General features: G+C 38.5%; 1 protein-coding gene across 1 annotated transcript; it reads right to left on the bottom strand.

Moving 5' to 3' along the window:
- Positions 1 to 51,752: 51,752 nt before the first annotated feature.
- On the bottom strand, positions 51,753 to 68,352 carry LNP1 (leukemia NUP98 fusion partner 1; the record flags this gene model as incomplete). The annotated part of the gene is given in 4 exon segments (XM_080696501.1): positions 51,753 to 51,873; positions 51,875 to 51,897; positions 54,656 to 54,883; positions 68,197 to 68,352. Coding segments are annotated over 4 exon segments (528 nt in total).
- Between the last annotated feature and the right edge of the window lie 3,737 nt (positions 68,353 to 72,089).

The following is a 72,089-nucleotide window of genomic DNA, read 5'->3' as shown; positions in this document are numbered from 1 at the left end:
AATATGTAAAATATTAACTTACATATTAATATTTCTTCTTTTTTTGTGGTACTGATGATGAAACTCAAGGGCTTTCTACCTCCGGGCTACACTCCCAGACCTATTTTATATTTTATTTGGAAACAAGATCTCACTAAGTAGCTGAGGCTGGTTTTGAACCTGTGCAATCTTCCTGTTTCAGCCTCCCAAGTACTGGGATTACAAGCGTGCGCCACCACGTCCGCCTCTACATATTAATATTTCTTAAATGCCACGGAAAGAAAATGATGCTTTAAAAAAGAATATATATTCTTTTTTATATATTAAGAACCAATGATCTTTTTCCTTGGAAATGCAAAAAGTAGAAATTCTGATAATTTTATATGAAAAAATTCAGTACTTTGGACAAAATTAGAAAAATTTTCCAGTCATGGTAGCAGATACCTATAATCCCAGCAACGAAGGCAGAAGGATCACAAGTTTAAGGCCAGCCTGGACAATTTGGTGAGACCCTGTCTTAAAATAAAAATAAAAAGATTGAGTATGTAACTCAGTGCTAGACTCTTCCTGGATTCAATTACCAATGCTACAAAAAGAGAAGGAGAGGAGAGGAGAGGAGAGGAGAGGAGAGGAGAGGAGAGGAGAGGAGAGGAGAGGAGAGGAGAGGAGAAAGGGGAAGGGATGGGAGGGGAGAAGAGAAAGGAAAAGAGTCAAAAATAAATTAATCTTTTTATATTATGGCTATACCTATGTTAATTCTGTGCAGAGATTAACATTCTAAGAGTTGATAAAAATTATTAATGAATTGCTGAAAAAATGCAAAAAAGTCAAGTTGGATTTTGACATTGCACCATTTAGAAAAAAATAACTCAAAATGTATCAAAGACATAAATCTATGAGCTAAAACTATAAAAATCCTTAAAAGCAAAACCCATGAAAAGCTTCATAACCTTGGATTAGCAATTATATGTTGGACATGGCACTGAAAACATAGACAATAAAATAAATTAAACTACATCAAAATTTAAAACTATTATGCATCCAAATATACTACTAACAGAAGGAAAGATAATCCAAAAGACAAAAAAAAATTCAATTATATGTAAGGAGTAAATATCCAGAGTATATTAAGAACTCCTTCAATATAACAACAACAACAATTCTGATGTCATAATGGTGAAAGATTTGAACACATAGGCATTTCTTCAAAGAACATATACTAACTGCCAATATGCACATGGAAAGATAATAAGCATAACTTATCATCAGGGAAATGCAAATCAAAACAAGAGACCACTTTATCTTCATTAAGATGGCTATGACTAAAAAAAAAATAACCATTAACAACAACAACAAAGGCAAAACACCTAGAAAATAAAAAGTGTTGGTAAGGATGTGGAGAAATTGGGTCCCTGTACACTGATGGTGTAATGTAAAATAAAATGGCGCAGCCATGGTAGAAAACAGCAGGAAAGTTCCTCAAAAAAAGTGAAAATAGAATTTGCATATAATCTACCAATTTCACTCTGAGCATATACCCAAAATAATTGAAAACCAGGACTTCAATAGATATTTGTACACCAATGTTCCTAGCAGCATTATTCATAACAACTAAAACTTGGTGCATTCATTAAGCCTCAGGGTTCTTCAGAGAAACAGTATCTATATATATATATATATATATATATATATATATATATATATACATATATATGTATATAAAACATATTTATAATATATAAGAAATATATATTAAAATATAAATATTGAAAGAGTGAAATTTTAGGAATTGTCTTGTGGAATTATGGAGGCTGGCAAATCTACTGTCTGCAGGGTTAGGTCAGCAGGCCTGGAAGCCCAAAGAAGAGTTGCTGTTGCAGTCTCAAGTTCAAAGGCAGTCTGGAAGCAGTTATCTCTTCTTCAATAGAGTCAGTCTTTCTCTATTGAAATCTTCAGCTGATTGGATGAGACTCATCTACATTATGAAAAACATGTTCAGTTGATGATTTAAATGTTAATGTTCTCAAAGCTGGGCATGGTGTCACATGCTTGTAATCCCAGTACATGCAAGGCTGAGACAGAAGGATCACAGGCTCACAGCCAGCCTCAGCTACTTAGTGAGGCCCTCTACAACTCAGTAAGACCGTCTCTCAAAATAAAGAATACGAAATATGACTGGGGGTGTAGCTCGGAGGTAGAATGCCTCTGGTTCTGTCCCTGGTACCAAAAAAAAAAAAAAAATAGGGCTGGGGTGTAGCTCAGAGGTAGCGCCGCTGGGTTGCATTCCCCTAGTACCACAAAGAAAAAATGCTAATGTTCTCATCTTTAAAAAAAATCTTCACATAGCTATATAGATTAATATTTTGGCTAAATGTATGGGTACTGTGTCCTACTCGAGATAATATACAAAATTAATCCTCACAGGTGGAAACAACCCAAATCCATTTACCAATTGATAAACAGAAAAAGGTAGAATATATACGGGATGGGATATTATTCACTCCAAAAAAAGGAAAAGAATTCTGACACATGCTACAAAATGGATAAATCTTGAAGATATGCTAAAGGAAGTTAGACACAAAAGGACAAATACATTGTATGACTTCACAAATATGAGTTACCTAGAGTAGCCAAATTCATAGAGATGAAAAGTAGAAGAATGGGTGCCAAGAGTTGAGAGGGTAGAGGTATAGAGAATTGTTCAATAGATGTGGTGTTTTCAATTCAATAAGAAAAAATTTCAGGAGATGGACAGTGGTGACAGTTGCACATCAATGTGAATGTAATTAATGTCATTAACTTGTCCTCTTAAACATGAATCAAAGCCAGGCATGGTGGCTCACGCTTGTAATCCCAGCATTTGAGAGGCTAAGACTGGAGGATTGCGGTTTGCGGAGAGCCTCAGCTACTTAGTGAGGCCCGGTTTCAAAATAAAGAATAAAACATAGGACAGAGGGTGTAGATTAGAAGTCAAATGCCCCTGGGTTCCATCCTCAGACCCTCAAAAAAAGAATCAAATATTGTAAATTTTATGTTATATATGTATATCTTTATCATTGCTCAAGGTCATACTAGTAAGAGTCAGATCTGGAATCAAAACCCTCAGTTTGACTCCAAATTCTGCGCGTTTGCTTAGTCCCTGGGCTATGGTGAAAAGAATCACTACATTAAAGTAATAAGATAAAGAGCAAGTAAGATCCCTTCCATATAATATAGTAAAGCTTGCCAATCCATAATTTAAGGAATTAATTCCCAGAAAGATATCAGATCAAGATTTGTGTGAATATTAATTAGTTACCTTAAACAGGCTGACATCGAATTTCATCATAAGAAATTCTTATGCTCAAACCACAGCATCTACCAGGCATGGTGGTGCAGGCCTATAATCCCACTACTTGGGAGGCTGAGATAGGCGCATCACAGGTTTGCCGCCAGCCTCAGCAACTTGTGAGACCCTTCACAACCTAGTGAGATCCTGCTTCAAAATAAAAAATAAAAAGGGCTAGGAGTGCAGACTGGAGGTAGAATGCCCCTGGGTTCAATTCTCAGTAACACACGTACACCGTGCATGCGCGCGCGCACACACACACACACACACACACACACCAGCATCTCCAAAAATAAGATGAGGAGAAAACTGGATGCCTAAGAAGTAGGAGTACAATGTTTATCTAGCATCTGCCACATTTTTGTACAAGTCTTGGAACACCTCATGGAGTCTTCATATTTTTAAAAATAAAATACCGTGGTAACAATTTCCTTTTTCAAATAATGATGATCATTGAACTGACATTTATTGTTTACCATAAGTGCAGGTACTGTGGTGGGTTCTGTTTAAACAAGATGAAAAGACAGAGCGTTTGCCTGCAGCGACATCCATCTAATAAACAAATGAAGTAGCTCTTGTAGCTCTTGTTTTGGTGTGGAACAGATCTCATGAACAAGATTCCTGCTGAGATTCTGGCTCCCCCAACAAATGTTAGCCAGTCAGTCCCTTCAAATGTGCCAGGCCTCCAGTGATCCTCCTCCCATAGACTTCTTGACAAACACCTCCACCAACACGAAGAGCAGTCCCAGCTCCTCAAACGACCAAGGCAGTGTAGCCTCATGCCTAAGGCTTGGGCTCTGGCCTTAGATTGAGGCTGCACCTGCCATCGTTCACTGCATAATCTTGGGCAAGTATCTTAACCTGCCTGTGTCTCCATGTCCTCAACTCTGAAAGTAGGACACAAGAGGGTACCAATCCCCACAGCGCTGCTGTGACAGTGCCACGTAAAGCACTCGGAACATCTGCCATGTATTAAGGAGTCAGAAATATTAGCCAAAGTGCCTCAAGCTGCCATCTGTGAGCAGTGGACTGTGCTAGGGTTGGGGAAAGAAGAACAAGTGATCATCCAAGGAAAAGGGGACCACAAAGACCATTTCATGGATGATGACACAGAGGGCCATAATGGCTCACTGTCTTGCCTGAGGCCAGGCAGGTGGTCAGCAGCAGCACCAGGGCACATCTCCCTGTCACCAACCTGACCATGTAGGCACATTAACAGGTCTTATCTACTTCAGTAACATACATTATAAATTTATAAGTATCATCATGTGAATCCTTGTGATGATCCCATCAGCAGGAAGAGTAAGAGCTATGCTACACACACTGTACGTATATAGGAACAGAGGAAGATTGTAAGAATCGCATTCATGTCAGACTTTAAAGGGGATGGCCTATTAATGAAAAGTAGCCTGGGTAATTCCCAGGATGTCAGACCACTCAAGTGGGGCTCCAAAACAGCCACCGTGGAATAAGTCCAAAGTGTGGGACCCAGATTTACTATCTAGCCCTGATGCCCAAACTGCAGACCCTGAATGGAGCTCACAGAAGCAATGGAGACTGGACTCCAGAGACGGGTCATTCCAGAAATATCTCCACAGTGTAACTGATGCCAGTTCAGCTCACCACCCCCATATACCTCTAAAACTTCCCCTTCCCTGTCTAGCTCTTCATGCCATCCTGCCCACCTCTCCCATTCCCAACCTTTCCTCCCACTAGCCTTTCACACATTACTCCAAGGTCACCAGAATAGCTCCACACTTTCCAGCAGACCTTTGCCTCTGCTTCCTTCCCTGCTAGAATGCTGCTGCTCTGTGATCCTTTTCTACCCACCCAGCCCCAGTCAAAACTATTCCACATAATCCCTTTCCAGACATGCCATCCCTCTCCTGAAGCCAGACTTCAATAGGATGGCTCTCTTCGATCCCCTGCACCCTAGAAAATTTTAGACCAAGGCCCTTGATCAATTTTAGTCCACTCCCCATTCAAGACTTTCTGCTCTTCACAACCTCACACAGTGCTTAACCAGCAAGTGGCCAGCACTAGGTAAATAATACCTTCTAGAACAGTAGTCAGAAAAAGGGCTGAAGAGACCTTGAAAAATACCAAGTGTGAGAAGCTAGCCATAAAAAAGCCACACCTGTATGATTCCATTTATTTAAAATAGGCAAATCCACAGAGAAAGCTAAAGCCAATTTACAGTTACTAGGGACTAAGGAAAGAAGAATAAGGAGTGACTGCTCAACAGGTACAGGTTTTCATTTGGGATGATGAAAATATCGCAGAACCAGTGATGGGTGCATGATGTAAACGTACTGCCCTTGAACTGTACATTTTTTTTTGGGGGGGGGGGGTGTCTGGGGATGAAACCCAAGGGCATTGGAGGATTCAAGGCCAGACTGAGCAATTTCTCAAGCCCCTCAGCACTTTAGTGAGACCATGTTTTAAAATATATAAAGGGCAGGTGTATTCATTTGAGTCACACCTCCATGCCAGTCTGGTATGGAGCTGTATTTCTAATTTCTGTATTTCTATCTTTCTAGTAAACTTCTTTAAATCTTCAAAAAAAAATAAAATAAAACATATAAAGGGATGGGGTGTAGCTCAGAGATAGAATGCTCCTAGGTCCAATCCCCAGAGAAAAAGAAGAAAGAGATACTGGGAAAAAGGAGGAGGAGGAGGAGGAGGAGGAGGAGGAGGAGGAGGAGGAGGAGGAGGAGGAGTAAAGGCAGGGAAGGACTACAACATATAATGTTTGCGCCACATTCCCACCTACTGATTTCTGAGCCAAAAAGTAAAGATCACTTCTGGCCAGAATTCCCATGACAAGTAAATAATATTTGACAAAAGTCTCAAATCAAAGCAACCCCTCAAGAAGAAGGAATTAAAGAGGCTTCAGATGGAATGGGCCTTGGGCCACTCACTTAGCTCAACATTTTACATCATTTCTAAATCTTGATACATAAACCAGAAAAAATCTGTAACCATTCACATACAACAATTGCTCAGAATACTATTTAGATAGAATTACAAGGTTGAAAGTATAATTGTAAGGTTATGGATATACAAGGTAGTCTGTCACATGTTTAGTTTTTTGGGTTTTTTTTAAACAATCATAAAGGAATTTGAGTCTCCCATTCTGGATAGGAGAATATAGGAAAGACACATATTTGGATTACAACAAAAAAACAAATTTAAATAAAAAGTCTGGGAGTGTAGCTCAGAGGTAGAATGAAGAAAGAAGGAAGGAAGGAGGAGAAAGGAAGGAAAGAAAGAAAGAAGAAAGAAAATTACATATCCTATTAACAGAAGCTAAAGTTATATTAGTTCTAAATAAGCCAGATAATTTTCTTAACTTTTAGCCAAAACAAAGAGTCGAGGATGGCTAAAGATTTCCGTCTCTGCAAATGGATACAGCGTTCTCACAGAAAGAAAATAGGAAAGTTAGTATGTGAGTATATTCAACTTTGGAGTTAGGAGCGGCTTACAACTAAACACCAATCACATTTTTGTTCTCGGAAAATTTTACAATAGCATACCCCAAAATATTTCAAGTAGGCAACCAACAAATTAAAATGTTTTCAAACGAGACAAGAAGCAAGCGGAATGTCTGTGCCGTTTGTGCCAGCGAGAGATCTTTCCCTCCCCTTCGTGGGGAGAAGCGTAGCAAGAGCAGCAGCCCGGCAGGATGGAGAGCACAGCAGGAGGAGAAGAAATGACATCCAGCGCGAATTCAAAACTTACCCGGCTTGATCTGTTTACTCAACACTTTAATTCCCCCCACTTTGCCAATGTGAAATCAGACAGCGGCTGGGCTTTTGATGTTGCTCTTTCTGTTCTTTTGATCCCAGAGCCCCATGAAAGTTAAACTGTTTGGGTTGGGATCTGGCTGTGCCGCGCATTAGGGGGAGGGGGAGAGAAACTTTTCCGCTTGGGTCCTTGGTAGCTTGTTGGGGAAAATGAGTAAGTAAAAAGCGGCTGGCAGGAGAGGACGTGGGGGACGTGCCTCGCTGTCGTCTGGCCCGCCAAGGGGCCTTACAGTCTCTCCGCACAGCTGTCCAGATGTGCTTCATCTGCCTCCCCGACGGGCACCAGCCTGGACTGCCCCCGCTGGAGGAAAGTCTCCGCTCATTGGTGGCCGCGGCTCCTCGCTTGCCGCCGATTGGCCGAGCGGCCCGTCACTCCCGCGGCCTGGGGCCGCCCCGCCCGCCGCCCAGCTTGCTGCAGCCTCCCGGGGAACCTGGAAGCGCCTTGGTCGCTGATGTGGCACTAGGCGGCGGGCGGGAGGGCCCGGAGGGTCGCTAGACACCCAGAGCTTGCCCCGCCCTGACCTCGTTAATACCCATCCTTTTAAGCAGATTGGTTTGTTTAAACTGGGTGCTTTCTCCCGGTTTGGGGGATGGAAAGGGCCCGCCGGGCGATGGCTAAGCCCCTGCCTCCCTTTCCAAGAGGAAGAGTCTGGGGTTCAGGACTACCCTGGACTGTGCGGGACGATCAGGCCACAGCTTGGGGCCTCGCTCTCCCCACTTTCTCCAAAGAGCGAATAACAAGAGTTAGGTGTCTATTCGGTGGGGACCGATTCTTTTGTATGAGGATTAATGAGCTCTTCATCAAAATGCTTATTAAAAATAAATTTGGGGGTTCCTGAATAGAAACGCCGAGGGGGGTACAGGAATGACCTGACAGGCTCGATTGACTAGGTTCTTTTGATTGAGTGGGGTAGTTCTGTTGCAAAGACTGAAATCTTTATCTATCCTCCGCTCAAGGAAGAAAGGTTCCTTCATCTTGTCTCTCACAACTGAGAAAGAACTGCACCAAGTGGTGCTTTGATCCTGGGAAAATGTTTGGACGATTACTGGGGAAAGGGAGAGATAAGAGGTCTGAAAATCCGTTGCCATTATAGTTTTTCGATGTTCAGAAAGGTAGCCTCTTTGAAATATTAAGGCAAGAGCCACACCCGCTGGGCTGCACACCAGAGAAGGGTGCACTAAAGAGCTTTTACCTGCGTTGTCATATTTAACTTTTATACATACCTTAATGGGGGGAAGTAATGGGGATTAACCCAGGGGCATTGTATCTCTGAACTACACCCCCGCCCCCAGGCCTTTTTTAAATTTCTTATTTGGAAATAGAGTTTCACTAAATTGCCTCAAACCTGCAATCCTTCTGTCTTAGTCTCCCAAATATTGGGATTACAGGCATGTGCCAACATGCCTGATTTTATATCTATATTACCATCTCCATTTTCAGATGAGGATACCAAGACCCAGCACCTATCCCAGCAGGTACAGATGTCTCCAAACATATGTTTGCATTACTTTTTTTTTTTTTCCTGGTCTGGGGATGGAACCCAGGGGCATTTGACCTCTGAGCTACAGCCCTTGCCCTATTTTTCTATTCTTTATTTTGAAACCGGGTCTCACTGAGTAGCAGAGGGCCTCACTAAGTAGCTGAGGCTGTCCGTGAACTGCAATCCTCCAGTCTCAGCCTCCCAAATGCTGGGATTATAAGCGTGCGCCACCACCCGGCTGTTTGCATTACTTAAGGGGATACACACTTGTCACCAGTGTGGGGGTCAAAATTATTGAGAATGCCTCCTCCTCCTCCTCCTCCTCCTCCTCCTCCTCCTCCTCCTCCGCCTCCTCCTCTTCCTCCTCCTTCTTCTTTGCATTACTGAAGATGGAAGCCAGGGACATTTTACTTCCCAGCTACACCTCCAGCCCTATTTTTTATTCTTTATTTTGAAGCAGGGTCTCACTGAGATCCTCCTGTCTCACCTTCCTGAATGCTGGGATTACATGTGTGTGCCACCACACCCAGCCTTTACTTTCTTTTCTTTTTTTTTTTTTTTTTTTTTTTTTTGGTGGTACTGGAGTTCCTGGAAGCCCTTCTACCTCCGGGCTACACACCCAGACCTATTTTTACATTTTTATTTGGAAACAGGGTCTCCTAAGCCAGTGCGCACGGCTGGATTCGAACCTGCGCGATCCTCCTGTTTCTGCCTCCCAAGCACAGGGATTACAAGCGTGCGCCACCACGCCCGGCGCCTTTACCTTCTGATGTCCGAAGATTTCACTACAAAATCTGTTGGTTGGTATATTCTTTATCTATTGCTATATAACAAATTACTACAAACCTAGTGCTTGAAACACACACACACACACACACACACACACACATATTATTACATAGTTTCTGAAGGTCAGAGTCCAGTCAGAACTCATTTTGTTCAGCTATTACCCGGAATCTCTCTGGACATCAATAAGAGACTGCCCTTAGCTCCCAGAGTTAGCTTTCAGACAGCTCTCCAGGAGGTTCACATGGGCCAGTTTAGAGTCTGTCCGTCATAGTCTGGTAGTCAGATGCCTTGGTGTCTATAAAACTGACAGCAGTTTATCATAAATCTGCAATCCTCCCAAACTCAAGAACCTGCTCATCAAGTAAAATGTGAGCATATTTCCATCACTTAATCCCTCTGACAGTCCAAAAAAACCTGCAAATGAGCCACTTTTAAGAGAGGCCTTTCAAAGTTACTTGAGCAGCTTTCTGAATCAGTTGTATTTTAACAATAATGTACCTATTATCATAGAAACTACACAACAGTGGGATGATAGTTCAGGTACTGATAAACCTTCCACATTCATTACCATCAACAGGCATCTGATATTCTACTGGAACAGCCTCCTCAAAAATCTAGTAAAAAAAAAAAAAAGATTCATCCTACTTGCAGGAAGATGGAGTAGAGATAATTTTCCTATTTCTCCATTTCTCCTGTTATGCGCAACTGAAAAACCTGGACTCAGAAAAACTCACATAAGAAGACTCTTAAAGGCTGTGAGAAGAAGGTGGACCAGCCAGAAATGTCAGAACCCAAGGGAAAACATGATGGTGAGTTCCTGAGTTCTATTTCTACTTCGTTAACCTAAAATTGAAGCTGAAGATACCAGTGCTGTAGTTTGAAATAGTAAGGTCCCTCAAAACCAAGGCTTAGACCAAAGCCCATGGCACTATTGAGAGCTGGTGGAAATTTAAGAGATGGGACCTATGGAAAGGAAGTTAGATCACTGGGGGAAGTGGGCTTGAAAGAAATATTGGGATCCCTGACATTCCTGTCTCTCTCTCTCTTTGCTTTGCAGCAGTCATGAGTGGAACAAGCTTCCTGTGCTGTGCATTTTTGCAATGATGTAGCTAACCCCTTGCCCCAAAAGAAACACAGCCAACTGCCCATGGACTGAAATTCCTGAAATGGTGAGCCAAAATACACCTTTCCTCCAGATGGGTTGCTTACCTCAGGTATTATATCACAGTAATGAAAAGCTGACTACCACAGTAACTCAAAAATACCACACATACACACACATACACACACACACACACACACACACACACACACACACGGCCCCAACAAAGCCCACTCCTTCTATAACAGAAGACCAGAAAAAGGGAAGCCCAGAAGGACAAAAACAAGCAAACAAACCCCTCTACAATAACCACTTCACTAGTAAAAACTGTGGCCCCACTCATACCCACACACATAAATACAAGTGGGAATCTAATCTTTCATCTTTATCAAAATATAACATGGTGAAGATGCAAGAGTTCTTTTCAAAACATTACCAGATAGAATTCATCAATATATAAAAATAATTCTACACAATGACCAAGTGTGTTTTTTTCAAGATACAAGACTTGTTCAATATAAAAATCAATGCAATCCATAATATTAACAGCCTAAAGAAGAGAAAATTAATATGAATGTATAAACCAATACAGAAAAAGCAATTGAATAAACTTAGCATGATAAAAATGCTTAGAAAAAATCTAAATAAGGGAGAGAGTCCACATTTTTATAAAGAGCACCCATATGAAAAACCCCTGCAGATAGCATTTTACTTAATGTTAAAAACTGTGTGCTTCCTATATATACTTTGTGATCCTATTTATGTAACATTCCAAAATAAATGGAGAACAGACAAGTGGTTACCAGGGTTTAAGGAGAGATGGGATAGGAAGGAACTGAGTATGGCTATTAAAGGACAACATGAGAAATTTTTGTGTTGATGAAAATGTTCTTTACCCTGATTCTATCTGTAGGATGTAGTTGGGTGGCTGTACTATAATTCTGCAACATGTTAATGCTGGGGGAAGGTATGTAATGAAAACATGAGATTTTCTTGTATTTCTACAAGCTACATGTACCTCTACAATTACTTAAAAATAAAAAGTTTAACTTAAAAATATTTTTACCCTTTCTTGCCACCCCCTACTCCACACAACTTAGTAAAGCAGTTCTGTTACTGAAGGTGGCTTTCCCCAGAAGGAGGGCATGTCTCAGCTGCTTACTGAGTAATGTTCTAGATAGAAGAGGTGGAAGATTACCCAGAAGTATTTTCAAATCTGGGGTGGATTCTACCTGGAGCATTCTTCAGCATAAGTTTTTAGTTTTTCCTTGGTGTCAACATTGGGCCAGCTGGGCAGGTACACCTCGAGATGGCCACGTGACCTGTTAGACTGACATGATCCTAGATCACAAGGATAATTAAGCACTTGGTTGAGAACACTACTTCCCAAGTCCTCCCACTGTAGCCTGTGTGGGCTCAACTGGGGGACAGAGAGGATCTATGAAGGCTTTACTAAAATGTGCTTGTCTCTCCTCTACTTGACTCTCTGGGCAAAAGGGATTAGTGTGAAGAGAGGATAACTAGAAAAGAGGTGAGATTATGGGCTATGGGCTTGGTAGTTTGGTAGAGGTGAAAGGACAGCAGCAACTCTGGCACCCAAGAAGGGTGCACCTTATACCTGGAAATGTACAGAGGAGGGAGGGGCAGGACTTTGTTTCTCAGAATCACACCTGGAGCCTTCCTCTTCAAGGAAAATGTCTTGATGCCACTCTCCCAGATTGTTTCAAGTATCTTAACTTGAACTATAATTCTGCCATCCCCCCATCAGACAGCTCTAATCACAATTTCATAGCCATCCTTCTAAGCCCAAGTTTGTTGGAAACATCAAGAGATGGTTCCTGTTTCCTATACTTCTCACAAAAAGCACCTGTTGTCTCCTCAAGATGTCTTCTTCACTCCTTTCTCAGCTACTCTTTGGGGTAAACAAATGCTACTCAGCTAGTGGCATGACAAAGAGAACAGGTTGGACCAAATACCCCATAGGCAGTCTTTGCAAAAACAAAAACCAGCCTTAATTATCCTAACTTAACTGGGAGCCCTAAGGCTTACCAACTTGCTAGCCAGAAGGTCACAATGCAGGTACTGTTGTTTGTGCCTGCCTCCCGCAACCTGCTGATGTAGGTTTCCCTGAGAGCCCCAACAACTGTTTACAACATTGGTCTTTCTAGACATAGTCTATGCATCACCAAATCTGAACTTCTTGAACAAAAGGTAGGCATTAACTCTGTTCCCTCCCTAAAACACAGAGAGTTGCATCCTAGCAGTGGTCACAGGACACCCACAAGTGTTTAAACAAACAATCAGTTTGTTTTATCCTATTTTTCTCGCCATCCCCTAGTTTACAACTTAGTAAGCAGTTCTGTCACTGAAGGTGGCTTTCCCCAGAAGGAGGGCATCTCCCAGCTGCTTCCTGGGTGCTCTCAGACTTCCAAGGAGATCTTTTTTAAGAGGACACTACCTAGGTCACTTGGAGAAGCTTCCCAGAGCCATAAGTGACTCATTAGTCGTACATTTCCTGTTGTTAGTTTTACTGACAATGGGAGTCACTCAACTAAAAAGGAAGGTGCAATATTTACCCCTAACTTAAATGAAGTCTGTAATGACACCAGGGTGGTCCTCAAAGGCATTCCAGTCAGTTTCAAATCACTGGCCAGATGGAGTAGGTCTTTCCCCTTACAGACCAAAGCAGATCTGTACAGTCACTAATACATTCTGCTCAATCTAGACTAATGTCATGCACCAAGTAGAAAGGTAAACATAGAAACCCAAAAAGAAAGCCACTTAGTGTTAAAAGGTAAACTTTGGTGGTTGACAGCATTTGTGCAGCTGGTTCAATCCTTCAACATGGAGAAGGAGGGAGATGGCATTAGTTCAATACTATAGGGTTCCTGCTGTTTTAAGTCCTATTGATGATTGCTTTTATTAATTGCTATATGAGACAAATTAGACAGATTAGGTCCCAGTTTCGGTTGATGTGATTAATCAAAATGGCCTATGGAGTAGCATACTTACAGGAATTTTTTCCTCAAGTAGCAAGGAATGGATGTGATTAGGAAACAATTCACAGATGTCCCAGTTTCTGCATGTATTGTGAGCAGAGACACTGACCGCCTTCATTCCAGACTATCTTCTTAAAACTGTACAGAAAACAACCTTGGAAAACAAAGATAATTTCTCCTTCCAGAGGAAAGGGCCTTTTGTTTCATAACAAATATGAAACCTGATTTTAGGGAAAGGTTGAAAGATTTTCTTATAAAACACTTGGGCTTTTGGAGTGTAGGAGTTCCACTACATGTGCCAGCATCATTCTGTCACCAGCCTCAGCTTCTTTAATGTCACATTGTAGGATCAGGGTCCTGGAACCAGTGCAAATGCTGATGCTTTGGCTACAGCTATTTCTGTAAATAATAAACAGTCTTTTGTCACTGAGTCATTAATTCATTAGATTACACATAGGATAGAGCTGAGTGTGGTGGTTCACGCAGTACTTGGGAGGCTAAGACAGGAGGATCATAGGTTTGCAGCCAGCCTCAGCTACTTAGGCCCTCCACAACTTTGTGAGGCCCTGTTTCAAAATAAAGAATAAAAAATACCCCTAGGTTCAATCCACAATACTATAAAAATAAAAATTACATGTAAAGTAAAGTTCAGGACTTTCACCCTGGTCTATTAGCCATCGCTACAGGACTCTGCCACTCAGGGTACTGGTAGTGATTAACACAATGAAATCCTTAACACACACACACACACACACACACACACACACACACACACACTCTTACTCACTCACTTCTAGACACAAACCAGCTATAACTGGCCTAATGCTTAACCTTGAAGAAGAAAGAAAAAAGGAAAAAGAAGAAAGGGAAGAGAGAGGATAAAGAAGAAGAGAGAAGAAATAAAGTTTACCGTGTTTCTAACTACTGCCTTCCTCTTCCCATGATCTGGATATTTATTAAGTATCTAGGCCACTACTTTGTACATTATCTCTCAGTTGAAGTTTGCCTGGTGTTTCCTCATGTTTTATGCATTTTTTGTGGCAATGTCAAAACAAGTGATGGTTTTCTCAGTGAATCTTGTCAAAAGGCACACACACTGATTTGTCTTATTACTGGTAATATTAACTTTTATCCCTCAGTAAGATGATGTCTTTCCGATTCTCTGTGTTGGAGTAAATAATATATATTTGTATAAGTATACATACCAATTATATATCAGTTACCGTCCTGTGATGCACCTGAGTGGAAAAGAATGATGCCGACACAGAGCAGATTGAGGGGGCAGGACAGGGGACCTCTTAGGCGAAGGACCCGCTGGACACTGGTCCACAGCTTTTATTCTAAAGTGGGGAGATGGAGGTATGGATGCTACTGCATACATGTATAGTCTGAGAGATAAAAGTTTAGCTAGTTACTGTGTAGTGAGAGAGAAGTAAGAGTTAAAGTCCAACTAGGCTGGCTGCAGAACAATTGTAGAGAGTCTTTGAGATAGTGGTTAGCAATAAAACTGCTGAGGATATGCAGATCTTTGGGACAGTGTTTGACAAGCGGGATATTTGGGAAATGGTGCCAGCAAGAGACACAGGAACGGGAACGTTTACCTTGGGGGAACAGGCTGCTTTCAGGAGGTCCATCAGTCTAGTCATGGCTCCATGACCCTAGAACTTTCCAAGGCAAACGTTAACCTGTCTCTGGCAGTCACATGCTCCACATTTCTCCTTGCTTTCTCTTTAAGAAGTTATTCTACCAGCCATACCTTATGCAGATGTTGCTGCAGGTTTAAGGTTTGGCAAAAGCATCTTCTGACTGCACAAAGCAAACATAAAACAATTATTAATAATACAGAGATGGCAACTAAAGTCCCCCCAGAAGGATAAAGCAAAATTTTAGAGTAAACTTTTTGATAAATGTGCAAACCTGTCAGTGTCCTTATGCTGCTGGATTGCTGATATTGTTTCTAAAATTTGGCTACGAAGATGGACTATGTCCAAGGTAATAGTGTCATGATTAGCCACTAATAATTTTCTTATGTTTTCCCAAGAGTGCTATGTATTGTTTCATGGATGAAGAGTCCCACGAATGTATATAAACCTCTAACCATAGATAAGAGCCTGTCTTATATTTGTAGCTTTAACCTGGTCACCTAACCAAGTAGTGTCCATTTACAGAAATTATAATCTAGAGTATAGTTTTAATCAATAATATGCTAAATATTAAGTACCATAGTAACATTTTTTACAGCATTATTTGCATAGGTTTCAGTTTGAGTGGGCTGAACAATATAGCTGCTGTGGTGGCAGCTACTATTGTTAGGGAGTGTAAATTCATATAAAATGAGTTAGATTTGGGCCATGAAAATTGTAATTTAGTTGTACTGAAAGAATGTTGAATGCTGGCGATCCAAATTTTCAAATTATGCCAGGCAAAGCCAAGTCTCCAAGTAGTGGATTACTCTGGCCCTTTTTCTAGTTGAAGCTGGGGTGGGGACAGACCTCCATCACCCCAGATAATTAAATTATTACTATACAGACTTAGATCTGAAGAATAACTAGAACAAATTTCCAGTATATCATTATGCTCTCCATAGATCCAGGAGTAAGGCCCCAGTCCATAATAGTAAAATTTTGAATGTGACTTACTTTTCCTAGTGATCCTCTACAACTTCCCCAATTCACTTCTGCAATTTCAGGGTGTACTGCACACAGAGGCATGTGTGGTCTAGACAATTTGTACTTTGGTTATCATGTAAGTAACTGCCCATTGAAAGAAAGGGTTTTTTTTTATTAGTATTAAGATGTAGCCACACCTAATTTTTAGGTTGTAAACAGCTATGGCCCATACACAGTTGAAGTGCAGTAGCCCAAAAAGACAAATTTTAGGATAGATATTAGTCATCAGTTGAAATTTCCTCTGGCATCTTTAACCCTACAGTCCAAGTGGTTTTATTGTTAAATATGGAGTATGGGGGGTCCATGCCATGTAATAGGTCCCCATAATGCATAATGGGTGCTTTATTACAAATGTCAGTGCATCTCAGCATTTACCCCAGAGCTTACCCAGCAGACAATACCTGACAGCACTGTTGAGACTGTCTCAGGACTGCAAGCTTGGTCAGCTAGAGCCATCACCATCCCCAGGTGACATCTAAAACTCTCTGTGTTCCAGGCAGCTCTGGCTGCAGAGCTGGTCTTGGGGGTATCACTGCTCTCAGGAGTGTAAATATAGGGGCTCCTGGTGGCTGGGGTCCTTCAGTTCCCTTTGTTGCATTCTGGGAACCAGGTCCTCAGCCATGGTAGGGTATAATGCACCATACTAGCAACCAATGAGGTTCTTCCTGTAACAAAACATATCTGTAACCCTGTCTCCAAGCTTGGGGATACAGTGTAAAACAATCCTTGAGACCTATGACAATAAGAGATCAGTGTTTAGAAATCGTAGTTGGGGCAGGAGGCCTGCCTAAAGGCACCCAATAGGCTCTCACACTACATTAATAGCTATAAGATCATGAAGCAATCTCCATTTTCCTGATTTTTTAGGTATAACAAAAATAGGAGAATTCCAAGGTCTCACTGAGACTTCAGTGTGACCAGCTTGTAATTGCTAGTGAATAAGCAAATGGGCTTGTGATTTGTCTCCTTTTTTAGAGGCCACTACCCTACCCATACGGGGTGTCACTTTTCCAATTTAAGGGTAGCAGGGAAATAGCAAAGGCCTCTAGAAAAAAAATGTATTGTAAGAGATACTTTTATTGAGACAGTAGATCTCTTCCCCACAAATTGATGCTTATAGGTGGCACACAGGGCTATAAGGGAGCTGTCTGGGATTCAGGTCCTTGAACAACAAGTATATTAGTATTTTGCTATAGCTGATTATATTCTCCAACACTTTATAATCAAGATGATGACATCTGTAAAAGCCAGGTGTGGGGCCATTGGTATTTACTTATTATAGTAACATCAGATCCTGTGTTCACTAAGCCCCCAAAGAGGTTTTTATTTATAAAAATTTTTCATGTAGGGACATCTTGTGCTATCTTTTGTGTAATACAAAGTTTTGACCGGGATAGAATTTTATGCGAATTATTGTAAAAGTTGAGCATTTTTGTGCAAAAGAAAAAATTTTAAGCCTCACCTTTGTTCATAATTTGAAATAGATTAAAAAAATTAATCCAAAATTAATCATAAACTTACTTATAAAAGCTAAAATTATAAAAGTATTAGAATATAAGTAGAAAATCTTTTGTGGCCTTGAATAATGGAAAGGTTTATTAAATACACCAAAAGTATGTCCACAAAATAACCATAATAAAAATAAAAATAATCCATATTTGTAGCTGATAGATTTTTTAAGGAAAGTGTGGTCTTTTGAAAGCCAAGTAATAAATTTATTTTTTATGTGTGTGTGTGTGTGTGTGTGTGTGTGTTGGGGACATTGAACCTAGGGGTCATTCTTTCTCTGAGCTACACTCCCAGCCCTTTAGTTTATTTGGAAACAGGGTCTCACTAAATTGCTGAGACTGGCTTTGAACCTGTCATCCTCCTATGTCAGCCTCCCAAGTACTGGGATTACAGGTGTGTACTACCACACCTGGCTTAATAGACTCTTTTGTAAAAAAAAAAAATTAAAACTATCAATTTGGACATTTTAAATATGTGCTATTTATGCTGGGCGTGGTGGCGCACGCTTGTAATCCCCGCGCTTGGGAGGCAGAGACAGGAGGATCGCGCAGGTTCGAAGCCAGCCGTGCTGGCGTAAGAGACCCTGTTTTCAAAAATATAAAATAGGTCTGGGAGTGTAGCCCGGAGGAAGAAGGGCTTCCAGGAACCCCAGTACCACCAATAAATAAATAAATAAATAAATAAATAAATAAATAAATAAATATGTGCTATTTACTGTATACCATTTATACCTTAGTAAACTATTTTAAACAATCTTTAAATAAAATAATGCAGTAAAACATTGTTTTACATAACATATTTGAGCTAATACATCTTAGGGATAGATTCCTAAAAGGAAATTTACTGGGTCAAATAGTAATATTTTGAATGCTCTTGAAACGCAAATTTCTTTTAAGAAGTGGCACTGGAGATGTGCAGGGGCGGAACCGTACACGATGGCTTAAGGCAGTGCATGATGACATAAGGCCATGCACAATGACAGAAGACCATGAGCAATGACATAAGAACGTGCATGAGGACATATGGACATGCGCGGTGATGGCGCGTCTCTGTTAGAGCAGCCAGGACTAAGCAGGGTGAGGTCTTGGCGACCAAGAGGTTTGTGTTGGTACCTTTTCTCAGTGCCATCATTTAGAGGAAAAAGAAAGAAGTACAAAATTAAAGAAATTGAAGTAACAGAAAACCTATGTGATGGTGCTGCTGCCAGTGACAATGATGAGGATAGATTAATTAAAAAACAAAGGAATGAAAAAGCTGATTAGCAATTTTCTCTTAAGGTGAGTGAAGACCATGATGGGTCTACAACATCTGATGAAAAGAACAAGGTCAAAAAAACAAGTGCTATGGATGACCTTGATGCTTTAATTCAGCCATCTGAAATAGTCTCAGAGGATTATGAATTGCCTAATTACAAGGATATTTTCCTGCTAACTGAACAACTTAGAATAGAAAATACAGATTCTGATAGATTATTGAAAATCCAAAATGCAGTTCATTCATATGAAAGAATTCAGATGAAAGAATAATAAGGTTTTCTTTTTAAAATATCACTGTGAACTACTTACAGAAAAACTTGCTAAGAACTAAACATGATATTTGTTTAATACAAACAGATATCAGAAACAAAAAACAATAATAAATCAATGTTATAGCATGAAAATGTAGAATGGAAACAAGAACTCAGCAACCTGAACTGTGCCTTAAAATGAGAAAAGAAAAGCTTATCTATTCCCTGGTAAACTGAAAGCATATATAAGAGAAAGAGAAGAGAAATATGATAAAGAAGTTGAAATGAGAAAACAACACACATCCTGAAAAGAAAAATAGTTGCCTAGAAAATGAGCTCCATCATACAAGGGATGCTCTCAGAGAAAAGACTTTGTTTTTAAAACAGATGCAAAGAGACCTGGGCCAAACACAGAGACAAATGAAGGGAATTGTCCACCTGTGTAAAAATGAACACAGTGAATAGATATATTGGAAAGCAAGAATACTGAGGAGAGACTATCTTGGCTAAAAACTGAAAATACATTGCTTCAACAGCAATTGGATAATTTTCACAATAAAGTTGACAAAGAGAACATAGTAATATTCAAATCGAACTTCAAAACAGTCTAAAAAGACTTCAGGGTGAGAATCAAAAGCAAAGTCTCACAGTGAAAGGAATAAGGAGTTAATCAATAAATGTAATCATTTTTAAAATTTTTATTGGTGCTTTGTAGTCATACATCTTAATGGAATACTAGATGGTGGAGGTACACATGCACACATCACCCAATTAGCACTTACTCAATTCCTACCCTATTCCCTCTCCCTCCCTTCTGCTCATGTTTGGCTTAGTGAATGACATTGGTATGTTTATTAATGTACATCATGTGCATTAGAGAATTCCCCTCTTCCCCCTCCCATACCCTCAGTTAGGTCACCTTATTTGCTCATTTATAATATCTTCTTTTTCATCTAGAGTTTCTCCTATGACCCATTTTTCTCCCAGCTTCTGCATATTAGAGAGAGCATTCGATTTCTTATTTTTTTGTGACTGACTAATCTCAGTATAATGTCCTCCAGTTCCATCCATTTCCCTGTAAATTGATGTACTTGTGATTTTCTTTATGACTGGGTAAAATTCCATTGTGTACATTTCCCATAATTTTGTAATCCATTCATCTGTTGATGGACATGTTGGCTGTTTCCATAGTTTGGCAATTGTGAATTGTGCAGCTATGAACATAAATATGCATGCATTAGTTGGGTAATTTGGTTCCCATTCTTTGGGGTAAATACCCAGAAGTGATATTGTTGGGTTATATGGTAAGTTTGTTCCCATCCTTCTGAGGATCCTCCATACTGTTTTCTATAGTGATTGCACTAATTTGCAATCACATCAGCAATGTATTAGAGTTCCCACTTCTCCACATCCTTGCCAGCATTTGTTGTTGTTTGTGTTTTGAATGATTGCCATACTAGTTGGAGTTAGGTAAGTAGTTTTGATTGTTAATGATGTTGAGCATTTTATCATGCATTTATTGGCCATTTGAATTTCTTCTTTCATGAAGTTTCTATTTAGTTCACTTGCCCATTTTTTATTGGGTTATTTATTTATTAGTGCAAGTTTCTTAAATTCTCAGTATATTCTAGACATTAGACCTCTATTGGAGGAGTAGGTGGCAAAAATCTTCTCCCATTCTGTTGGCTCTTGGTTGAGATTCTTTTTTTTTTAATTTATTTTTTATTGGTGCAATGTATTCATACATCATAGTGGTATAAAGAAAATACTTTTGTAGACATACATGCACATCTCGCCCAGTTAGCCCCTACCACAATCCCCACCCCATTCCCTCCCCATCCCTCCTTCCCACGCTTGGCTTACTGGTTGACATCTAGTATTATAGCAATTTGAGATTCTTGATAGTTTCCTTTGCTGCACAGAACCTCTTCACTTTAATGCAGTCCTATGTATTGATTTGCCTTTTAGATTTTTGTGCCTTTGAGGTCTTGTTAGAAAGTTTTAAACTGTGCTTTTGTATTGCAGTGTTGGGCCTATGACCTCTTCAAGGAGCCTCAAGGTCTCTGGTCTAATTTCCAAGTCTTTGATTCATCTTAAATTGACTCTTGTGCAGGGCGAGAAAGTAGGATTCATTTCCATTTTTCTACATATGGTTAACCAGTTTTGCCAACACCATTTGTTGAACAGGCTTTTATCTGCAGTATGTTTTTGGCCCCTTTGTCAAAAATCAATTGGCTGTAAGTGTGCAGATTTGTTTCTGAGTCTTCTATTCTGCTCCATTGGTCTATGGATCTGTTTTTGTGCCAGGTTCATGCTGTTTTTATTACTATGACTTTATGATATAGTTTGAAGTCAAGTATTGTGATTCCTCCTGCATGGTTTTTGTGACTGAGAACTACATTGGCTATTCTGGGGTTTTTGTTGTTCCAAATGAATTTAAGGATTGATTTTTCTATGTCTATGAAGAATGACCTTGGTAATTTAATGGGCATTGTGTTGAATCTGTAGATCACTTTTGGAAGAATGGCCATTTTTATTATATTTATTCTGCCTATCCATGAACAAGTAAGATCTTTTCAACTTCTAAGGTTTTCTTCAATTTCTTTTTTCATATATATATATATATATATATATATATATATATATATATATATATATATATGTGTGTGTGTGTGTGTGTGTGTGTGTGTGTGTGTGTGTGTGTATTCTTTGTAAAGGTCTTTTACCTCTTTGGTTAAGGTTATTCCTAATTATATTATTTTTTGTGAGATATCATGATTGGAAGTATTTTCTGGGTTTTTTTCTCAATGGATTTATGGTTTGCATACAGAAAAGCTTCTGATTTTTTAAGATTGATTTTGTATCCAGACACTTTGCTGAATTTGTTGATTAGTTCTATAAGCCTTTTCATTGAGTTCCTTGGGTCATCTAAGTATAATATCATGTCATCTACAAACAAGGATAGTTTTAGTTCTTTTTTTCCTATTTGTACTTCTTTGATTTTCCTTTTCTTGCCTTATTGCTCTGACTAGACTCTCAAGTACTATATTTAAAAGAAGTAGTGATGATGGACATCCTTGTCTAGTTCCTGTTTTTAGAAATTCTCACAGTTTTTCTCATTTAATATGATGGCTGTGGACCTATTGTATATTGCCTTTATGATGCTCAGGTATGTTCCTTCTATTCTGATTCTGTGCAGTGCTTTTAGCATAAATGGAGTCTATTGAAATGATCATATGATTTTTGTCTTTGATTCTCTTTATGTGATGAATTACATGGATTGATTTTTGTATGTTGAACCAGTCTTCCATCCCTCAGATGAACCCTATTTGGTCATGGCGTATGATTTTCTTGATGTGGTTTTGAATGCATATTGTTAGTATTTTGTTTAGCAGTTTTGCATCAAGTTCATCAGAGACTTAGGGCTGTAGTTTTCCTTCCTTGAGCTGTCTTTATTTGGTTTTAGTATTAATCTTTTGGTTTTCATGACTTGGTTTGGGAAGTCTGGAGTGATTCTAATTGGTTTGCCTCTGAATGTCACTTGGTCTTTTGTTCTTGTTGCCTTTAAGATTCTTTCCTTGGCTTCTATGTTGGTGAGTTTGACTATTATGTGGCATGGTGAACTTTCTCTCTGATCTTGTCTCAAGGGGGTTCTATAAGTTTCTTATATCTGTATATCAATCTCTTTTTTATGTTTAGAATTTTTTGTTTGAAATTTTTCTGATATTACTTCTTTTAAAATATTGTTGATCCCTTTGGTTTCACCTTCTGTTCTATTCCCTCTTCTATACCAATTATTCTTAGGTTAGCTCATTCAGAGTGGATTCATATTTCTTCAATATCCAATTCATGATGTTGAATTGTTTTTCTAAGTTATATACTATGCATTTGTTTTTGGAGTGATCATCTTTTAGGAGCGAGATTCTATTCTCCATGCGCTTTAATTGATTGTTTATACTTTGAATTGATGACTTCAATTATTGCATCTTTTATTTCTTTTAGGCTCTTTCTAAATTCTTTCAGGAGTCCTGAATTATTTCTACAGTTACATTCCTAATTTGACCTTCTGGAGATCTCTGCAATTCTGTGTTGTCAGATTCTGTTATTGTGGTGTTATGGGAGCTCATTGCTTCCTTGTTATTCCTCCTCCTCATGATTTCAGAAGTATGTATCTGTTGCTTTTGATAGATTTCTCTCAATTTCTAGATGTCATCTGGCATATACAAGGGCAAGATTTGTTATATTCAACAGTGAAGCCGGGCGTGGTGGTGCATGCTTGTAATTCCTGTGCTTGGGAGGCAGAGACAGGAGGATTGTGCAGATTCAAAGTCAGCCTCACTGGCTTAAGAGATCCTGTTTCTAAATAATAAAAAAAAAAAATATATATATATATATATATATATATATATATATATATATATATATATTTCTTGGAGTGTAGCCCAGAGGTAGAAGGGTTTCCAGGAACCCCAGTACCACACACACACACACACACAAAAAAAAAAAAAAAAAAAAATACAGTGAAGGTTGAGTGAGGAGGGAAGTGAAGGTGTAAATGCAAGAATAGGGTAAATCACAAATAGGACTGAATAGAATGAGAGTATGAGTTTGGTAAGGTAGTATATAGTAAAGATTAGAGATAGTGAACATGTATTCTAGTAACCAATGTAGAGTATTTAGTACGGTGATATGAAGGGTTAAATAAATATGTACTTTTGGCCACAGAGGAGATACACCGGCCTCACGCCCAAGGATGTGGCAGCAGCGCCTTACTGCCGGCGGCAGCGGCGAGTTCACGAGACGGCTACGGCTACAGACCAACGCAATCAACAGCCCACCAGACTCCAGAGAGAAGCGGTGGACAGCGAGCTGAGGGACTCAGAGAGGAGCTCAAAACCAGAGAAGAAATATGCTAGCCTCTCAGCCGAGGGCATGGCAGCAGCGCCATATTGCTACCGGCGGCAGCAGCAACGAATTCACTGAGTCCACTACAGCTCCATCTGTGTACTCAACAACAGTTGAGTCAAACTGTGGGCCCCAGAGGAGAAATCCCAGTACTGCACTCCCAGGGACTTGACCCAGTGGGAGAGTGATGGTGGCAGAGATATCACACCATAGGAGAATGCCCAACCTGGCACCCCCCATAGTCTAAAGCAGCCTCTATTGACTCCCTGGGTCTGAGACTCTTCTAGCTTTGTTCTTTTTCGAGATCGTTTTGGGTATCTAGAGTCCATATTCCATATTAGGATAGATTTTTTTCTGAAAAATAAATATATAAATGTATGATAGATTCACCTAAAAAAAAAGAAAAAAATATTCTCTGGTAAGAAAAAAAGCAAAAAGAAATATTGAAATGTTATCTTTAAGTTATCAAAAGCTTGGTATCAGACAAATGAAACTGTTATGTGAGGTTATCATTTTTAATTTTGGATAAATTGCTATAATACTAGATGTCAACCACTAAGCCAAGCATGGAAAGGAGGGATAGAGAGGGAATGGGGTGGGGATCGGGTGGGGGCTGACTGGGTGATGTGTGCATGTATGTCTACAAAAGTTTTTTTTGTATCCCACTATGATGTATGAATACAGTGCACCAATAAAAAATTTTAAAAAATAAAAATAAATAAATAAATAAATAAATAAATATGTACTTTTAATATCTCACACCTCAGCCTCCTTAGTTCTGAGAATTAATTTTTAAAAACAGTTGCCAATTTAATTATTTAAAATGGCATCTGTGCTGGCCATGGTGGTATTTGGCTATAATCCCAGCATTTAGTAGGCTGAGACAGAAGGATCACAAGTCTGAGGATAGCCTCACCAATTTAGTGAGACTTTCAGCAACCTAGTGAGAACCTACTTCAAAACAAAAACTAAAAAAAGGATACAGGTATAGCTTGGAGGTAGGTTCAATCCCTAGTAACACAAAACAAAACAAAATGGCCTCTTGCTTCATTTGCATTTTAATTACAATGGAAGCTGAATTTTTAAAGTGAGCTTCAAAGGAATGTAGGGCATTGTTGCTTGTAGGGCAATGTGGCTGTGAAACTTGGGTTTTGTGAGGAATGGTGGATGGTACTGTGACATTAACCTGAGGAGACTTGTGAGACCAGTGGAACAGGGAAAGGTTGAGCAATCTTCCCCAGAGTGACATCATTCAGGAGAGGAATTAGACTTTGGCTTTATGGCTTGTCAGGGAAAGAAAATGAGTGCTTGTAAGTCTTCCAATGGGCAAATTTCAAAATTTCAACTCAGGATGAAAAAGAATACTGCATGGTGGTGGTGATGAGTGGTGTGTTGCTAGAGGGGATATGCAGGGTAGCAACAAAGTCAACTACTAGAATTTTAACACAAATAACCAAGAGAAAGCTAGAATACACCTGACTGAAACATTGCAAAGCAAGTTTCTGCCTCAAGCCTCCTTGAGTTCCCCCCTGCCCCACCTGTGGTTCCCAAGGGATGGAACCCAGGGGAATTCTTTCACTGAGCTACACCTTTATCCCTATTTTATTTTTAATTTGGAAACATGGTCTCACCAAGTTGCAGAGGGCCCTGCTACATTGCTGAGACTGGCCTTGAACCTGTGTTCCTCCTGTCTCAGCCTCCCACAAACTAGGATTACAAGCATGCATCACCTCGCCTGCTGGACTAGATAGTCTTGAATCAAATGATCTTTAAAAGCTCTCTGATTTTGTCTCATGTCCCTTTCTTCATATTGTTTATTATCTTTGTTCTATTTGCTCCTGTTCTTTGCTGGGAATAGTGTCTTATTTTATTATGTCTAATCAAGGGATGAGAAGAAAAACCACTTGTTTGTAAGAACATAATGAATGGTAAGGACATATTAACTAACCTAGGTGACAGAAGTATTTCAGAGATGGCAAGAGAGATTCCTGAACCAGAACTTGGTTGGCTCCTTCATTGTGTAAAAAGGACTCATGACCAGCACAGCATTATTATTACACCTTTAATGAATAGTCATCCAGTGTCCATCCCATCTCTAGAGCCTAAACAAATAGGCACAATAGTCATTTTGAGATTTTATTTGTTTCCACTTAAGCCTCCTCCAAAACACTTGAAGACATTTTCCACAATACCAATGAGAACATGCTATGAAGGAAGAGTGAGACGGGAGAAGAGTGAAAGGAAAAGGTGTCTGAAACAATGTCTCCTCAAGTAAGCCCTGGAAACCAGCAAGATGGGTGTTCTGTGCTATGATGAAAGGTGCTTATTTAACTAGTAAGGGGCCAGACAAGGTCCTCATGGTTAAGAGGGACACAATCTCTTTGGTGGTTTTTGTGATGAGTTATCACAAGATGTGATGTATAGAGTAAAATAGAGTTTTAAATAAGGAAAGAAAATTAATGATGAGAAGAGGAACTAAGAAGCTATTGAAATCATGTGATAGCTAATCATAGTAACTCATGCACATGGCACAGGCACAAGCCTGCAATCCTAGTGACATGAGAGGCTGAAGCAAGAGGATTGCTAGTTCAAAGCCAGCCTGAGGAATTTAGCAAGGCCCTGTCTCAAAGTAAAACATTAAAAGGGCTGGGGATGAGCCCAGCAGTATAGTGTCCCTAGATTTGTGTCCCTGGGTTTAATGTTTCTTTTTTTTTTTTTACCAGAACACACACACACACACACACACACACACACACACACATACACAAACACACACTCACACACTCACACTCACACTCTCACACACACACACACACACACACTGGAATAGTATTTGTTTGCCAGAACATTATTTATGTGTATATATACATACATACAATGAAATAGTATTCTACTACAATAAAGAAAGAAGTCTGGAGCCAGATATGGTGGAACATATGTAAGCTCAGTACCTAGGAGGCTGAGATAGAAGGATCACAGGTTTATGGCCAGACTCAGCAACCTAGTGAGGTACTCAGCAATTTAGTGAGACCCTGTTTCAAAATTTTAAAAAAATTAAAAAATAGGGCTACAGGTGTAGCTCAGAGGTAGAATGCCCCTGGGTTCAATTCTTAGCAATAAAAAATGAAATAAATAAGTGGAACTGGAGTTTATTATGTTAAGTGAAATAAGCCAGATAAAGGAAAAACAAGATCTTGCTTATATGAGGAATCTATAAAAGAAGTTGAATCATGGAAGTTAAGTGTAGAATGTTGGTTTCCAGGGACTAAAAGTGGAATGAAAAGATGGTGATCAAAGAACACAGCATTTCAGCTAGATTTGAGAAATAAGCATAAGAGACCCAGTCTATAGTAACTATAGTTAATAGCAACATACTATATTCTTGAAATTGCAAAGAGTAGATTTTAAGTGTCTGCACCACAAAAGAAAACATATGTGAGATAATATATATGCTAATTAGCTCAATTTAGCCATTCCACAATGGATACATAATTCAAAACATCATGTTATAGGTGATTAATAAAAACAATTTTATTTTTCAATTGTTTAAACAATTAAAAATATGAAGTTCCTGTTAACATTGATCATACCTTACACCTATTCATTTCAATGTCTTATTTTGCTGAGCACCGAATGAATGAAGTGAACAATGATAAGATTATAAATGATTTTAAGAACACAGAAAATAGAGGTAGGTAGGTTGCTCTCCAGACAATCACCTTAATAAAGGGAGGGACATGGGAGTGAAGTGGGAACCCAGTAACCTAGATGGGAAAAAGGACATGGGAGAAGAGGCATGTCAAATGACATTTTTTAGAAATGTAATTTACTTAAAGAGATGTGATCTAAACTCTATTTTGTCTTCTCCAAAAATTCTTGAATAAAAATACATTGTGTTCTAGTGCTTTGATGCACAATGAAATAGAAGAGATGTTGAATTCTACCATTGGGTGGTAATATCTGCTCTTGAGGTTTTATGTCTTTAATAACACTAGTGACCTGCATCTTTTATTTGGCACTTACATATGACTGTTGTACTAGACCATTTTTATAACTGTAATGAAATACCTAATGCAGTCTACTTTGTAAAGCAAAGGGTTTATTTAGCTCACAGTTTTGGAGGCTGAAGGTCCTTCCAGAAGACATTGAATCTGACAAGGGCTCCATGACAAATGGCAGGAGCACCCATGGTAGAGGTAGATCACATTGCCAAATAGGAATCCAGAGAACAATTCAGGGACTGGGCTCACTTATAATTACTAGCTCTCAGGAGAGGTCAGGGGTCACTTGAAAACTACCTCAATCCCTTCTGAGGGCCACTTTCCCAGTGACCTGAAGAGCTGCATTATGACCCACCTCTTAAAGGTCTCACCACCTTCCGCATCACCACACTTCCAACACATGAACCTTTGGGGAACACACTTGTACCATATCCAAGCTATAGTGACCACAGAGTAGTTCATCTAGAAGAATTATTCCCCTCCATGGTTACCTTTACTATCAGTTTAACTTAATGTCATTTGTCAAAATTCTCATCTTTTAAAAAAATCTTAGTTTTGCTTTTTAATGAAAATAATAAAAATATTTTATCAAATTTTTCTTTCTCTAAGTTTTCTTCATAGATGATAGAAAACTGTCATCCTGTCTTCCATATGAAGACCCCTACTTTCTTAAAATATATGTTTTATGTATAGTTAAGATATATGGAATGATAGTATAGGAAACATATACACAGCAAACTGTTGACTACAGTGAAGTAAATTAACATATACATTATCTCCAAGTTACTCCTTTTTTTTGTAACAAAAGCAGCTGAGAGCTACTCATTTAGCAGGGATTTTAAGCACAGTACAATTTTATTACCTGTAGTCCTCAGGTTGTAAAGTACCACTCTAAACTTAATTTGTCCTGAAAATTGGCTTTGTGTTCTCTGATCTAACTCTATTTACTCCACCACTCCCAATACCTGGCAACAACTCTATTATTCACTATATATGTTAAATCTTAAATGCCCTACAAAGGCCCTGGATTGAAGGCTTGGTCATCAGCTCATGGTGCCATTGAGAGGTGATGGAAAGTTTTGGAGGGGGCATAGTAGGAGGAAGTGAGGTCACTGGGGCCCGGACTTGAAGGGGATTTGAGGGCCCCAACCTCATCTTCTCTTTCCTTGCTTCCCAGCCAGTATGAGGTGGACAGCTCTGCTCCACAATGGTGCTCCAAGTACTGGAATTAAAGGTGTGCAGCACTGCACCCAACTATCCTTGGCCCATTTTAACTGTATTAACTGTCTTTCTGTTATTTTGTTATATATTTTAAAAATATTGCCAGAGCTAAGGCCTTCAAAACACAACTAGAGCCAGGCGTGGTGGCGCACGCTTGTAATCCCTGCGCTTGGGAGGTGGAGACAGGATTGCGTAGATTCGAAGCCAGCCACTCTGGCGTAAGAGACCCTGTTTCCAAATATAAATAAAAGTATAAAATAGTTCTGGGAGTGTATCCCGGAGGTAGAAGGGCTTCCAGGAACCTCAGTACCACAAAAAAAAAATTAATTAATTAAAAAATAATAATAAACACAGACTAGAGCCGGGCATGGTGGGGCACCCTTGTAATCCCCGCGCTTGGGAGGTGGAAACAGGAGGATCGCACTGGTTTGAAGCCAACCTCCCTGGCTTAAGAGACCTTGTTTCCAAATAAAAATATAAAAAATAGGTGTCTGGGAGTGTAACCCGGAGATAGAAGGGTTTCTAGGAACACCAGTACCACCAAAAAACAAAAACAAAACATGACTAGAGGAGGATTCATTTCAGAGTTCATGTTGCTGCTAGCACAATTAGATTTTTTTGTGGACTTTTAGAATGAGAGTCCCCAATTTTTTACTCTTTCTCTTGGTGACTGCAAGAAGTCACCCTCAATTTCTTCCATGAGGTCCTCTCCATATGGCATCTTAATTAACCACCTATCATATACATCGTTTGCAAATATTTTTTCCACCCCAAAGGCTACTGTTTTATTATTTTTTTTGTTTAGAAGATTTTTTAGTTTAACGTATTCTCATTTATTTTTTATTTTTATTTTTATTTTATTTTTGCTTTTGGTTCCCATGCTTTTGGTGTGATTTTTTTTTAAATAAAAAGCATTGGTAAGACCAATACCCATGAGCACTTTCCCTATTCTCTTTTCTAAGAGTTTTATGGTTTCAGGTCTTTCATTTATGTCTTTTATTCATTTTGTAAAATTCCTAATTTTGGCATGAAACACCTATGATATGCTAGCACTTTGGTCAAAATATCAATCCTAACTAAAATTAGAATTTTTTGAAAGCAAAAACTGTGACTCACCATCTTAGAGTTCCTCACAGTGTTATGGTTTTGATATATCACCATGGGTCCTTTTTTTAGGCAGTATAGAACTAAAAGCCAGGAAACATCCAGGTGCAAGCAGCTGAATTTTTATTACAGTGACAGAGAAAGAAGAAGGAGGAGGGGGGAGAAAGTGTCATAACAGAGAGGGGTGTGGCAGAATGTCCAAAGGGAGAACAGCTCTCCTTTTAAATCTTGGATCTTATATAGAATTTTTAGTGCTTTAGTTTATCTTTCCCGGCCCAGTCATCATGCCCACAGGTCTTGGCCCACTTTTTTTTTTTTTTTTTTTTGCTCCACCCCACCCCAAAATGCAGACGCAGATCAGCTTGCTTTGTCAGCTTCTACATAAGGGGAGACAGGACATTTTTTTAACTCCCCTTTTTATCTTTTATCATTGCTATAACAACATAGAATGTAGGGCAGCCTGCTGTATCTGTAGCCTAAGTTTTAGTGCTTTTAGTTGTTATGGTAATAGCCTACTTGAAGGACAGCTGGAAACCAGAAGCCTTCTTTGCAGCAGGACAGGCATAGTGTAAAATCATCTACTCTAACTCAGCAGGCAGGCATAATGTAAAATTATCTACACTATCTGGGTCGATAGCACCTAATGTACATCAGTACATGTAAGTCTTGGTGAACACCCTTGAGTTAGTGGAGGAGAAACTGGGCTTCAAGATGAGTGGCTTTACTTGTCATTAGTACCAAGCATGAGCTTCAGGTAGAGGTGTCTGGTTTTCCATTTTCAACATTGATTCATGCATCCATTCTCCTTCATTCCACAAGCCTACTCACGCATCGTGCCACTTGCCAAAAGAATCTCTCATTGTAGACAGAGAGTTCCTTCACTTTCTTTCCACTTCAAGATATTTTTTTATGTGGCAACATGCCCATCTCTGTATCTTCCCATGAAATTAAGACAGACGATGTGATTCACCTGCCAAAACTTTCCTGTATCTTCCCACGGCACTTGAGAATAACAGCCAAGTTGAACATAGATTATCTGTCCTCAACACTTCTCAACCTCACTTTTCACTACACCACTGCCATTCACTTCTTCCCAGAATACTTTTTTATTTATAAATGAAGATGAGCTGGCTCTCGCCCCAGTGCCTTTGTGTCTGGGACTCTTCCTTCATTTAACTCAGACCTCAGTTAAATGTCATCTCTTTAGACAGGTTTATTTTTTAAACTATCTATAAAATATATTCTCATCATTTCATTTCTATCTCCTTAACTGGTTTTTATATTCATAACATTATGTGGTATGTTTCTTAAATTTGTATTTGAAAACAGGGGTTTTGTCTGTTTTGCTTATTGTTGCATCCACACACATTGTAAGCAGTCAAAAGCATCTCTATTGAGAGTAAACAAGTGAATTCTGACAAGGGAGTAAGCAAGAAAGAGCCCCAGAAGTCAGGAGCAAAGGCAGTCTTTTCCCATGTGGTATGACCAGCACTGCAATCACAGCCATTCAGGAGCCGATGGGTACACACATGTGCACCTGCTGGGGAATCAAAAGGATTTGGGAGCTCACTATTGGTTTTCCCCTCACATCTTCATACATGCACATGGGGCAGAATTGGGCTTAGCCAATTGATGTGACAATTGGCTACAACACTATGGCATAATTCAGAGAATTACATAATCCGATGTTAGAAAAGGATTTTAAAAACTCCAAAGACAGAATTAGAATTTATATCCCCTCACATTGCCAGTCTAAAATTTCCCCTTTCACCACATGTAAATCATTTGCACAGTATTTTAAGCTCTCTTTGTCCTTTTGTGCTCCTGTGAGATAACCAGTTTGTCATCTTCCTTCATGTGGATTTTTAAGTGCATTAATCAGTCTTTAAAAATACCATTCAATTGCTTGATCCAGCTTCCGAGAAATTTGATAAGAAATATGATAATTCTCTCTTTTCTATTTAAAAATAATTATAAGCTGGGTGTGGTGGTGCACACTTGTAATCCCCGCTCTTGGGAGGCGGAAACAGGAGGATCACGCAGGTTCAAAGCCAGCCTCGCTGGCTTAAGAGACGATGTTTCCAAATAAAAATATAAAATAGGTCTGGGAGTATAGCCCGGAAGTAGAAGGGCTTTCAGGAACCCCAGTACCACCAAAAAAAAAAATAAAAATAAATAAAAATAATTATAAAAATGTTGTCATTGGTCGAACATTGAAGCTGGTCTTCAGCAATGACCAATGTTAGCTCAAGTCTGCCCCCTAGAGTGCAGTAATAGGAATGCTTTGACAGTAAAGTGGGACTGTGAAGTTTTTCATGCCCAGAATTGGCTTTTCTGGGGGATGTCATTCTATTTTACATGCTTCTGCATTAATTGAAAGTGTGTACAATGCTTACTTTATGAGTAAATATGGTTTACATTTAAGAGGAAATATTAACTAGATCAAAGTTTTTATTCTGAAAGTAACATATGATAGCCTCTTATCTAAAATAGGAGGAATTAATTCAAATTTCAGGGCTCCAGTTGTTTATGGTCACATCCTCAGACTGTATGTATTGACCCAATGCCATGTGATAGTAACCTTTTGAGTTTGAGGAATGCAAAGATGATTAAACTTTGGTTATTGCCACTAAGATTCACAGTCTAGATGAGAATAAAGAAAATTATTACATTATATGACGTATACTGTAGCATAGAAGAGAATGTGAATTTGCAAACACATTTTTATTTAGGAAAGGAAAAGATACAAAAAAGGAAGAAGAAGGACATAAAATGAGGACATATTCAGGTAGAACAAACTACTTAAAATGTTGTAACTTGAGTTGGGCATGGTAGTGAATGCTTGTAATCCTAGTACTTGAGAGGCTGAGACATGAGGATCACAGGTTCATGGCCAGCCTCAGCAAGTAGTGAAACTCTCAACCTAGCGAGACCCTGTTTCCAAATAAGAAATTTTAAAAATCTGGGAGTGTAACTTAGAGGTAGAATGCCTCTGGTTTCAATTCAACAACAACAAAAATTGTAACTAATATTAGGCAAAATAACTCAACATAATACCTTGGATTAAATTCAGGAAAACTTGAAAAAGAAAATTCAAGTAATACACAAAAAGACTTGAGAGTTAGGCAGAGTACAGATGAATGCTGATAAGTAGAAATATAATGTGAATAAATACAAAATTATTAATTTTATAGTAGCTACATTTCTAAAAGAAAAAGTTGAAAGTAATAATATATTTAACAAAATATATTTAAAATATTAGCGTTTCTTTTGTCAGTAACAAAGTGAAATAAAAAGGATTGAAATCAGGCAGTAGCTAAGATAATATAGAGGGAACTTGGTAAATCCAAATGATATTTATTTTTACTTCCTTTTATTTCTTTTTTTCTTTTATTTCTTTTTTATTGGTGCATTGTAGTCATACACCTTATGGGAATAAAAGACTTGTGGAGACATACATGCAACATTACTCAATTAGCCCTTACCCAATCCCCACACCATTCCCTCCCCATCCCTCCTACCCATGCTTGGCTTAGTGATTGACTTTGATATGTTTAAGTACATCATGTACTTTAAAGAGTTTCCCTCTTCTCCTCTCCCATCCCCTCAGTTAGGTCACCTTATTTGCTCCTGTATAGGATCTCCTTCTTCATCTAGACTTTCTCCTGTTACCCATTTCTCCCTAGCTTTTGCATATTAGGGAAAGCATTCAATTTCTTATTTTTTGTGACTAACCTTACTTAGCATAATGTCCTCCAGTTCCATCCATTTCCCAGTAAATGATGTAATTGTGTTTTGCTTTATGACTCAGTAAAATCCCATTGTGTACATATCCTATAGTTTTTTAATCCATTCATTTGTTGATGGACATCTTGGTTGTTTCCATAGTTTGGCAATGGTGAATTGTGCAGCTCTGAACATAGATACGCATGTATTAGTTTGGTAGTTTGGTTTCTTTTCTTTGGGGTAGATACCCAGAAATGGTATTGCTGGATGATATGGTAAGTTCATTCCTATTCTTCTGAGGATCCTCCATACTGTTTTACAAAATGGTTGCACTAATTTGCAATCCCACCAACAATATTTTAGAGTTACCACTTCTCCACATCCTCACCAGCATTTGTTGTTGTTTGTGTTTTGAATGATTGTCATTCTAGTTGGAGTTAGGTGATATCTCAGGGTAGTTTTGATATGCATCTCTCTGATAGCCAGTGATGTTGAGCATTTTTATGTGTTTATTGGCCATTTGAGTTTCTTCTTTCATAAAGTGTCTATTTATATCACTTGCCCATTTTTTGATCAGGTTGTTTTCTTACTGCTGAGTTTATTGAGTTCTCTGTATATTCTAGATATCACTCCTCTGTAACAGGAGAAGTTGGCAAAAATCTTCTCTCATTCTGTTGGTTCAAGATTAAGGTTCTTGACAGTTTCCTTTGCTGAACAGAAGCTCTTTAGTTTCATGCAATCCCACATATTGATTCACATTTTAGTTTCTTGTGCCTTTGGGGTCTTGTTGAGAAAGTTTTTATCTGTACCTATGTGTTGCAGTGTTGGACCTATGCCCTCTTCAAGGAGCCTGAAGGTATCTGGTCTAATTTCCAAGTCTTTGATCCATCTTGATTTGACTCTTGTGCAGGGTGAGAAAGTGGGATTAATTTCCATTTTTCTTCATATGCTTAACCAGTTTTGCCAACACCATTTGTTGAACAGGTTATCTTTTTTCCAGTGTATGTTTTTGGCCCCTCTCTCAAAAATCAATTGGCTGTAAGTATACAGATTTGTTTTTGGGTCTTCTTTTCTGCTCCATTGATCTATGTATCTGTTTTTGTGCCAGTATCGTGCTGTTTTTATCACAATGACTTTGTAGTATAGTTTAAAGTCAGTTATTGTGATTCTGCCTGCATGGTTTTTGTTGCTGATAACTACTTTGGCTATTCTTGTTTTTTTGTTGTTGTTGTTGTTCCAAATGAATTTAAGGACTGATATTTCTATGTCTGTGAGGAATGACCTTGGTGATTTAATGGGTATTTCATTGAATCTGCAGATTACTTTTGGAAGTATGGTGATTTTGGTGATATTTATTTTGCCTATCCATGAACAGGGAAAATCTTTCCATCTTCTAAGATCTTCTTTGATTTCTTCTTTCAATGTTTTATAATTTTTTTCTAGAGATCTTTTGCCTCCTTGGTTAAGTTTATTCCTAAGTATTTTATTTTTGTGGGAAATCCTGAGTGAAAGTGTTTTCTGAATTTCTTTTTCAGTGGATGTATGGTTGGTGTACAGAAAAGCTTCTTAAGATTGACTTTGTATCCAGACACTTTGCTGAATTTGTTGATTAGTTCTATATGCCTTTTGGTTGAGTTTGTTGGGTCTTCTAAGTATAGTATCATGTCATCTGCAAATAGTGCGAGTTTGAGTTCTTCTTTTCCTATTTGTATTCCTTTGATTTTTCTTATCTTGCCATGTTCCTCTGGTTAGAGTCTCAAGTACTATATTGAAGAGAAGTGGTGATAATGGACATCCTTGTCTTGTTCCTGTTTAGGGGGGGGGATTCTGGAAGTTTTTCCCCATTTAATATGATGTTGGCTGTGGGCTTATTGTATATTGCCTTTATGATGTTGAGGTATGTTCCTTCTATTTTGATTCTCTGCAGTGCTTTTAGCATAAATGGATGTTGGATTTTATCAAATGCTTTTTCATCACCCATTGAAATTATCATGTGATTTTTGTCTTTGGTTCTGTTTATATGATAAATTACATAGATTGATTTTCATATGCTGAACCAGCCTTGCATCCCTGGGATGAACCCTACCTGGTCATGGTGTATGTCTTTTTTTATCTGGTTTTGAATGTGTGAGTTTCTTTTATTTCTTTTATATTTTTATTTGTCTGTGTATCATATCAAAAATGGCATACAGCCGGGCGTGGTGGCGCACGCTTGTAATCCCCGCGCTTGGGAGGCAGAGACAGAGGATCGCGCAGGTTCGAAGCTAGCCCCGCGCGCTGGCTTAGGAGACCCTGTTTCCAAATAAAAATGCAAAAATAGGTCTGGGAGTGTAGCCCGGAGGTAGAAGGGCTTCCAGGAACCCCAGTACCACCAAAAAAAAAAAATGGCATACAATCTGAGAGTGCTTGGTGCCCTCACCCCCTTGCTTCCCCTATCTCTCCCTCCCAACAGTGAGTGTCCAGGTTGACCATGCTACATTCATACTTTTACACATATTCAGATGTAGCTCCTTCATTAATCAACCTCAGCCTTTTTCCTCTCCTACCCTTTCATTCTAGCTTTCCTGAGGTTCCCCTCCATTATCTGGAGTCCCTCTAGTATCCCCAATACTCCCTAGTTTAGTCATGCTAGAGAAAACATACGTCCCTTCTCTTCCTGTGCTTGGCTGATCTCACTTAACTTAATGTCCAAATGATATTTAAAGGTGAGATTCAGAAAGTTGATGATTATTTACATGCAGAATGAGACGAGTGCACATAGTTTCAAATCTAAACAGATGCTTGCTTGAGCAACTGGTAAATGATGCTACTATCCACTGAGAAAATGAAGATAGGAGGAGAAGCAAAAGGAGAACAGACAGGGCAAATATTATACTTTACATCTGCATTATTCTCCAAAAGCTCATTTATTGAATGTTTGGTCACTAGCTGGTGGCACTATTATTTTTTAATGGTACATTGTATCATACATCTTAATGGGGTACAAAATGGTAGAGGCATACATATACACATCACACATTTAGCCCTTCACCAATTCCTACCCTATCCCCTCCCCTCCCTCCTTCTCATGTTTGGCTTAGTGGTTGACTTTGATATGTTTGTGTATATACATCATGTACATTAGGAAATTTCTCTCTTCCTTCCTTCCACCCCCCTTCAGTTAGGTCACCATATTTGCTCATCAATGGTTTCTCCTTCTTCATCTAGAATTTTTCCTATGACACTTTTTCTCCCTAGCTTTCACATATTAGGGAGGGCATTTGATTGTTTTACTTTCTGTGACTGACTAATTTCACATAGAATAATGTTCTCCAGTTCTATCCATTTCCTCAAAAATGACATAATTTTGTTCTTCCTTATTGCTGCATAAAATTCCATTGTGTACATATCCCATAGTTTTGTAATCCATTTATCTGTTGATGGACATCTTGGATGTTTCCATAGTTTGGCAATGGTGAATTGTGCAACTATGAACATAAATACAAATGTATGTATCTAAGATTAGTAGTTTGGTTTCCATTTTTTTGGGTAGATACCCAGAAGTGGTATTGCTGGCTGATATGATAGGTTCATTCCCATTCTTCTGAGGATCCTCCATACTGTTTTCCAAAGTGGTCGCACTAATTTGTAATCCCACCAACAATATATTAGAGTTCCCACTTCTCCAGATCCTTGCTAGCATTTGCTGTTGCATGTTTAATTATTGCCATTTTAATTGAAGTTAGGTGAAATCTCAGGGTAGTTTTGATTTGCATCTCTCTGATTGCTAATGATGCTGAATATTTTTTCAAACATTTGTTGGCCATTTGAAGTTATTCTTTTGTAAAGTTTCTATTCAGTTCACTTGCCCATTTTTTGATTGGGCTATTTGTTTTATTGGTGAGTTTCTTTAGTTTTCTGTACATTCTAGATATCAGCCCTCTAACTGAAGAGCAAAAATCTTCTCCCATTCTGTTGTCTATTATTGATAGTTTCCTTTGCTGTACAAAAGCTCTTCAGTTTAAGGCAATCTCACATATTGATTCTCCTTTTAATTTCTTGTGCCTTTGGGGTCTTGTTGAGAAAATTTTTACCTGTGCCTAATGTATTGAAGTGTTGGACCTATGCCCTCTTCAAGGAGCTTCAAGGTCTCTGGTCTGATTTTCAAGTCTTTGATTCATCTTGAATTGATTCTTGTGCAGGGTGAGAAAGTGGGGTTTATTTTCATTTTTCTGCAGATGTTTAACCAGTTTTGCCAGCACCATTTGTCAAAGAGGCTATTATATTTTCATTGGATGTTTTTGGCCCCTTTGTCAAAAATCAATTGGTTTTAAGTGTGCGTGTTTGTTTCCGAGTTTTCTATTCCACTCTATTGGTCTATGTGTCTGTTTCTGTGCCAATATCATGCTGTTTTTATAACTATGACTTTGTACTATAGTTTGAAGTCAGGTATTGTGATGCTTCCTGCATGGTTCTCAAGCATGTTCCAAGCACTATCATAGTAACGATGTCAGTTTATAGCCTCACTCTCTGGTCTCCTTCAGTGACTGGAACCCTGGCCTGGTTTTTCTCTCTGTGCACTGTCACCTTTGCTGCTGCAAGCCTGGGTCTCTGAGCTCTCAAAAAGGGCCTATCTCAGAGACTCTTTCAGTCTACTCAGTATATTTCTCTGTGGCTAGTATCACTAGAGCTGGATCTAGTGTTAAGCACATGTCTCCACACTTACCATAGACCCTGAGCCTGCATCTCTCCTTGCCTGCATAGGTGGTAGGTGCCAATGGGACCAGACCCAGTATATACCTAGGATTCTGAGTTATCCACAAGTAGGACTGAGTTGTTCTGACTTCTCCCTCATAATCATGTTTGGATGGTCTGTGACAATCTCCAGAGGCCCTACTAGGGCTCTGCAGCCTGCATACTATAGGCTTTTTTCCTTGATTGGCCCTGGGTGCTGTCTGTTATTCCATGCCTCTGCTGCTGAGTCTGACAACAGACTCTCCCCAACCTTCACCAAGGTAAACTGCAAAGTCTCAGATCTTAGGAATCTATCACTTGCTGTGTAAGTTCCTGTGGCTCTGCTGGGTAGTCTCCCACAGGAACAGCTGGTTCACTTATGGCGTTACTGAGCACTGCTCTGGATTCCTGGAGAGCACAGTGAGCTCAGCCACTGCTGCCACAGTTTATAACTGGATTGAGGCAGGAAAAGCTGATGGTTTACAATTACAATGATCTGCAGGCACTTACTTTGCTTCAAGTTGTTGGCTCTTTTGCTGGGCTTCTCTGAAGGCTGTAGTTCCAGCAGTCCTGGAACAGTGAGGTAAGATGGCATAGCCAGGGCCCTAGTGGCTGCAACCATTGAAGTTCGGCATGGTATTTTTCTGCTCTCTGTTCTGCCTTCTAGCTTTGTTTCTATCACCTTTCAAGTCTTAGTTCTTTGTTCAAATTTATGCCAGTTTCTTTCTCGTGTCAAGACACTGTTATAACAGTGATAGAAATGAAGCTTCAGCCAGACTGAGATGTGCTGTTTACTTCAGTCGCCATCTTCCTGGAAGTCCTAGTGACGCTATTGATAGAGGTAGAATCCTTAGGAGGTGGGGCTGAGTTGGAGGAATTAGTCATTTGGGACTTGTGTTGGAAGGATATATTAGGATCCTAGTCCTTTTCTCTTTCTCACTCTCTATCTCTCTCTCCTTTACAGTGACCATGCTGCTCCATCAGTTCTCCCCACCATCATGATGCCCTGCTTCTCACAGACCCAAACATTGGGTCCAACCATTACCTAGAAACTTTTGAAAGCACATCCAATAATAACCCTGCCCTCCCTAAGTAGATCTACCTCAGGTCTTTTATGACAGTGACATAAATATGATAGACACAGCAAGGAAGGATAGTTCACTTTCAAAAGATGAGGCTGAGATTCCATATAACCTGAAACTGATTATATATCCAAGATACAGTTGACTATATGAGGCTGGTGCTCGGGAGAGAATCAGCACCTGAGGAACAGGTTTGGGAGACATCACCAAAGGTAGATGATGACCTGGGAAGGTTTTAGTTGATCTAAGAAAACAAAGAGGGTAAAACAAGTGTTCACTCAAAGACCAGAGAAAAAATAATATGTAAAGTATAAGGGGCCCCTCCAAAGACCAGCCAAGAATAATCAGAGAAGTTTAAGGAAACCAAGGAGAATGTAAATCTCAACAGCCAAAAATATTTTTTTTAAATGAGCTTAAACAAGAACTGAGTGGTCAACTATTTAAGATGCTTCCACAAAGTCAAAAAAATTAAGGAGCGCTGTGTTTTCACAGAATTTGATATTAGGGAGATCATGGATGACTTTATTTTTTATTTATTTTTTTTTGGTGGTACTGGGGTTTCTGGAAGCCCTTCTACCTCTGGGCTACACTCCCAGACCTATTTTTTACATTTTCATTTTGGAAACAGGGTCTCTTAAACCAGCGCGCGCGGCTGGCTTCGAACCTGCGCGATCCTCCTGTCTCTGCCTCCCAAGCGCGGGGATTACAAGCGTGCGCCACCACGCCCGGCTCATGGATGACTTTAAAGAGAACAGTTTCTAAGAAGGGTAAAGATAAAATTCATATCACAGCAGACTTAAAACTGAGAAGTTCTCTCTGAGTAACAATTTAATATTTATTCTTTTTCTTAATCTCTATTTTTTAATTGTAGGAAGTATTATTTTGTGTTAGAACAAAGGGAAAAGAACTAGGGGCTTCATTTCCAGGTGTCCCCTCCCCCAGTCTCTAAATACTATCATCCTGAGAATATGTTGAAAATGACATGATTCCAGTTAATGAAATATATTATAAAATTACTAGTTGTGATTTTTCTGTGTGCTGCCATCATAAGTCCACAAATGAGAAAAACTCATGGGTGTCCACTCAGCCAGTCATCCACAGTCTGAGGATGATTCTTTTAGGCCACTTCCTTTCCCAGTGGGTGGGCTACCTCACCCAGACCTCTCTACAAAGATGTTACAGTTAGATATAGAATGGCCCCCAGAAGAGTTTATAAATTGGTGTTTTGAGTTTATGTAATTGAGTTTTGAGGGTTATAATCTCAGCAGTGGATAAATACATTAGTGGATTTATCTAGGTGATGGCTTAGGCCAGTATCGTATGGCTGGTGAAGGTGGATCACTTAAGTGCCTTTGGGGGGATTATATATGGTTTCTCCTCCCTTTGCTCACTCTCCTGCTTCTGGCCTCTATGATGTAAGGAACACAGCCCATGTGATCTTCCTCTCTCTGCTTCCTGCCACTATGTTCTGAAATCCATGGTCCTCAGCCTCACATAGACAGAACCTAAAACCATGATCTAATAAATATTTCTTCCTCTAAATTACATGATCAAGTCTTTAGATGCCAGGTGTGAGAAAGCTGATGAGTACAAAATATCAGCATAGATGAGTATAGTCCCAAGTCTGTAAGTTGGTTGGAAATATTGAAAAGTAGCCAAACTCAGGGCAGGAAACAATGGTCTTACCCATGACTATTAGCAAAGGGAACCTCAATGGTAGATTAGGACTATCCTCCCTTCAGTGATGGCGATTAACAGAAAAAGTGACCGTAAGATAGCCTGTTGTCATTTTTCATTGTATGTATAGAAATCATAATACTGTGCTTAAATGACCAGATGAAAAAAATCAATCCAGAATGGATGCTAGCACAGGTTATATGAAAATATGGGTGCCAGTCAACATGATTGATATTTTACTTTTTTTGCACATTTTCTCCTATTTTTCCATTTTCCTTTTTATTTTTATTTCCACCATAAAAGTAAATGCTAGCATATTGCTAGTAAATAATCAGTTAGGGTATTAATTATAAATAGTAGGAATAGTAGATTATCTTTACATAATAAAGAACCTACCCATCCTTGCACATTTGAAAATCCAAGACAGAAATCAAGAATAAGCAGTGGAAGTGTTAGAGAATCCCAGCCTCTTTTTGTCCCAGGGAAAAATAGTATAGAATATGGTAAAGCCATCAAAATCTCAGCCTAACCCATTCCTGATTTTCTCATTAACTTTCAATCATCCCTAGGCACATTACAGAAACATACTAAGTCAGATTCCACTTCTAAAGGGAGATGGAAGCCTTGCCTTGTAAGAAGTGTGAGCTCTGGCATCAGAGTGAATGGCCCTGGCCCTAAATCTGCCACCTCACCTATAAGCTACAGAACTTTTTAAGACTTCAGTATCCTCAACTAGAAAGTGAAGAAAATAGGAGTGTAGTGGTCCATATTGGTTATCAACTTGACTGGATTAAGTGATACTCAAATAGCTGGTAAAGCATCACTTTTAGGTGTAGCTGTGTGCAGGTATCTCTGGAAGAGATTGGTGTTCAATTAGTGACAAAGAACACAAAGCAGAGGAAAAGCAAATTCATTCATTCATTTTATTCTCTCTCTCTCTCTCTCTCTCTCTCTCTCTCTCTCTCTCTCTCTCTCTCCCTCTCTCTCAGCTGGTATATCCATCCTCTCTCTCCAGCCTTTGCACATCAGAACTCCAGGTTCTCCAGCCTTTAGATTTAAGGATATAATAAAATTGGACCACTCACAATTTCTTGTGCTTTCTGCCATGTAGTAAAAGTTACACCAGCAGTTTCTCTGGTTCTAAATCCTTCAAACCTGGCCTGAGCCACACTACTGATTCTCTGTTTCTCTAGCTTAGAGGTGGTCTACTATGGGACTTCTCAGCCTCTAAAATAATATGAGAAAATCTCCCTAATAAAGCCCTGACTAACATAAAGTACCACTTCAGAGTAGTAAGAATTGTTTTACATAATGCACTAAAGCATTAGGGATAACACTTGGCAAGTTAATTACCAGTTCTTATTAAATGATGGCCATTAAGTGTACTTACACTGAAAGATGGCAGAATAGAAGAAGACAGCACATTTTGGTTTCTCCAAGACTCAGAACTCAGTCAGCAAGAAGACTTCTTGTCAATTGAAGAAAAGCAGTCAGAACTCAACAAAAATAAAAGACAGTTGAAATATGGTTGAAGTGAAGGCAGCATAGAGAGCAAAGAATGGAAAAGAGCCATACACATTTTATCTGGTGAGTAGAGAGCAGAGGGGCACCATCTTGGCAAGCCCATGCTGGGGCTGGCATTGCCCAAACCTGGAAGCTCTCAGAAACCAACTCCAGCATAGAAGTAGCAACAACTTGTTGGGCAAGTGCTTGCAGAGAACCAACACCAAAAGCAATCACATTCTTCTCTTCACAGTTGAATACCTCGAGACTGCTACTCCCCAGACCATCCAGCCAAACTGACCAGCAAACTCCAGTGGATGCAGCTGAACTAGGGCCAAGAAATGAAAGGACCTTCCTGCACTGAACCCAGTGGCTACAACTTGTCTTATCGAGATCACTGTAAATCTACAGACCAATGAACCAGCAAAACTGCCTAGGAAATTCCTGTGGTTGTAGCTGAACTCATCCTTTCCTGCAGAGACCTGAAAGATGCTCATCAAGACCCTGAGTTTTCAAATCATTCCAGTAGGAGCCTGTGTAGCTACAAGTAGATACTGACATTTGTTTGTCAATGAACAGACCTGCATGATCTGTGAGTTGTTAAATCATTCCTGCAGAGCTGGGAGTGGGGGCTACAGTCCTACTTGGAAGAAATGTGAATTAGCAGACAGTCCCCAGAGACACTCAGATGGGAGGGACCTAAAGTGAGCAATTTTCCCCACTCATGTAGGGTCTCCAGAAATCACCACAGGACCACAAGCAGTGGTAGTGTGGAATGAAATAAATCAACCCACTGTGCTGTGGGCTCAGAAGGCTATAAACTCGTTCCCAGCAATGCCACTAGCACCAAGGCTGGAGGCCAACTAGGTCTCCTGTGATCTCAGCTGCCCAGTGGAGCAACAGTGTCTCTGAGGATAATGAGCCACCCAAATCTCTGGCTCAGAACAATACAATCTCTCCCTGTCAGAGCTTGGTCCCAGGGAGGCCAGGGACTATCAGTGGTTCACATGATTCCCAGGTATAGGCTGGAAACACAATTTGCCCTGATGTTTCTCCCTGCCAGTGACTGATAGGGCTCCACATGATCACAATCAGCATATCATCCATAGTGTCCCTGGGCATCAAAGCTCAGCCATTTGGGCCACAGTCTTAAAATCTAGTAATCTCTGGCCTTGCTTAGCTCATACCCAGTGACTAGAGACTGGAGGCCAATTTTCTGCAGGATTTTATGGGTTCACAACAAGCAGGGCGGTGGTGTTTTCTGTGGGGTTTTAAATCCCAGCCAGCAGGCTATGGCACCTGAATGGAACATTATAGTCTCTAGCCCTGCTGAGTTTAACCATGCTGAGGAGAGCATGGTGGCCTACAACCAGATTCCCGTTTACCTGTACTCAGAACTATGTCTTGTTAAAGAGGTTCTAGGGGAAAACTACAAGTCTAATTATATGAGACAGATTCTTTGAGGCAAATATATACCAGCAGCATAAGCCTTATTTTATTTTAAATATACTTTTATTGGTATATTTTAGTCTCATATCATAATATATTTCAGAGTGATAAGAACATACACACACACAGCACTTAGTGAGCCTTCCTTCCTCCTGCTCTCTCCCCACTTCTTCCCTTTCCCATACATAATATGAAAATTGGCATTGAAAATTTAACATATGTACATAATATCAATGGAAGTGTTTCCTTCATTAATTCTACACCCCCCACACACACACACACAGACACGCACCAAGAAAGATAAAATTTTTAAGTAAAAGTAAAAGCTTTCATTGAAGGACAGTAAGCATCATTATTCAAACTTTGTTGATTTAATATCACCATAATTTACAAAGAGGTATGCATATTGTAACATGATAGATTATTATTCATATTAGGAAAGATTAGTGAGGGAAGGTGGATTAGAAGAAAGCAATGAAGTTAAAAATTATTAGTATACTCTTTGCCCTGGTTGGCCCAAGACAGTCCTCATTTTACATGTTTTTTTCTCTATATAATTAATAATGTCTGCTTTCACTCTCAAAATGTCCTAGTTTGGATGACAATCTATGGTACATATTATCAGTACATTTAAAAGTTCACTATTAATAAAAATAAAAGTGTGTGTGTGTGTGTGTGTGCGCGCGCGCGCGCGCGCGCACGCACGCACGCACATGCATACACTAGGTATTGAAACCAGGGGCATTCTACCTCTAAGCTATACCCCCAGTTCTACCTTATTTTTCTTTTTTAATTTATTGGTGCATTGTAATCATACAACATTATGAGGTATACAATGGTAGAGGCATACATGCACACATTACACTTTTAGTCTTATATGCCTTATTTTAAGAGGATCACAAATAACCATAGGACTCTTACACAAAGAGGAAGAGGATGCCAGGATAACAGACACACAAGCATGAGAATTCTGAAAACATTAGAATGAAGACCAATAAGAAAAGAATCAACTTCCACAACTCAAAAATAAGAGATCATCAATATTAAGCTGCCCAAAATGCCAAAAATAGAATTCAGAATTTTAATTTTTAATATGATCAAAGACTTCAGAAATAAAATTAGAGAAAGTAGACAGAAAATGAAAGAATATATGAATAGAGAAATTGAGGCCCTAAGTAAGAACCAAAAGGAGGCTTTGAGTAAAATGAGGGAGATAATAAATGTATTAAAGATCTCAATAGAAACCACCTCTGGCAGACTATTTCATATGGAAAATAGATTCTCAGTCATGAAAGACAGCTCATTCAAAACTGACCATACATTCTACAATATGGAGAAAACAATACTATATGACCAGAACATTCAAGAAATATGGGATTGCATGAAACAATTTACCAGTAATAGTCATTAAATAAGGTCTAGAAGCACAAACCAAGGTCATTAGAAAACTCTTCAGAAAAATACCAGAATATCCCAAACAGAAAAAAAGTTGAACATGCACATAGAGGAGACATTCAGAACACCAACAAGGCAAGACCAAAAAAAAAAAAATTTTTCCATGCCATAATATAATCAAAATGACTAACAAAGAGGCCAAGGAAAGCATCTTAAACACATCAAGAACAAAAGAATGAGTAATAGTCAGGGGCAAAACAATAAGACTCACTACAGACTTCTCAAACCAAATCATGAAATCCTAGAGGGAGTAGTATACTGTACTCCAAACCATGAAAGAAAACAAATTCCAAACAAGAGGGCTATATCCAGAAAATATATCTTTCAAAATTGGCAGAGAAATAAAAATCTTCCAAGACAAGAGAAACTAACAGAATTCATGACTACCAAGTAAGCACTAGAGAAAATGCTTAAATAGAATAAAAAACAAAAATGGAAATAAATACCAGAAGCTCAGAAGGGGTGAATTTCACCAAGTGGGCAACTAAGCAAAGAAGAACTGACACAATATCAAACAGAAAATATGATTAAAAATAACAGATAACAAAAATCATCTCTCAATAACATGAAATTTCAAAGGTCTAAACTCCTCAATTAAAAGATATAAACTCGCAATGTGGTTAAAGAGTATCAATCAAACTATATGCTACTTGCAAGAAACTCATTTTACAGGCAAAGATATTCATAGGATAAAAGTGAAAGTATAAAAAAGGTATACCATGCAAATGGAGACTGAAAAAAATCAGAGGTAGCAATGCTTACATCTGACAAAGCCGACTTTAAAATTTGTCAAAAGACACAAAGCACATTGCTTCATACTAATAAAAAGAACAATTCAACAAAATGATAAACATTTATGCCCCAAATGTGGAATCACCAATTTTTATGAAACAAACTCTTTGAGACATTATTAGGTCTTAAATAAACCCAAATATAATGATATTGGGAGTCAGCCGGGTGTGGTGGCGCACACTTGTAATCCTCACACTTGGGAGGCGGAGACAGGAGGATCGTGCAGGTTCAAAGCCAGCCATGCTGGCTTAAGAGACCCTGTTTCCAAAAATAAAAAAAGTATAAAATAGGTCTGGGAGTGTATCCCAGAGGTAGAAGGGTTTCCAGGAACCCCAGTACTACTACTACTACTACTACTACTACTAATAATAATAATAATAATAATAATATTGGGAGTCTTCAACACATTATTCACATAATTAGATTGATCTTTCAGTTAAAAGATAAGACTCTCCAGACCTAAAGAACACTATAAACCAAATTAACCTAACAGACATATATAGAATATTCTAACCAACAGCAGCTGGATACACATTCTTTTAATCTGCTCATAGAACTTTTTCTAAAATAGACCACATTCTGGACAACAGAGCAAATATCAACATATTCAAACATGTAATATAATTCCTTGCATCTTTTCAGATCACAATGTAAGGAAAGTAGAAATCAACAATCAAAAGACCAAAAGAAATTACATAAATACATTGAGACTGAATGATATACTTTCTGAAAGTAGAAATCAATAACCAGAAAACTAAAATAAATTACATAAATATATGGAGACTGAATGAGAACTGGATCATTAAAAAATTGAAAAAAAATTTAAAAATTCCTAGAGTTAAAACAAAAATAGAGAAACAACATACAAAAATGTATAGGACACTTTGAAGGCAGTTTTTAAGAGAAAAATTTATAGCACTAAGTGTTCACATTAGAAAAACAGAAAGTCTCTTCAGATCGTATAAATCTTTCGCCTTTTACTAAAGATTTCCGTGGAGAAAAACAGAAAGTCACCAAATAGACTACCTAATGATATACCTCAAGTATTTCAAAAAATAAAGGAATTTATCTCCTGCCATCCACTATATGGCAGGAGATAATTACAATTAGAACAGAAATCAATAAAGTAGAGAACAAAGTAATTAAAAAATCAACAAAACTAAAATCTGGTTCTTTGAAAAGATTAATAATATTGATAGACACTTAGCCAACCTAAACAAAATGAAGAGAGATTTAACCCGAATTATTAAAATCATAAATGAGAAAGGAGACATCACAACAGACAGTGGGGAAATCTAGAGGATCATCAGAAACATTTTGAAAATTTATACTCAAACTGGAAAATATAGAGAAATGTATACAGATTTCTAGACACATACAACCTCCCTAAAATGAACCAAGAAGATATAGAAAACCTAAACATACTAATAGCAACCAAAGAGATAGAAACAGAAATAAAAAGCCTTCCATCAAAGAAAACCTCAGGTTCAGATGGAGTCCCAGCTGAATTCTATAAAACCTTTACAGAAGAAATAATACCAATACTTCACAAGTTATTCTGTGATATAGAAAGAGAATCCTTCCAAACTTTCTATGGGGTCAATATCACCTTAATGCCAAAACCAAATAAAGATCTCACAAGAAAATAAAATTACATATCAATATTCTTGATGAATACAGATGCAAAAATTCTAATCAAAATATTAAATTACTCATTCAAAACCAAATAATAAAATTGTACACCATTACTAAATTGGTTTCATTCCAGGAATGCAAGGCTGGTTCAACATATGTTAATACATGTTATTATATCATATCAATACATGTTATCTATCACTGAACAGAAATAAGGACAAAAATCATATGATTATCTCAAAAGATGCTGAAAAAGCATTTGACAAAATCCAACCCCTACCCATGTTTTAAAAAAAAAACACCTGAAAAAACAATAGAAGAAACTTACCTCAACATCATTAAAGCAATATACAGTAAACCCAAAGCCAACATCATATTGAATGGGGAAAATATGCAGGAATTCCCCTTAAAATCAGGAACAAAACAAGGATGCCTACTATCACCATTTCTTTCAATATAGAATTCAAGACTCTTGCCAAAGTGATAAGGCAAGAAAAGGACATCAAAAGAATTCAAACAGCGCCAGGCATGGTGGCACATGCTTGTAATCTCAGCATTTGGGAGCCTGAGATAGGAGGATCATGGTTCAAGGACAGCCTCAGCTACTTAGTGAGGCCCTTTGCAAATCAGTGAGATCCTGTTTCAAAATAAAGAATAAAAAATAGGTCTGGGGCTACAGCTTGGAAGTAGAATGGGTTCCATCCTTAGTACTACAAAAAAAAAAAGAATTCAAATATAAAAAAAATCAAAATTATATCTATTTGGAAATGACATGATCCTATATTTAAAAGACCCTAAAAACTCAACCAAAAAATGAGCTGATTTACCAATTCTGCACAGTAGTGGAATGCAGAATCAAACTAAAAAAAAGTAGTTTTTTTTATACCAACAATGAGTCCACTGAAAAAGAAATCCAGAAAACAATTTCATTCACAATAACCTCACAAAAGAATAACTAGGAATAAATCTAACCAGAGTTAAAAGATCTCTACAATAAAAATTACAAAATATTAGAGAAAGAAATTGTAGAAAATCTTTGAAGATGTATAGATCTCCCATGCTCTTGGATAGGCAGAATAATATCAAAATGGTCACTCTACCAAAAGTGATCTATAGAGTCAATGAAATCCCTATCAAAATACTAATATTATTCTCCACAGAACTAGAAAAATCAATGCTAAATTTCATATGGAGAAACAAAAGACCCAGAATAGACAAAGCAATTCTCAGCAATAAGAACTATGGAGGAAGAATCAGTTTCTAACTTCAAATTATACTACAGAGCTATAGTGATAAAAAAACAGCATGATATTAAAATAATATAACACATAAACCAATGGAACAAAATAGGAGATAGAGAAACAAATTCACACACTTATAGCTAATTGATTTTTGACAAAAATGCCAAACACATGGGTTGGAGAAAAGATAGCCTTTTCAACAGTGTCAGGAAAACTGGCTATCCATTTGTAGGAAAATTGAATTAAATCCCTATTTATCAACCTGCACAAGAATCAACTTATTAATCAACTTAATCAAGACCTAGAAATTAGACCAGAGACTTTGAAGTTGTTAGAGGAGGGCATAAGTCCAACACTCCAACATATAGGCACAGGGATAAATTTTCTCAATAAGGCCCCCAAAGACCAAGAAATTAAAACAAGAATTAATAAATGGGATGACATTAAACTAACAAGTTTCTGTCCATCAAAGGAACCATCAAGAGTCTAAAGAGAGAGCAAACAGAATGGGAGATCTTTGCCAGCTATTCCTATGAGAGATGACTAAAATTTATTATATAAAAAGTACTTAAAAGACTAATAACCCAATCAAGAAATGGGCAATTGAACTAAATAGACACTTCACAAAAAAGATATACACATGGCCAATAAATAGATGAAAAAACGGCCGGGCGTGGTGGCGCATGCCTGTAATCCCCGCATTTGGGAGGCGGAGACAGGAGGATGGTGCAGGTTCAGAGCCAGCCACACTGGCTTAAGAGACCCTGTTTCCAAATTTAAAAAAATTTGAAAAATAGGTCTGGGAGTGTAGCCCGTAGGAGTGTATCCCAGAGGTAGAAGGGCTTCCAGGAACTCCAGTACCACCAAAAAAAAAATTAAAAAGTCCAACATCATTAGCAATCAGGGAAATGCAAATCAAAACTACATTGAGATTCTATCTAACCCAATCAGAATGACAATCATCAAGAAGTCATACAATAACTGCTGGTGAGAATATGGGTAAACAGAAACTCTTCTACACTGTTGGTGGAATTGAAAATTAGCACAGCCTCTATGGAGATCAGTGTTAAAGATTCCTCAGAAAACTGAAAATGAACCTACCATGCAACCAGTAATACCACTCCTGGTTATTTTTTTCAGAGGGACTAAAATCAGAATATTATATTGATACATGTATATCCATAGCAGTATGAATTAATAGCAGTAAAATTCACAATGGCTAAATTATGGAACCAACTTAGGTATACATCAATCAATTAAATGGATTATAAAATGATGGGATATCCACACAATAGAATTCCACTCAACAATAAAGAACAAAATTATGCCATTTTCAGGAAAATGGATAAACCTGGAGAACATTATGTTAAGTGAGATTAGCCAGTCACAGAAACTGAAGGGTTATATATTTCCCCTCATGTGCAGAAGCTAGGGAGTAATCGGGATGCCAGAGTGACTGCAGGTAATAGAGGAGAGAGTCCAATGGAGCCAAGGAGATAGTCTAAGGGAAGGGAGGGAGGATCAATGAAGGAATCACTTACATGATATTATGTGTTTATGTGAGAATACCAGTGTCACTCCCAATATCCTGTATAATGAAGAGTGAGTGGAGATGGAGCTGGGATAAAGCCTACAAAGTGCTATGTGTATGTATGCTACTATCACTATGAAGTACAGTATGCTACTAGAGTATAGTATACCAATAAAAGTATAAAAAAATTAAAAAGATGTACTTACATAATTACTTATAATAAGGAAGTAAACTTAAGTTCTACGGATGACTTAAGATGATTTGCTAGGTTGAGGTGGAAGAAGGGTTAGTGAAAATGTGTGACTCCTGAAAATCCTCTTTTACATTTCCAGAAATTACATTAGCCTATTTAATACATTTTAAAGGCTGAGAAAGCAGACTATACTCTCAAATGAGACATGAGGGGGTCAGCTGGGGTGTGACACAAGCCTTCTAGAGGAGCAGCCTTCCAGCTTCTTCTCCCATCACTCCGCCTCTGCAGGCTCCCTTCTCAGCGCCAGCTGCCTCCTGAAGTGGTGAACTGGGCCTCAACACAGGCAGAAACAGTCCTATTCAGGCCCCTTTTTAACTAGAGGGGCTGTGTGTGCTCCTAGCCGTTCTTCGGTTGAGCTCCTTCCTTCCTCTGCTTTCTTGCAGGATCTCATCTGCATCCTCAGGGATCTTCTCTCCTCTCTCCTCTCTGCTCTCAGGTCCCTGAAAGAGAAAGCTCAGAATTTGGTAGAAATGCACTTGTGGCTGCCAGAATTCCACATTTCAACCACCAATCAGACTAGAGGAAACCCTGATCCTCTAGCTGACTTCCACTTCTTAGTTTTAGTCATGGACTAGCAAAACCCCAATTCATACTATTGCTGAAGGTTATAGACATCAAGAGAAGGAACAGAGGGTCTTGGGCATCATGACCATCTGAAAAGTTCAATCTGCACATGACTCTGACTCTTGACCTCTGACATATGGAAGGATGCGATTTCACAGTACTGAGAAATTAGTGTTCTGGAGGTTTTTGACAAGAAAAATAAGACCACACATGGATTGACTCTAAACACACTGTGTTCATTCCCTTAAATTACAATAATAGGATTTGCATTAAGTTTTAAAGTGAAGACTATGTGAATTTCAAAGGTTAGCATTTTCTAAAATATTGCCACTGGGTGGGGGAGGTGTATGGTAGAGGCTACATGTCCACACTTTTTTCACTGACTTAGAGAACATACACTGTTGTTCTAGGATCAGAAGATAAACTAAATGAAGACTGTATCTGTTAGATATTCCTCCTAAGTAGAGGGAATCCATCAGTAAACAAGTCTAAAAGGAAATAACAAAATAAATGATGGTGCTAGTCATAACTAAATTACAGCAGGATGAGATGATAGGAAACTATATGGCAAGGGGGACTTCTTTAGTTGTGATGGTCAAAGAGTGCCTTTGAAAGGAATCACTTAGTATTACTGACATTGATAAATGTTGTGATGATGTCTGTATCTGCTTTTTGTGTTTGTTGTTGTTTTGTTTTGTTCTTTTATAGTGCTAGGAATTGAACCCACAGGCATTCTACCTTTGAGCTACACCCCCAGCCTGATTTTATTTTTATTTGGAAGCAGGGCTGAGATTATTAGCTTTATACCTGCAATCCTCTCTCAGGCTTTGAAAATTGAACAGGTAAAATCCTTATTGCCTTGCTCCCTCCACTTACACACACACACACACACACACACACACACACACACACACACACCATTTCAACTGGAAGAGTTAGAGAATCCTGATGCCAAATGAACATATGCAGTAGGAAGTGCAAATCAGGCATCATCACTCCTGGAGGTGTCTGGTTACTGCAGTGGTATCAGCTACCACCTGGTGCAAATTGTTTCTTATACCTGGATTGTTTCATTTCTATCCAGAATGGTTCATTGATAAAAGTCAGAAAGCTAAGCAAACAATGAAGCTCAGATACAAGTTAAGAGACACTTAAAGATTGTATTAGTACTGCAAACATGCTGCCATTATCTCTATTACTTGTATCATCTTATCAAAATTCATATTTTGCCATCACTGATGTTTCTAATACTTACCAGAATGTTATAAAGAAGTACATGTAGTGGTAACTATTTCCAATTTGGCTGCCATTAATAAATAAACACACTCCAAAATACTTATAATGATCTGAAATATTTTTCTTTTTATCAGTTAAAAAGTGTGAAAATTATCAAAATAAGCCAACTGAAGTCGGGTGTGGTGGCGCACGCTTGTAATCCCCGTGCTTCAGAGGATGAGACAGAAGGATTGCACAGGTCTGAAACCAGCCTCAGCTACTTAGTGAGGCTCTCGTCAACTTAGTGAGACCCTGTTTCCAAATAAAATATAAAATAAGTCTGGGAGTGTAGCCCCAAGGTAGAAAGCCTTTGGGTTCCACCTCCAGTACCACACACAAAAAAAAGCCAACTGAGTTTTTAATATAAAAATAAAATAATTCAACTCTACTGGACATGATTAGGCAACAAAAGCAGAACTGGCTCTTTTTGATGCTGAAATATGTGAAACCTAAGTCGACATATGACTATTCATTTGGTCTTCAAACAAAAGGCAATGCAGTCAGTCCTCCCTACCTGTGAATTCTATATCCGTGGAATCAAACAACTAAAAATGAAAATATTTAGAAAAAATTGCTGTTGCTAGGCATGGTGATGCACACTTGTAATTCCAGTACTTAACAAGGCTGAGACAGGAGGATAGCAGGTTGCCAGATAGCTTCAGCTACTTAGTGAAGCCCTCTGCAACTTAGTGAGATCGAGTTTCAAAATAAATAATACAAAATAGGGCTGGGGGTATAGCTCGGAGGTAGAATGTCCCTGGGTTCAGTCCCCAGTATTGAAAAAAAATGGTGTCTATTGAAAATGTCCAGCCTTTTTTCTTGCTTTTATTCTGTAATTAATATACTATACCAACTATTTACATATTATTTACACTGTATTATAAGTAATCTAGAGATAAAGTATAGAGTAGGATGTGTGTAGTTATATGCAAATACTATACTACTTTGCATATAGGACTTTAGCATTCACCAATTTTAATATCCTAGGAGAAGAGTGCTACAACTAATATCTAAATTTACAAATGTTTAAATATGCTGAAAAAGCCCATAGTTTATTGTGGTTAGCTTTAAAATGTGTGCAGATTGTTAAATAGGAAAAAGCTTAAAGTAATCTGTATAGTCTTAATTTTTAAATTTTACATTAAGGTAAATTTTAATATATTCTTTAAAAACTAATAGAAAATAAAATACTTTAGTTTAAGTTATTTATCATTACAAACTGAGTAAAATTTTCAAAAGTCTCATCATCAAGCCATAAATAAAGGAGAAGTTAGACCTGTACTCCTCAAATTTGAGAAAGTTGAAATCTTTGGGTTTTCTTTCCTAACATGGTTTAAATATTCAATAGCTGTTACATACCAAAGCAATGGAGTGTTTGGTTTTAAAGCATAGCTGCTTCTCAAAAGACTCAGAAAACTCTTGAATTTTGGGATGAGGTTGTCCCTTTAATTGCACTGGCTCCTTGAACGACCCATCCACTGAGCATTTTCTGTAACATCGCATATGAGCTCCACTTCTGAAGTGCTGGTCTTCATGAGAATGCCTCCTAGGGTGATGGTCAGATGTCATCCTGGGAAGCTCAGGAAACTAGAAATAGAGAATTAAAATTTTATAACTTAAAGAGACTGTACAATAGTAGCATGGAGGCAAGATGTCTATAAAGTATTAACCAAACAAATCTCATATTAACTGAAAATTTGCCTTCTTGATCAATAAGAGCTTTCTCTACAATGAGCAGCAAAGCCAGTTGGTTAAAATATTAAGTAGAGGATGCTCTAATCAGATTACATCTCTGCCTCAGGTCTCCAAGACCAATGGATTTTGTATATAAATAAGCTTATGTGAATTTCTCTCTCTTTGCTAATAAAAACTTTCCTTACCCCTCCTACTTTTGGTGTACCTCCCAAAAGACAAACTTTTCTGCTTGCTACTCTACCAATAATTTGTAAACATTTTTACTTAATCTATGTTTAAGAAATAATATAAAGAGGAATACTTATATAATTTCTAAATAAAAGGGTAACTCAAAAGGAGAAAATTGATTCATATTAAAATCTAATGCACTGGCCTCATGCCCAAGCCTGCGCCCAAGCCTGCGTGTTCCCACCCGGGCAGCCCTAGGCCTGGCCATGAGAGAGCACAGCCCAGCCCAGCTTACAACCCAAAACAGACTCGGGAATACTGTGGAAGAAATCCAGTAACTTTGACCTGCGATATTCACCGCAAAAACACACAAAAAAGCACAATCGAGCTGCAGACACGGCGGCCACTGGCACCATATCGAGCCGCCGGCCCAAAAGAGATTTTTGGGACACTGCAGTCCTGGCAAGCCATAGAGCTCTAACATCTTAAACTGCGAGTTCACCAGAGCAGTTGAGCGGCACAGTTTGTGCACCAGGGGAGGCACCAGCAAAGGCGCTGGGAGACCTTCAGGGACTCGGACCGGACCTGCCCATGCCCCTGGAAAATCAGTGTTATATGGAAGAACTGCCAGCCCTTCAGAGCCCAAGATTAGGCTGCCAGGTAACAGCATGAGCTCAGATGAGCCATGGGAGTCAGTGTGCAGAGTGAGTGCCATCAGACACGCTGATAACTGAGGGCGCAGTGTGCACCCAGGGGGGCACCTTTAACTCCCTTGACACAGCAAGGGTGCTTAAGGTGTGATACTTGCACAGGGCCACAAGGGGTCACTCCAAGCAAATATGAGACATTGGCATATACACTGTATAAAAGTAAAATAGTAGGACTGCTTTTTTGTTGTTGTTGTTTTCTTTTTTCTCTTTTTTTGCTGATTTTTTGTTTGTTTGTTTGTTTGTTGGTCTTTGGGGATTTTTTGGTGTTTGGGTTTTTTGGGGGATTATTAGGTTTTTTTCCTAACTTTTCATTGGGTTTCTTGTTTCTTTGGATCTTACACTTCATATCACATGGTTGTTAGTTCATTTTATTTTATTGTATGTTTATCCTGTTTATTCTTTTAACCCTTTTTGTTCTTTCTTGGCAGTCCATTTTTGTTTTGCCAATGTTGTTGTTTATATTTGATGTATAATAGTTTTTCTACCATATTTTGTTACTTTTTATTTTTTTTGCTCTTTCCCCCCACTTCCTTTATAAAAGTCTACAATTTAGACTATCAACTATCTTCCCTCAAAACTTTCTCTTTGTCCCCTAACTGTATCCCTTTGTTTAACACAGAGAGTTTCTCACATCTCCATACTTAAATATTCTAATAAATACAAGAGTCCTACTATCTAACCTTCTCCCATTCTCAACCTGATTCAACCTTATCATATTTAAATTCTTCCACATCCTAATTATATCCTCTACTAACCTGACTCCTGCACCCATCACCCTAGCTACTGCACCATCACCCAACCCTTACCACTCAGAAAAGTACTGCTTACCTGTTGACTCCTCTACATTCCTACTACTAAGACTGGACTAAACATAATACCCACAAATGATGGGAAGACATCAGAAAAACAGGCCTGAGAACTTTGAAAATATGAGAACCAGAAATAGTGGAGAAATGACAGAAGTCACGAATACTGACCTACAAGAAATGCAAGAAGGGAAGTTCCAAATCTTGATCCACAATATGATGAAAGGATTTAAAATAAGTCTAGAGGAGATGAAAGATGAGTTAGAAACACTAAGAAAGAATCAGAAAGAGGTGTGGAATGAAATGAGTCAATAAATGAAATGAAGACAGCAATAGAAAGAAATTCTGGAAGATTAGATGAAATGGAAAGTAGAATTTCACTGTTAGGAGACAGTTCATCCAAAACCGAAAACACAGTCAACAGTATACACAAGTCATTACAGCAACAAAACCTAAATATACAACAAATTTGGAACAACATGAAGGGACCTAACTTACAGATAAAAGGTATTGAAAAAGGCATAGAGGTACAGACCAAGGACATCCGTAATCTCTTCAGAGAAATAATTTCAGAGAATTTTCCAAACATGGAAAGAGACTTGGATCTGCATGTCCAGGAGACATACAGAACATCATTAAGACAAGATAAAAGAAGGACCTCCCCATGCCACATAATAGTAAAAATGACCAACATAGAGGCCAAGAAAGGAATCTTAAAAGCAGTGAGAACAAAAGGACGGGTGACATATAGAGGCAAAACAATAAGAATCACAGCAGGCTATACAACCCAGGTCATGAATGCTAGAAGAGACTGGTACAACATGATTCAGACCCTGGAAGAAAATAACTTCCAACCAAAACTACTATATCCAACAAACTACTATTCAAAATTGAGGGAGAAACAAAGGTGTTTCAAGATAAACAGAATCTCAAAAAATTCAGGAATTCAAAGCCTACACTAGAGAAAATTCTTAAAGAAATCAGCCATAAAGAAGAAAAAAGAAGCAGACTTCAGAACCGGAGAAGAGAGGAAATTAATAAGGGAGTCATTTAAGTAAAGAAGAAAGAACAAACAGAAGACAGAACACAAAATGACAGAAAACAAAAATCATATTTCAATATCTCATAATGTCCAAGGACTTAACTCACCAATCAAAAGACATAAACTAGCAATGTGGATTAAATAACATAATCCAGCCAGGTATGGTGGCTCACACTTGTAATCCCAGCGCTTGGGAGGCGGAGACAGGAGGATTGCACAGGGTTGAAGCTAGCCATGCTACCTGACGAGACCCTCTTTCCAAATAAAAAGTATAAAATAGCTTTGGGAGTATAGCCCGGAGGTATAAGGGCTTCCAGGAACCCCAGTACCACCAAATAAATAAATAAATAATAAAAATAAAATTTAAAAAACATAATCCAATATATGCTGTCTGCAAGAAACTCACCTTACAGCCAAAGACATTCACAGACTGAAAGTGAAAGGATGGAAAAAGATATGCCATGCTACTGGAGACCAAAAAAGAACAGAGGTAGCAACCCTGATATCCAACAAAACAGACTTTAAACTACAACACATCAGAAGAGACAAAACAGGGCACTTCCTTTTATTAAAAGGAACAATACACCAAGAAGATATAATGATAGTAATGTTTATGCCCCAAATGTGGGTGCAACCACATTTGTAAAACAAATCCTTCTGGACATCAGATCTCAAATAGACCCACATACAATAATTTGGGAGACTTTAATATGCCCTTCACACTACTGGATCGGTCTTCAAGGCAAAAGATGAGTAAAGACTCTTTAGAATTAAAGAAAACTATAAACCAAATGGACCTAATAGACATTTACAGAATAATTCAGCCAGGAACTACAGAATACACATTCTTCTCAGCAGCCCATGGAACTTTCTCCAAAATAGATCACATCCTGGGCACAAAAAAGCACCAACAAATTCAAAAGATGTAATATAATTCCTTGCATCTTTTCAGACCATAATGGAATAAAAGTAGAAATCAACAACAGGAAACTCGAAAGAAACTATTCAAATACATGGAGATTGAATGATACACTATTGAATAATGAATGGGTAAGAGCAGAAATTAGGGAAGAAATAAAGAAATTTTTGGAAACAAATGAAAACAGAGACACAACTTACCAAAATCGATGGGATACTATGAAAGCAGTATTAAGAGAAAAGTTTATTGCATTGAGTGCCCACATAAGAAGGACAGAGAGTCACCAAGTAAAGAACCTAATGACACAACTCAAGGACCTAGAAAGACTGCAACAGTCTAATCCCAAAGCCAGCAGAAGGCAGGAAATTATTAAAATCAGAGCAGAAATAAATGAAATAGAGAACAAAAAATAATTCAAAGAATCAACAAAACAAAAAGCTTGTTCTTTGAAAAGATTAATAGAATTGATAAACCACTGGCCAACCTAACCAAAAGAAAAAGAGAATCAACTCAAATTATTGAAATTAGAAATGAAAAAGGAGACATCACCACAGATAGTGGAGAAATTCAAAGGATTATCAGAAACTACTTTAAAAATGTATACTCCAATAGACTAGAAAACATGAAAGAAATTGATAGATATTTAAGCACAGTTAACCTACCTAAACTGAACCAAGAAGACATAGCAAGCCTATTGCAAACAAAGAAATCGAAATGGCAATAAAAATTCTTCCATCAAAGAAAAGCCCAGGCCCAGATGGGTTTCCAGCTGAATGCTTCAGTGAAGAACTAATACCAATACTTCATAACTTGTTCCAGGAAATTGAAAGAGATGGAACTCTCCCAAATTCCTTCTACAAGGCCAGTATCACATTAATCCCCAAACCAAATAAAGATACCTCAAGAAAGGAAAACGACAGACCAATATCCTTAATGAACATAGATGCAAAAATTCTAAACAAAATATTAGCCATACACATCCAAAACTATATCAAGAGAATAATACATCATGACCAAGTTGGTTTCATCCCAGAAAAACAAGGATAGTTCAACATACGCAAATCAGTACATGTTATTCACCACATAAATAAAACCAAGAACAAAAAACACATCATCATAGCAATAGATGCTGAAAAGGCATTTGACAAAATCCAACAACCATTCATGTTAAAAACACTGCAGAAAATTGGAATAGAAGGAACGTACTTCAACATCATTAAGGCAATATACTGCAAACCCAAGGCCAACATTATATTGAATGAGGAAAAACTGCAAGAATTTCCTCTAAAATCAGGAACAAGACAAGGATGCCCAATATCACCACTCCTTTTCAATATAGTCCTTGAGACTCTTGCCACAGCAATAAAACAGGAGAAGGAAATCAAAGGAATTCACACAGGAAGAGAGGAATTAAAATTATCCTTATTTGCAGAAGACATGATATTTTATCTGGAAGACCCAAAGAACTCCACCAAAAGACTTATGGAGCTGATTGACAAATTCAGCAAAGTTGCAGGATACAAAATCAACCTACAGAAATCAGTGGCTTTTCTTTATGTCAACAATGAAAACACAATGAAAGAAATAAAGAAAACAATTCCATTTACTATAACCTCAAAACCAATAAAATAACTAGGAATAAACCTAACCCAAGATGAAAAGACCTCTACAACAAAAACTATAAAACATAAAAGAAAGAAATTAAAGAAGACCTTGGAAGATGTAAAGATCTCCCATGCTCATGGATAGGCAGAATAAATATAATCAAAATGACCATTCTGCCAAAAGTGATCTATAGTTTCAATACAATTCCCATTAAAATACCAGCGACATTCTTCATAGACATAGAAAAATCAATCATGAACTTTATATGGAGAAAGAAAAGACCCAGAATAGCCAAAGCAATTCTCAGCAATAAGAATCAGACAGAGGCATCACAATTCTAGACTTCAAATTATACTATAGAGCAATAGTAGTAAAAACAGCATGGTACTGGCACAATAACAGGTACACTGACCAGTGGAACAGAATAGAAGATACAGAAACAAATCCACACACCTATAGTCAATTAATCTTTGACAAAGGGGCCAAACTCATACGCTGGAGAAAAGACAGCCTTTTCAACAAATGGTGCTGGGAGAACTGGCTATCCATTTGTAGAAAGATGGAACTAAATCCTTACCTCTCACCATGCACAGGAATCAACTCAAGATGGATCAAAGACTTAGAAATTAGACCTGAGACTGTGAAGTTAGTAGAGGAGAGCATAGGCTCAACACTACAACATATTGGCACAGGCAGTAACTTTCTCAACAAAACCTCCAAAGCTCAGGAAATTAAAGCAAGCATTAACAAGTGGGATGGTATCAAACTAAAAAGTTTCTTGTCATCAAAGGAAACCATCGATAACCTAAAGAGGAAGCCTACAGAATGGGATAAGATCTTTACTAGCCACCATTCTGATAGGGGGCTAATATCCAGAATATACAAAGAGCTCAAAAGACTCTACACTAGCAAAACAAATAACCCAGTCAAGAAATGTGCAGTCGAATTGAATAGACACTTTACAAAAGAAGAGATACAAATGGCCAATACATTCATGAAAAGATGCTGTACATCATTAGCCATCAGGGAGATGCAAATCAAAACTACACTGAGATTCCATTTAACCCCAGTAGAGTGGCAAGCATAGAGAAATCAAATAACAACAAATGCTAACAAGGATGTGGGGGAAGAGGAACACTTTTACACTGTTGGTGGGAGTGCAAACTAGTTCATCCACTATGGAGATCTGTGTAGAGATTCCTTAGAAAACTTGTAATAGATCCACCATATGATCCAGCTCTACCACTCCTGGGTATTTTTCCAAAGGCGTTGAAAAATATGGAACCAACGCAGGTCCCCATCAACAAATGAATGGATTACAAAATTATGGGAAATACACACAATGGAATTCTATTCAGCTATAAAGAAGTACAAAATCATGTCATTTTCAAGAAGATGGAAAGTCCTGGAGAGCATTATGTTAAGTGAGATCAGCTAAGCACAGAAAGAGAAGAAACATCTTTCCTCTAATATACCCGAACTAGAGAGCATAGGGGATACCAGAGGGACTCCAGATAATGAAAAAGAAATCTCAGCAAAGTTTGAATGAAAAAGATAGGAGAGGAAGAAGGCTAAACTTGATTAATGAGTGTCTACATCTATATATGTGTAAAAGTATGAATATAGCATGGTTACCCTGGACAATCATTGGTGGGAGGTGGGGAAGGGAAAACAGGGATGGGGGAGAGGGCATCAAGTACAGTTTAAATATATACCATTTATTTTCAATTAAAAATATGTATAAAAAATAAAAAATCTAATGCATCCAAAGCAACTAAAATTGAGCATTAGATAAAAACTTTAAACATTGCTATATTACTAATGCTTAAAAATATCTTGAATTTAAATTAGTACATTTTACACATGTACATATATGGAGATTAAAGAATATGATGACATCAATGTTAAAATCATGGTCAGAAAATCAACAGAGCACAGATAGTTCAGAGAAGCTGGATGTCTTGAAAGAATTGACATTTTCTCTCACTCCCCAACCCACTGCTATCTAGCTATTGCACAAGGCTATTAATCTTCACCTTGCCAAATTTTGTGCACTTTTTGTTCTTTGTGTTGATTACTGAGTAGCATTCAACCCAGGTGCCCAAAGGGCTTTTCTGAAAACACTTTTTTCCTTGTCTTCTACACCATACTCTTCTGCTTCCCCTCTGATATTTCTGCCATTGTGACTTAAACACTTGTTTACTTCTTCCTTCTCTGAGCATAAAGAACTTATACATTCAAGAACAAGTAAAGAATTTATAATTTGAGATGCACAACACGGAAAGTAACAGGCGCACTCAAAGAGAAAAGGGTGAGGGAAGTTTTTATGAGCAAAAAAGAGAAATTCTCATTTGCTACTTAAACACAAAGCCATTGGGTCTTGTAGACTAGAATCAGAAGATGACATATGCTCATTGGTAAAGGAGCCATTACTAGGAGAGCATCTTGAGGCCGGACGTGGTGGCACACACTTGTAATCCCTGTGCTTGGGAGGCGGAGACAGGAGGAGTGCAAAGGTTCGAAGCCAGTCGTGCTGGCTTAGGCGATCCTCTTTCCAAATAAAAATATAAAAAATAGGTGTCTGGGAGTGTAGCCTAGAGGTAGAAGGGTTTCCAGGAACCCCAGTACCACAAAAAAAGAGCATCTTGTCTGAAGGGTTGCATTCTTAAAGAATGTTAAAGAAAAACTTCACTTCAGAAGTGTGTGTGTGTGTGTGTGTGTGTGTGTGTGTGTGTGTGTGTGCAGTGCACCAAGCATATTGTGCTCAAAGGACTTTCTGGTGTTTTTTGAAAGTCCTGGAGACAATTCTTATCTCAGAAGGCAGAGCATGAGCTTTCTCTTTCATGCTTTTCCAGCTCTGAAATTTGTTTGGGTCTGACAGAGGGGCTTCATCTTGGTATCAGCAATCTTCACAGCCATGAGGGAGGTGAAGGGGTGGTGGATGAGGTCACAGGAGGGAGGATTGTCCATGTTACTGCCTGTACTGAGTGGGAGCGTGGAAGCTGGAGGCTCCAAATAGAAACCAGTGAACTCTGTAACTGAAGGAGAGGGCTGAGGGGGAAAAATGAGGTGTAGAATAAAAAGGGGGCTAGATATCAGCTTAGGAGCATGGTGAGCCACAAGTGCAGAGACATAGGCAGAGGGAGAGAAAGAGAGAGATAAAATACAACCTAGCTCTAGCTCTCTGTTGTCTCTTCTTATAAGGACACTAATCCCATGAGAACAGGATCCTACCCTTACGGCTTCATCTAACCCTAATTACCTCCCAAATGCCCTATCTCCAAATACCATTTATGGATTAGGGATTTAATACATAAATCTGTGTAGGGCATGAAATTTAGTCCATAATGGAATATGTGCCAAATGCCAATCTTTAATATAAAACTACCAAATATCTTCCCATTGTAATAAAATAGAAACAGTTGGTTGGCAATAATTAATTGTACATTTCAAAATATCTAGTAGAGAGGATCCTGAATGCTTCCAACACAGAGAAATGACAAATGTTTGAGGTGATGGATATGCCAATTAACCTTATATGATTGTTATACATTTATATATTTTTTTATTTATTTATTAAAATATCATACTCTACCTCATAAGTATGTATCATTTTTTGCAGTACTAGGTATTGAATACAGAACCTCACACATCCTAAGCATGTAATGTACCACTGAACTATATATACTCCAACCCTGTATACTTATTATATTGATTAAAAATTTAAAATATATGTTTAAAAAGGTAATGATGGAAGGGTAAAATGAAAAACTCTATAACTTTTGGGGAAAATTAATTGAAAGCATCTGGAACAAATTTTCCAAGTTTAAACATCAATAATAATCATAAACACTTATTAGGTACCACACACTGTCCTACATATTATATATATATATATATATATATATATATATATATATATATATATATATATATCCTTGGATGTTCACATACTGTTAGTATATACATACTGTTATCATTCGTCCCATATACTCATGAAAAATTCAAGGCAGAAGGCAGAAGAGAGGTTAAGTAACTCGCTGTGAGTCACACTACTAATATGTGAAGAATGTGGGAGACTGGCTCCAGAGCCCTCACTCCTAACCTTCTCACTGTGCTGTAGCAGCTCCTAACATTAGCATCTCATAGAAGGGAGACTAGTCCAAAGAATATTATGCTAAAAACTCCCTTATAGAGATGCCATTGATATCTATTACTCCTTTCATCCCCTTGGGTTGAGGTATTGCTTCATTAAAAATTAATTACAAATACATTTAGCCAGGTATGGTGGTACATGCTTGTAATTGCGATGCTTGGAAGGCTGAGGCAGGAGGTTCACAGGTTCATGGTCAGTCATAGCAACTCAGTGAGGCCTTCAGCAACTTAGTGAGACCCTGTTTTAAAATAAAAAATAAAATAGGGCTGGGGTGTATATCAGAAGTACAATATCCATGGTTCAATCTCCAATCCTACAAAAATATTAAATATAAATATATCCAAGTATGATGGGTCCAGGCCTATAGTCCTGACTACTCATGAGGCTGAGGCAGGAAGATCACTTGAGCCCAAGAATTCAAGACCAGCAATACCCTGTCTTTAAAAATAAATAAATACAAATATAACCTGAGATACAATAAGCCACTGCCAATCACAAAACTTTATGATACCCTTTTCTACCCAGGTTTGTGAGAGATCTCCTGAGAGGACCAAGTCCCAGTCCATTCCTGTAACAAACAATATAGGAGAACAAGCCCTGCAGTAACATGCTGAGGAACAAGCATATAACATAAAAAAAGAAACAACTTTGAATATAGATATTAAGGCTTGTTTTATTTCCCCTCCAATTACTCCAAAGGGACAATCACTCTTGCTCCTGCCCTGCAGTTTCAACAGCACTGGAGCACAGGGGTGGATTTACAGAACCCCAGGCCAGCGCACACTCCACCCCCTCAAAGAGCTCCTTCATTTGGCATGACCCTCCCTGCCACTAGGCCCAGACTACAAAGAACCACCACAAGCTGAAGGAAAGACAACTAGAACACTAAATTAATTAAAGTGTTAAAAATGCACTGAGCAAGTAAATGAAATGGGAGCTTCAGTTTTGTAACCATGTGATGATGGAGAAAGAAGTCAGACTTATTCAACAACAAGAAAAATTTCATATTACTTTATTTGTTTTTTTCACTAAGGACAATAGGACTGAAGTACAGTGTCTAAAGAAACCTGATTTCTTTAGTCACTGTAAATCATCAATTGCAGATTGTGAGTTAGAGAAAACGCAGTGCTCTATGAGAACAACTCAGCTTTACCTGTCCTACTCATTCTTTCTGCCAATTTTTATTTTCCACTAGACAATGTCACACAGCATAGGGACCACTCAGGTCTTCTTTCACCCTGTAGTCCTACTGCATTTGCACTGGGCACAGAGGAGGTGGTCGATAAATATGTTTAATAAATTACTTATTGATGTGGTTTTATGTGGATCAAAAGACTGATAAAGATCTATTGGAAGCCACATTTAAGATAATCAAGAAGGGGACCTCGTTTCCTCTGCCTGTAGTATTAATGAGTGTATATGATAAGTAGGTTGAAAGAAGAAAGGCCTTAGACTGGAGCAGTTGGGAGGGAAAAAAAAACAAAAATAAGTAACCATTCCTTTATTATTTATTTTTTGGTACTGGTGATTGAACCCAGGGCATTCAGCCTCCAAGTTAACACTCCCCAGCCACCACTCCCTTTTAAATATTTTATTTGGAAAAAGGGTCTAAGTTGAAGACTGGCTGGCCTTGAACCTACAATTCTTCTCTCTCAGCCTCCTAAGTACTAGAATTAGAACTATGCACCACCATGCCCAGCTAACCTTTCCTTTCTCTTATTTTTATCAAATAAAAAAAAACACAAAAATAAAAAAACTTAACTATTCTCAGGTCTCTAAATTAAATATTTGAAACCAGATGTAATAGTGCAACACCTGTAATCCCAGTATTTGGAAGGTTGAAATAAGAGGATTTCAGGTTCAAGACCAGCTTCAGCAATTTAGCAATGCCCTGATTCCAAATAAAAATAAAATTGGTCTAGGGGTATAACTCAGAGGTAGAATGCTTACAGGCTCAATCCCCAGCACCACAAAGGGGAAAAAAGGAAAGGAAAGGAAAGGAAAGGAAAGGAAAGGGAAGGGAAGGGAAGGGAAGGGAAGGGAAGGGAAGGGAAGGGAAGGAAGGGCGGGCTTGAGCATATTTTAGAAACAGGGTAAGCATCCAGGTAGAGATTCATTTTGCCAATATGTAGCAATACGTGGACAAAGAAAGAATCTGACTGCCTGCTTTCCAGATTTTGCCCACATCACCTCTGGGTCCTCTGATTTGTCTTCTATGCTGCTACTTTTTCCTTTCTATTACTCAGATTGTAATTGTAATTTCCATTCCATGTTTTGTCTCTCCAAATAAAAATGTGTATGTTAGCCTGCTAATTAAAAAATTCATTGATGGCTTGGAGAATATAAACAGATTAATTCAGGCAAATGCCCAAATGAGGGATGAATGGAAAATTATACAAACCCATTTACAAATGTTACACTACAAAAACTACTTTCCCCAAGAGCATAAGGTAAACAGTATTGCAACCTAAAAGTGATGTCTCTAAATAGGGTAGTTTGAGTTTTAAAGTCTGATAGGTACTAAAGTTTATTTAGGAAATAATATTTTGTAAACCATGTTTCTTTTTCTGTTTTCATATTTCCTGTGGCTTCAAGGGGCTGCTGAGATAAAGAATAAATAAAAGTTTTCCCCCTTATTGATGCCTAATTCTCACATATGGAAACCAAAAGCTCATCACATTCCTGGTTCACATATTATGGACGCCTCATTAGATGTGGAACATTTAATTATATTCAGATTAAATAACAGCATGATATGCAGGTATATTGTTTATAGCAAATCAGGGAAATTAGATATGGAAGCTTTCTGAGAGAGCATCCAGTCCAAGCCTTCTTCTTTTTTCATTTAAGGAGATGGAAGTGTAAAAATGGGCTGACACTTGCCTGCCACTTGCCCTATTTTGATATATTTGTGTCTCTGAAGTCTCACTCCTCAAGCTTGTTGACCACTGACAGTAAAGATATTTGCTTACACATTTTAACATACCTCAAACATTCTGCAGCTAGCAACTCTCAAGCTAAGAATAAAATCAAATAAGTTTACTCTCAAAATTACTTATCCTGGGTTGGCAGGAGCAGGGGACTTGGAAGGTGGAATCTGAAGTGACTTGAGAAAAATAAAAGCCACATTGCTGCTGGATAGCAGTGATGCAGGTACATGTGTGTCCATGGCGCATCTTCCTGCACCACATAGAGCAGACAGAGACTCCCGTACCTGCTGCTGAGGCTGCATCTGGCCAGGCCATCCAGTCCCCTCGGAGCTTCCCTGCTGGCGTCTTGCTCTCCAGACACCTGGTGCTCTGGCCAGCCCTGGGAAAACAGTACTGAGGGCAGGAGGATCTGAGCCCCTGCTCTCATCAGAACCAAGTGGGGACCAGAGGAAAATATACACCACCTTGACCAAAGGTAGTTACTTGTTATAGGAATCCCTTGTTCCTTAGACACCCACCAAATGGGGGAGCTATTTTTGATATTTCAAAGAGACTAATGAAAATTGCACATTGACTCACAGTGCTACAACAAACTAACTATAACATCAAGTTTCTTTACTTTGCCTTGAATTCTTTCACTCAGTGGAATTATATCCAGCTTATCGGGAGCTCTGAAGAAGACTGAAAGATACCTCATACTACTAAAAATGTAGAAATCATTATCTAATACATAACAATCAGGTCCCTTAAAGAACAAGATGAGAAAATTATAAAAGGGATTTGGGGAGTATAGAAAAGATTCAAAAAATTCTCTAGGAGAATCTTGCTCCCCATTCCAGCATGCCCCTGGTTCCCCGAGAGTAACTCACTGAGCAGGGCAGGGAGGTTTTCCTGTGGCTGGCCTCTTGTGATCTGCGACGCTCCCGGAGTCTTCGCTCATCCTCTTCTCTCCAGCTGTGACCCCAGAAGCTGCTCATCCATTTGGCAAAAGACACATCATCATCATCATCATCTTTATGCTCCATTTAAAGGTGACTCAAAGTATTGACAATGAGTCTCTACATCTGACAGAAAGATCACCTAACAGGACTGACTTGATGAAACCCAGGATCTTCCCCAAAAGACAAAACCACACTGGTAATTTTAGATGGTCTCTGATGATGGTATCCTTAAAGGAAGTTTTACTAACAACCACTTCATCACCAGGCAGCCTTGGGCAAGGTCTATTTATAAACTGTGCAGCCCACATGCCCCTCCCCCTTGTCTTTTTAAACTGAGAGGCTTTTTAATCCTCCCACTGCTGAAGCTTGTGCCTGGCAGCCTAAGGGTCAGAAGTACAGTCCACTGCCTGGCTTTCCCTGGGCTTTGCTGCCAATGGCATGTGTTGGCCTCTCCAGCTGTCAATGATGATGGAGCATGACCCTCATCATATGCCTGTCAGCTCCAGGCTGGCTCTGAAATGGGGCCAGCTTGCGAGGTAGCAGCTGTCAGCCTGTTATATCTACAGTGAGATACTCTCCTAATAATCAAATAGATATTGACAGAACCCAGCTTCTAGGTAAAAGCAAGCAGTTTTTTTGAGAAGCATTTTATATTTATGTAAAATATATACATTTATATATTTATATATATACACAAATAAAAATGTAAATAATACAATTTGTACAAATCCACACTGCACAGCTTCATGTTGTTTTTTTTTGTTTTTGTTTTTTTTTTTGGTGGTACTCGGAATGGAACCCAGGGGCCTTCTACCTCCGGGCTACACTCCCAGACCTATTTTATATTTTATTTTAGAAACAGGGTCTCTTAAACCAGCCGAGGCTGGCTTTGAACCTGCGCAATCCTCCTGTCTCAGCCAACCAAGTGCGGGGATTACAAGCGTGCGCCACCACACCCGGCTTCATTAGATCTGTTTTTTTAATAATTTATTTTTATTTTATTTTTCATTATTGGTGCATTGTAATCACACATCTTGATGAGGCACAAGATGGTAGAGGCATACATGCACACATCACTCATTGAGCCCTTCTGCAATCCCCACCCCATTCCCTTTCCTTTATGGATTTTTACACATGTATACGTTGAATCACCAAACTTCATGCTGGTGAAGACAAAGAACATTCTCAGCACCCCAACAGGCTTCACGTATTCCACTTCTAATACATACTCCCTTCTAAAGGTTACCACTACTGACCCCTATCCCCATACATTAGTTTTGACTGTATTTGAACTTTCTTATGATGGCATTTTATGGTAGTATTGTTACTTTTTGTCACCCCCATTAAGTCTGGGAGATTCATCCATACGTTTGCAGTTAATAGTATGCATGTTGTGTAATACTGCACCTCATAAATATCCCACAAACCTTTAAATCCAGTTTAAGTTTACTTGGAATTATCTTCCTCTGGGTTGTTTCCAGTGGCACTATTTTATTTTTTAAAAGTTTCTGTGAACTTATCTTTCCTGTATTTAAATCATTTTTTCCTCAGGATAAGAAGAATAGTACAGTTATGGGGCCTCCAACTTGTCTCAAGTAGAGAGCCAAGTATTTTATAAATGTAATTTTCATTATGATAACCATGGTTCTTATAGGGAAGTCATATTATCAAATTATGTTTTATGCATGTATAAATACACCACTATGAAACCTACTATTCTGTGATTTATTTTGCACCACAAAAAGTTACTGGGAGATTTGTATCACATTTTGTAGATGATCAAGTTGAGATCCAAATAACTCATCACATGCCCAAGTTGAAACTGCTACTAAGCAGCACAGCCAATCTTCAAGGACGTTCTTTCCAGAGACCTTGGGAAAAATCTTGCATTTTCATATAGGGGGTTCTTGGTTATTTACCACATGAAAATTCTTCCCAGAGCTAAAAAATATGGTTGATAACTGTGTCAATAATCCTTGACTGTGCCACTATTTATATAAGAAAAAGTTATCTAAGATTAAAATGACTTATATTTTTATTTCTTACTTTAAGTATAAAGAAGTATATGCTTGCTATTTTATAACTTTTTAGCTATTTGAGGAAGGCTGCTGCTCAATGACCCAGGAAAAGTCATTTCTGCCTGGCTTCACTGGTAGCTGTCTCCATTACTAAAAAAGAGACAACAGATAACTTTTCTTGAGGAAGTAGGACCAGGTCTATCTGCAAAAATTGACCATGAAAAAAGCCTCCTGTTTTCATCCCTCCTGGAACAGCAGTATACTTTTTCTAATCTTTGTTAAATAAAAAGTAAACCTTAGTGGCACAGGATAAAGAAACTAGAGGACATGATATACAGATATTACCTAAATGTATTTTGAGGAATACATGTGGGACTTTTAGAATCCCCTTGAATGATGGCTGTTTCTTGGGGTTCTAAATTCTTCCTTATAGACAGTACAAGTTAATTTAGGTATTGGCAATTGTGCAGAAACCAATAACACTGGAAGCCTAATACTGTATATTTTTAGAAAGCCATACTTACAAAGTTGGTCTGTGACTGGCATATGGGAACTTGGTTGGTAAACATTTGGTGATGCAAAACTTCATCTAAATGATAAGAGTGGTTCAGTGTGCCTTCCCTGTACACACACTGTGGTTTATACTGAACACCTGCTTCCTCTCTAAAAGTCTGGAACTTGGGAATGTGCTAGGCATAAGGTATGTCTTAGTTCAGGCTGCTAAACAAAAATACCACAGAATGAGTGGCTAAAAGACAAATTAATATTCTCATAGTTCTAGAAGCTGGTAATCCCTGGGTCAAGACAGAGGAAGAACCAGTGTCTAGTGTGGACCTGCTTCCTAGCTTCTACACAGCTGCCTTCTCTCTGTGTTCTTTCATGACCAAGAGACAGATCACTGCTCTTGTGTCTCGTTTAAAAAGGGGACTATATTTTTGGGGTTTTTTTTTCCAGAGAAAGTGAACCAACAGGAGTAGGGTTCTCCAGAGAAACAGAACAAATGTACTGCCTACTTTTGGATAGTCCTTCTAAAACCAAACACTCAAATGAATTGTTTGAACTGGACAGAGAACTCTCAGGAAGGAGAGTTCACACACACACACACACACACACACACACACACACACACACACACACACACTGGAGAATGAACAAAGGAAAAACAAATAAATGAATGTGAGAAATTGGTCCATACAATCATGGGATTTGAGAAGTCCCAAGATCCACCATCTGCAAGCTGAAAGACCACAAAAGTGATGGTGTAATTCAGTCTGACTCATGACAACCAGGAGAGCTAATGGGGTCAATACCAGTCCAAGGGCAAAAGAAAATAGAATAAATGTGCTAGCTCAAGCAAGGAGGCAAAAAATGGGGGGAGGGAATTTCTCCTTTGTCTACCTTTTGTTCAATTCAAGCCCTCAGTAGACTGGATGTTGTCCACCCACGCTGGGTGACTGCCAACTCAAATGCTCATCTCATCGATACCTTCACTGACACAGCAGGAAGTAATATTTAACCTAGGCACCCTCTGGCCAATCAAGTTTACACATAAAATTAATAATCACAGGAACCAATCTATTCCTGAGAACTCTGTCTCAACTTGTGCTTCTGTTGAAAGTTGCAAGTGATGGGGCAGAGCACATCAAGGGAAGCTGGTCTCTACCTACTCATGACAGATGGGATCTGCTTCTCAGTGATCTCTCAAAGATATCAACTCATGTTCAACTTTCCAGATTATTTGAAATTTGCAACAACAACTTCATAACCTGACTACTTCATTCACCGCCTTATTAGGCAGTTTGA

This window comes from Muscardinus avellanarius, assembly GCF_963383645.1.
Source record: "Muscardinus avellanarius genome assembly, chromosome: 5".
In the NCBI taxonomy this organism is placed as follows: domain Eukaryota; kingdom Metazoa; phylum Chordata; class Mammalia; order Rodentia; family Gliridae; genus Muscardinus; species Muscardinus avellanarius.
Note: the sequence above shows the minus strand (reverse complement) of the source record. Positions and strands in the feature narration are given on the sequence as shown.